This window comes from Mauremys mutica, chromosome 3 (assembly GCF_020497125.1).
Source record: "Mauremys mutica isolate MM-2020 ecotype Southern chromosome 3, ASM2049712v1, whole genome shotgun sequence".
NCBI lineage: Eukaryota > Metazoa > Chordata > Testudines > Geoemydidae > Mauremys > Mauremys mutica.
The window spans coordinates 3375261-3431341 of NC_059074.1; the positions used below are offsets into that span (position 1 = coordinate 3375261).

A 56081-nucleotide genomic window follows, 5' to 3' on the forward strand; every position below is an offset into this window, starting at 1 on the left:
GACGGGTCTGTCCTAGCCTGCGCTGCCGCTGTGCAGGAAACCACGCTTACAGCTCTGGGTTTAGCGCGCTAGCTGGAGGGGCTGTAGCGTGAAGCTGTCTGTCCGAGCTGGGAATCACCCTGCCAGCTCCAGGGGCAGATGGGGCCCATGCGTGTGGGTCTGGGGGCAGCAGAACGCCCCAGACGCTCAGGGTGAGCTGGCTCCAGTGGGGCGCGGCTGCGGAGGCTGTGGGGACAGCCTGGCCTTTCTCCCAGGGCCCTGCTGTGACTCTGGTGTGGCGATGCCCCGATGTCGGGGTGGGGGGGGACCCGGGATTGTCCCAATGACACTCGGGTGGGGAGCCCGGGGCATGGCCGAAGGAGCCTGGAGTTCTCCAGCTGCAGGAGGCAGAGGGAAGCGTGGGCACCCCTGGCACCGGGCTGGGCTGGGCGGGAGGCTGGCACTGCCCGGCCTCAGTCTGGGTACCACATAACTCTGCCGCTTCCTTGGCTCCCGCAGGCTCTGCTGGTCAGCTGGCTCCGGCGGAGGGGGACGGAGGCCGAGGGAGAAGGTAAGGCCCTGCCTCACACTCCCTGACGGCTCCCGGGCTCAGAATCTCAGGGCCTCTCCCAAGCCCTCCAGCCTGGCCCAGGGGTCCCACACGAGGCCCCCCAGGCTTGGCCTGCCCCTGGGGATGGGAGCAGGAGCCAAGGCGCGGCCTGGAGCCGGGATAAGCTGACACGGTGCTAACGAACCGGCGTCTGGGGCCTTTGCCGCGATGGAGGCAAACGCCCGATTGTCCGTCCCCTCTGGCAGGTTGTCCCCATGTCCTCCGGGGCTTTGTGCAGGCTAACGGTGAGCATTGGGGGCGGGGGGAGCTACCGGCCCTTCCCAGGAGCCTGCAGAACAGGGCAGCTTTGCCAGCAGGAGGCACTGCTCACTGCCCAGCAGATCTTGTCTTCATGTCACCCCGTCTGCTCTGTCTTGGCTAGGGGTGTAGCCCCTGGCACTCCATTGCTGTGCATCGTACCAGGGCTTGCAAGGCCAAGGCTGCTAGGTGCTGCCAGCCCCTGGCATTTGCTGGAGAGTTTTCCTGGGATCCCGCACACTGGCGAGACCCATTTCTGCCGGATGGGGCACCGGCTGGGTTCTTTGCACCAGGACGATGTGCCGTCTGGGTTTCTGGTACTGGGACAGCGCACCGGCCGGGTTCACAGCCCTGGCACGATGCCCTGGCCGGGTTCACGGCGCTGGCAGCGTTTGAGAGGGGGCCCGGCGTGGTGCTGGCAGAGTGTTTCATCAGGCCCCCGGCTCTCACAAGCTCAGCATGCCAGGTCCTGGAGCAGCAGCACAGAGCGGCCTGGGGCCAGGGCACTGGCATGAGGGGGCCGGGGGGCCCTGCCCTCTGACTTGTGGCTGGCTGTAAGGGCGAGCAACGGGAGGCAGGGGGTGGAAAGAAGAAGGGTCTTGGAGGGAAGCAGTGGCGGAGGAGCAGAGCTTGGTGTGGGGGCGAGGCCTCGGGGGGAATGGGTCACAGGAGGGCAGGCATGGGGCAGGGCCTCGGGGCTAGGAGCAGTGCAGGAGTGGGGAGTCGAGGTTGGGACGGTACGGGTGGGCGAGGTCACAGTTCGGGGCCCGTGGCCCCCGCTACGTTCCGGCCCCGTCTCCCCTCAGAAGCCCTCTCTGCTGTTCTGTTCTAGGTGCAAAGCAGCAGCCGCGTGACCAGCTGTGCCGGGACCCCCCAAGCCGTGCTTGCCGAGCCACCAGGCACCGCGCCCTCCGCCAGCTGCTGGGTGACGATGCAGACGGCCCCCTGTGCCATGAGGGGACCCAGCAAGCCGAGTGGCGGGTGTACGCCAACCGGGCCAGGGCCACCTCCCCCCCTCGCCTCCGGCTCCAAAGGGAGGAACCTGCTGGACAGCTGCACGTGGGGGACCTGGATGTGCTGCAGTGGTGCTGCTGCTCCAGCACACGTGTCGGCAACCAGGGTCCTCCTGCCCGTGCCGGGCCCCTTCCCGCCCAGCGAGTCCCGCTCCCCTCCTGAGCGCCAGGCAGGCAGCTGGCAACCGGAGCGCCACCCGCCGGGGGGCATGAGGAGCGGCTGCCCCGCCCGCAGCAGGCCAACGGAACGGCGCTGCTGCTCCTCCCCTCTCTGGGATGAGGCTCCAGCTGAGCCGCTGCGGGGGCCTGGACGCAGATGGGCCTGGCTGGACGCGTGGGGGCCGAGGAGCCGGCGAGGAATGGCTACGAGCCGGTTCCCCTGACAGGAGCCAGCCCAGCCGAGCTGCTGGTGCCCCACCCGGGGCCGCCTCTGGTCACAGCCGAGGCCAGGGAGCGTCTGGAGAGCCACATCCTGCGGGAGACGCTCCAGCGCAGGTGGGGGTTAGCGCGCGTGGTGCAGAGATCGCTGGGCGCGTTCACACCCCCGCCACCAGGGAGGGGGCCCCCGAGGCGGGTCCAGGCCCCAGCCAGAGAGAGCTCGGCGGGCAGCCTGCTCTTCCTGCGCAGGGAAAGCAGGGAGCGCCTGGAAACTGGCCCTGGAGCGGAGATGGGGCCTGCCCAAGGGGATCCTGGAGTCCTTACGGATGTTCCTGCCGCCTGCCCCGGCAGGAGCAGAGCCCAGAGGCCAAACCCAGCCCCTGCTCCATGTCTGCCATACCCCCCCCCCCCCCCCCCCGCCAAGGCCCTCCAGCCTCTCCACGGGGCAATCGGGAGAGCTCCAGCCAGGCCCCGGGGAGCCCCTCACCCACCGGTCCCAGCACGGGCCCACAATGGGGGTGAAGGAGGCCAAAGCCAGCTGCCCTGAGGCAGTGCCCCAACCCGCCCTGGGGAGCAGCAGCAGGAGAAGCCAGGAGACCTCCCAGACGAGTGATGGGGAAGGGCCCCCCGGCTCCCCATGCCGCTTCCCAGAGGACAAGGCAGAGCTGAAATCCCCCCTGGCACCTCCCTCCCCCAATCTCTGGATCACCCCTCAGCCCCAGGACCCCCCCACACCTCCCTCCCCCACCCCCGCTGACCCGTCCCGCTCCCTGCAGGATGATCACCGACGTGCAGCTCGCCATCTTCACCAACATGCTGGGCGTGTCGCTCTTCCTGCTCGTGGTTCTCTGCCACTACGTGGCTGTCAACAACCCCAAGAAGCAGGAGTGAGGGGCCACCCCGCAGGTAACGCCCGGCCCACAGCCCCCTCAGCCCCCGCGGCTCTGGCACCTGGGCACTGCAGCTCCGGGAGACAGCGCTGGCTGCTCGGAGCTGGGGTGGGGTCTCGGCCCCGATGACACAGACACCGCTGGGCACTGGCTGGGGACTCGGAGCTGGGGTGGGGTTTCTCAGCCCATTGGCACAGACATCGCTGGGCACTGGCTGGCTGCTGGGAGCTGGGGTGGGGTCTTGGCCCCTGGTGGCACAGACATCGCTGGGCACTGGCTGGCTGCTCGGAGCTGGGGTGGGGTCTCAGCCCCTGGTGGCACAGACATCGCTGGGCACTGGCTGGGGACTCGGAGCTGGGGTGGGGTCTCAGCCCCTGGTGGCACAGACATCGCTGGGCACTGGCTGGCTGCTCGGAGCTGGGGTGGGGTCTCAGCCCCTGGTGGCACAGACACCGCTGGGCACTGGCTGGCTGCTCGGAGCTGGGGTGGGGTCTCGGCCCCTGGTGACACAGACACCGCTGGATGCTTGGTCGTTAGACGTCTCCCCATGAGCATCGTGCTCTCCGGAGGGGAGGGGAGGTTTATGATGCCCCTTCCCCTAGCTGGCCAGTGAGCCTGGGCATTGGCCCAGTGGGTCTGGCTGGAGCTGGTTTCCCTGGCAGCACGTCTGGCCTGTGAGCTGCAAGGCCTGCCCGGGGGCCGTTCAGATGCAGCAGTCGAGCCGCGTAAGGGGGCGGGGACTGGTCCCCGTGGCATTAGCGCCGGCTCCCTCCCGACTGCCCTTGTACCCTGAGCTGTTTGTTCTTGTTTGCCCCGACAGAGCCCGAGCCCTGAGCAGGGCCTGCCATGGCCAGAAGCAGAGCTGACAGCCGCCCCAGGCCCCGCAGCCTGGCTCCACATCGCACCGCGCCGTAGCTTTGTGCAGACACAAATAAAGGGCTGGAACCTCCCGTGTGCGGGCGTCTCGGTGTCACTGCGGTGCCAGCAGAGCCCTGCCTGTGGGGCGCAGAGCATGCTGCTCGGGCTGCTAGGAGAGGAGGAGCCCTTCAGCTGGGGCCCAGGTTAGACTCCTGCTGCGATCACAAGGGGAGGGGAGGACAGGGAAGCCATTGGCCCCACCCCCAGCTCCCCATGCTCTCGGGCAGAGAAATCTGGGCTTGGCAGCCCCGCGGAAGAGGCAGGTGTTTGAGGAAGGTCTCCTGGTGACTTGCGTCAGAGCAGCCCTGGGTACAGATAGCGCCAGGCAGATCCCCAGGCCAGAAGGGACCCCAGTGACCATCTGCTCTGCTGGCAGCGGGGGCTCCCGTCGCGGGAGAGGCTCTGAGGGAAGCGGTGGCTCCTGCCAGCCTGGCGGTGCTGACGGTTGTACTGTGGGCACAGCATGCAGGCTGCATTAACCCCTTCTCCTCCAAGGGGGCAAAGTTGGCCCTTGGCTCGCTTGCCCTTCCTCCATCAGTCCAGCCTTGACTTTAGGCCTCCCCCTGAGCACCCTGCCGGTGAACACAGTGGGCTCTACTCCTGCCTTCCTGGACCAGCAGCCCTCTCGCTGCTGCCCTGGGCGCCGCAGGCTCCTGGCACCGTTGAGAGGCCTGCCCCAGACTACAGAGCTCAGGGGACATTTCTTCCAAACAAACTTTAATAGAAACACGTCACAAGACAAACCCTCTCTCATCAAAATAGCGTCAAAGCCCTGAACAACTCCCGAGCGGCTGGGCTGAGTGGGAGGCAGCGACCGATGGCTCTGCCTTGGGGGCTGGCTGCAGGGCTGCTCCAGCCCTGACCCTGCCCACCCGGAGGGGCTGGCCAAAGCTGCTAGCCTGGGGCCCAGGCACACGGGGATGGGAGCCGACCTGCAGCTCCGCGGCCTGACTTGGTTCTGCTCACGAAGCAGCCTTTGCGATGGCCTGCCCGGGTGACAAGCTGTTCCCGTGGGGTGTGCCGGGGAGAGCCCCGACGGGAGATACCCACCCTGGAGCCCTCTGAGGTGCTGCTGGCACTGTACTCTGCCCGCGGAGACGCCCACGGACGCTCCCTCAAGTGGCCTCCACAGCCCTGCTGGGTGTGGGGCGGGGGCCACGCTACTGTGGGGAGACACGGCCCCCCAGGCTCACTGTGGCAGCAGGGGGCTGCCCACGGGCCCGGTTCTGAGACACACCATGGGAGCTCTGGCTTAGTGGAAAGGGAGAAGGGCTGGGCCTCCCGGGCCTCCCTGGCACCAGCTGGCCCCTGCTAGAAAGCCCTGTGCCCCGGGTTGATTCTCCTGCACCCCAGCATAGGGGCGAGTGCAGCAGCCTGACCCAGTGCCTAGCCCTGCCCAACCCTCTCCACTGCCCCCGGAGACACACACAGTGATGGTGTCTGCAGCTGCTCCCCGGGCATCACCCCCATCTCCAGCCCCTGGCACCGTGGCTGCTGTTGGCACCCCCAAGCTTGTGACCCAAATCAGCCAGCTGGCTGCACCGAGTGTCCTCCACATGGCCATGGCTGGAGGTTAGCGGGGACACACCCAGGGCTCTGGGTCTAGCTGGGGAGCCCAGCAGTGTCCCCCTCTGCTCAGGCCGGGTGTTCTGCAGAGCCCTGGCTGCTCCAGCAATGGCTCTGTGGGAACTGGGCAAGGGGACCCTGCAGGGCGAGCAGGAGCCTCTCCCTCCATTTGCAAGGGGAGGCTGGAGCAAGCCCTGGGCAGGGTGGGGATGCTGCTCGGCTCAGCCCCACTTCCCCTGCAGCAGGGCAGCGCGGGGGCAGGTGCTGCACCCAGCTAGAGACGGAGGCGAGTGCAGACGGGCGACAGCTGGAGCTGGTGGCTGCACTCAGGCTTCAGTGCAGAAGGACAGGATCTTGTGGTAGGAGCTGAGCGGGGGCGAGTCTGGGGCCCGGCTTGGCAGATGCTGCAACAGAGAAGAGCAGGCTCAGGGGGCTGGGAGGGGGGCTCTGTGGCAGGCCACGTGCTCGCCCAGAGCAGTGCCAGCCTGAGAAGCCAGCGCACCGCAGAGCATGGCCACCCGCCAGTGCTCCCCCCAAGCCGGTGAGGACAGGGCCAAGCTGCAGCTCTGATGCCAGGGCTGCCTGCCCCGGGAGCAGCACTGGAGACATGGGCCCTGCTTGGGGTGGGCTCCCCAGCTCCCTCCCAACGTCCGTGGGGGCCGGTACCTCGCGGAGCAGCCCCTCGGGGTCGTCGCAGATGAAGAGCGGCTCTGTTGTCTGCATCCCCATGCTGAGTGATGCAGTGTCCTCTGGGAATGCTGCAGAGGAACAGAGCCAGAGTGTCAGCAGCCCCCCCCTCCCCGTAGTGCCAGCCGGGGAGTGGGGAAGGTGCCACCCGCCGGCTGGTCCGTAGCCTCAGAGGGTCTGGGCACAGGCGCTGTGCTCCCAGGCAGGCTGGCTGCCCCTGGAGGGGTGGCGCTGGCTCAGGAGGAGGAAGCTTGCCCAGGTGCTGCCTGAGCTGCTCCTGCTTTGGTGCCCAGGGCTGAGAGTGGCATCAAGCACTTACCATGCAATGCCCCTCCCCCCGCAGGTCCAGTGCTGGAAGGGGGGCCCAGCCGGCAGCCTGCACTGAAGACAGCAGCCACCTGGCTCCTAACCCCAGCGGCCCCACGGCCAGCACGGCCCAGCAGAGGCTGCTGGGGTCTGACACCTGGCAGCTAGTCTGTGGCAGGACACCTGGATGAACCAGCCCGAGTGCCCGCAGCGCCCTACCTGGCAGAGACCTTGGGGCCAGGGCTCCAGCGTGGGTGTATTTCCAGACCTTGAGGGCTGAGGTGCTCTCGCTGCCGAGTCCCAGCAAACTCGGGGTGCGTGCTGCTGCCTTCTTGCGGACGGGGATCCTGCTGGGGCGCAGCGGCCCCAGGCTGCAGAGAGCCAGAGGCAGTACTTACCGCAGGAGCGCCAGGGCCGGTGCCCCTCACGCCTGGCCTGGTGCCAGCAAAGCTGCTGCTCGACTCTGCCCTCCCAGCGCTGGGAGCAGAGGGGCTCAGTCCAGGCTCACCCCAGACCCACTGCGACCCCTGGAGCTGGGCCTGGCCGCAGGGCGAAAGCAAAGGCGCACGCCGGGACAGGAGCTGGCTTGCGGGGCTCCCCAGGGGCCCCAAAATGGACAGTGGTTGGGGCATCTTGCCAAGGAGGGTCCAATGGGCCTGATCCGAACCCACCCGCTGGAGCCGCGTCCTCTCCCTCTGGGCAGCACAGCGCTCGGCTGCATCCCCTTGGAGCAGGGCCAGCCAGCTGTGAGCTCCTGCTGGGTGCTGGGGGCAGGGGTCGGGGTGTCCCTCCCCAGGGGGCATGCTCAGCGGGCTGGGAAGGGGCCGTGTCGCCCAGGCAGCCCCTGAGTCTGCACCTGCTCCCCCTGGGCCCCATAGAAAGCAACAGGGCCGGGAGCAGCTGCACTGGAGCCCTGCAGTCCCAGCCACTGGCCAGGCCCTGCCCGGCAGCACAGGGGCAGCAGTGCTCACTGCTCCTGGCTGCACCAAGCCCCACCCTCCAGCCCCAGGCCACAGGGCAGTGACTGCTGGAGCAGGTGGCCAGCAGGGGCATGTTAGCCAAGGAAGGCTCCCCAGGCAGCCAGGGTCTGAGTTCAGCAGCAGCCCCCTGGCAGTCAGTGGGGCTGGGTCCGCTCCTCCAGCCGCACCCCCTAGCCTGGCTCCTGCACCCACAACGGCAGCAGGGGGCAGAGAGCCAAGCCCAGAGTGCGTTACAGGGGTAGCTGCATCCCCTGGGGCACAGAGCCAGCGGGGGAGGGGCACAGCATGGGTCGGCGCACAGAGCGCTGCAGGGTCCGAGGCAGGGCCGGTGAAGGGGGGCTCCAGGGCTTGCTCTCACACCATAGGAAGTACCTGCAGTGGGCCCGGCTGGATCCCCAGCACCGCATTCCCAACAGCCCCCGCTTGCTCCTCCCCCAGGGCAGGGCAGGGCAGAACACAAGATCGGCCAGACTGCGGCAGAGCAAGGGTCCATCCAGCCCAGGGGCCTGGCTGCCGACAGTGGCCAGTGCCAGGGGCCCCAGAGGGAGTGAACAGAGCAGGGAATCATCCAGTGCCCCATCCCGTCCCCATTCCCAGCTCCTGGCAGACGGGGGCTGGGGCACCAGCCCTGCCCAGCCTGGCGAATAGCCTCATGTAGTGTGATGGGCTCCCCGTGCCCCGCGGGGCGGCCAGAGACACCAGGGAGCCAGAGCTGGGAACACCCTGCCTGGCCAGTGCTTGGTGGGACTGGGGCTCCAGGAGGCCGTGGGGTGTTGTGGTCAGGGAGCTGCCCGGAGCCCCCCTGCCCTGGGGCACGGCCCCCCAGTGCCCTCCCCCAGCGCAGGACACACGGTACCTGGGTGGTTCTAGGACTTTCCTGGTGCTCAGCCTCTTCGGAAGGTTCTAAGCGGAAAGACAGGAGATGATTGGAGAGGGCAGGGGGGCGTGTGTGTGTGTGGGGGGGTGACTTCCAGCCCAGCCAGCTTGGAGATGGGGTGAGAGCAGCCAAGCCCACCCTGCCCATCCCCTGGGGCTCTGGCCACCTGCAGCATGAGGGGGTCACCCCTCCGTCCCGTGGCTTCCAGGGCAGCTCCAAGCCTGCGGTCCCCACCCAGCCAAGCCTCCCCCGTGCACACAGCACAGAGAGCAAGTGCAGAGTGGAGCCCATAGGGTCTGATGGGAATCCAGGGACCCAGCAGGAGCTGTACTCAGCCCAAGGAGGAATCCAGTCACTGGGCAGAGCTGCAAGCCAGAGCCCTGGGGGTCAGCCTCTCCCAAGGGAGCATGGGGCCAGCAGAGCCACCCAGCAACTCCCGTGACTGCCAGCCAGAGGCTAGCACCTTCCGCAGCAGGCCAGCCGGCGTGGGGGCTGGCGGGAAGGGGGGAGAGGAGCAGGGTTACAGAGGAAAATGTCAATTCCCAAACACTTCCCTTTGGAAACGGTGCCCCACACACCCCGCTCTGCTATAGGTGGGCGCCCGACCTCTCCCAGGCCGCCCCCCATCTCTCCTCATGCAGCTCCCTGGCTGTAGTCTGTGCAGCCCACCCCATCGATTCCCAGGCGCTGCAGGGGCCCCGGCTCTCCTGGTCTCTGCCTGCGGCTGCCAGTCAAGCTCCGGCAGGCGAGTCCCTGGCTCAGCACAGGGAAGGAGTTCGGACGGCCCTGGCCGGGGACTGAGCCCGGGTGAGCTAATGGGCCCGTTGCCCAGCCCAGAGAATGGGGCTGAGGTGCCTGGCTCCCAACCCCCCCAGCAGGAGCCCCACCTCTATGGGGGCTGGTGGGGGATCCCGGAGAGCAGGCATGTCACCACAAGGGGCAGGGAGGGGCTGGCTTAGCGGCTTCAGGGGGTAGCAGGCAGGTTGGTTTCCACCTTCTTCCCAGCTCTGAGCGTTACCTGCACCAGCGCCGTGCCATAGGGGGTCTTCGGCTCTCCCCGGCCGTGCTCTGCTGCCTGAAGTCCACGGCTGGTGACCACCAGAGCCCCGGCCTTAGTGCCCGTGGGCGAGGTCCCTAGGTAACAAACAAAAGAGAGCTGAACACCGTCAGCCCCGGGCACCTGGAAGGGCACACTGCGGGAGCAGTGCTCATGGGCTTCGCTGGCTGTACCTCCATGGTACCGATGGGCCGCGGTGCGGGCAGAGGTGGTACGTACGCAGGGAAAGCCGGCTATGCTGAGCCCTGTTGTGACAGTGTGTGACGGGTGACCAGGTCTTGTGAGTTCAAAGGGAGGCGGAAAGCCCGCAGAATCCAGGCCCAAGCGGCCCCAGGGCACACCCGACCGGCTGCACGCCAGGATCTAGTCACTGGGACAGGCTGGTGCCCACGCCCAGCCATGGAGCAGTTCCAAGCCCTGCTTCGCCAGCTGGGCTCTTGGCTTCAGCTGTGCGCACAGAGCGCACGGTCCCTTCCCTGGGACGGGCCACAGGACATCCTGGTTCCAAGCCGGGTGTGCTGCCTGGGGCCCTGCCCCTCCCTGCCAGGGCCAGAGCGCTGCAAAGGCTAGTGGCTAGAGAGCACAGCTGGGGAGCAGGGCTCGATCCCTGCCTCTGCCCTGCCTACCCCCACCAGGGAGTCACCCCTGGCTGAGTGCCTCAGATTCCCTACTGGCAGCATGGAGCCACGCTAGGGTGCTGGGACATTTCACTCTTTGGCCGTTGCTGGCTGGAAGGCCTCTGGGCAGGCAGGGGATGACTCGTTACCTTATCATTCACCTCACCCCACCGTCCCCCCAAAATGGGGTCAGCAGCTTCCCCCAGGAGCCAAAGGCCCCAAGCCCACCTCCAGGCCGAGGGCGAGTGCCAGCAGGGCCGCGGCTCGGCCGAGAGACAGCACTGTCTCTAGCGAGGGGCAGGGGCCATGACTCTGAGTGGCAGCTTTGGGCCAGTGTGGTCGGAGAAGAGTAGCCGCAGGGGGCCAGCAGCAGGGCTGCCCAGATGCCCACATGCTTAGAGCACCCAGGGAGCGGCCCTGGTGTGGAGCTGCATGGGGACCTGTGAAAGGAGAGTCCAGAGACGCCATCTTTGGAAAAATCTTTATTCCTCCCACCGGTGCGGCTAATACAGGAACGCAGGGAAGGCTGGCCTAGGCCAGGCAGCAGCGTATCACCCCCACAGCAGAGTACAACCGCGCCCTGGGGCAGCCACACTGACCCTCCCATGGCCCCGGGAGGCCGGGCAGGGCAGAGTGCCCGAGGGAAGAACAGGCAGCCAGGGCACAGCTGGGCTCAGATGCAGGAGGTCCAGGGTCCCAGCTCCCTCCACGGCCTGTGAGGGCAAAGCCAGGTCTGGTGCCTCCTTGGGCACGTCCCTTCCTGCAGCCCATGCCTCAGCCCCAGAGCAGCGTCTGCCTGTCCTGCCCCTGCTCTGGCCTGCAGGACGTGGGGAGGGGCGCAGGCTGCTCTCCTCTCTGGGGTGTGGCACGGGCTCAGAACACGCCGCGTGCCCCAGGCCACAAGGAGGCTATTTCAGTCAGGGCCCGGCCTCTCCCGCCACACAGGCCATCGCCTTGAGTCCTGCGCTGCCTCGCCGGGCTGGTTCTGGGAGGGCCTGGCCCTGTTAGCGTAGGTGGCATATCCAGCTGCCTGAGGGAGCCGGGAGGAGCCTGCACCACAGGGCCTGGGGACAGTAACAGCCCAGCACTGGAGCACAATGGAAGCCGCCTGCTGCCGTCCCACGCAGGCCTCGCCGGGGAGCAGCCAGTCACTAGGACAGAGGCACAGTAACCAAGCGACCTGCCTGCAGACAGGCCTGGGCTGGCGAGAAGGGTCTGGGCGCAGAGACACTGGCACGCACCGGGGGAGGGGGGGCATGGAACGGGGCGGGCCCCCCAGCAGAGCCCAGGGACCGGCCCATATTTCCACAGCGTCCCACACAGCAGGATGCAACGCCCGCTGCGTGAGCTCCGTGTCCAGGCCTCCCTCGCCCAGCACTGCTGCCAGGTTAGCTTGGGGGAGCCTCTCGCCTAAGGCCTGGGCCCTGGCCTGGAGAGACGGGCTGAGCGCAGAGAGGCCGGGGGTGGAGCAGACACAAACCTGACATGCTGAGGGAGGCTGGCAGGGAGCAGGGGCGCAGGCTGGCGGGCGGCGGAGGCTGGGACAGACGCCTGGCACAGGGAGGGAGAGGTGCTGGCGGCTGGATGCTGCTGGTCGCTGCTCGCAGCAGAGTCAGGTGCTGCTGGCGCCGCTTGTCCTGCACGCGGGGCTCTGGGGAGGAGGGAGTTTGAAAAGGAAGTTCAGGAAGGGGCTGGTGGTACTGCCCCCTCCCCTCCCCCAGTGCCCCACAGGCCCCTATGCCCCCCATCAGAGCTATCTCCACACCAGTACACCCAGGACCCACAGCCTCCTGCCAGGCGGAGGAGCCTGCCAAGCGCAGAGGCAGAGCGACTCAGCTCCCTGCTGCAAGCTCTGCCTGACGCCAGCCCCTCCAAACTGTGGGGGCGCCGCCCGAGCTGGCGTGAGCGGCCCCCTGGGCACCCCCAGGGACAGGACAATCTGCAGCCAGGTCTGGCAGCCCGCTGGTCAGGCTAGCACCCGACTCCAGATGGCCCTGGCAGGGGCAGCAATCCCCACGACCTGCCCGGGCACCACTCCCACGAGGCACTCAAAGTACGACCAGGCTCCGAAACAGGAGGGGCCAGATCTGCAGCCCCAGCTCCCGCTGGAGCCAGAGCTGCAGGTCCCAGTCAGGGCACGCCTAGCTCGGAGCCTAACTGGAGCACCAGGCTGGGCCATCAAAACAGCTCAAGGCAGCCCGCCTAGGATGGCAGAGAACCATCGCGACAAGCCCCCCTCCACACTCTGCAGCTGCTGGGGGGTTGATCCGTCTTCCAGCCCGCCAGGCCTTGGGGGAGCGCACAGCACTGAGTACACAGGCCACCCTTACGCAACACGCCACAGCCTGGAAGGTTCACCAGCCACCTCTGGGGAGGAACACAGCAGCTCCTAAGCAGCACATGGCAACCCCCCCCCCCCAGGAATTTAGGACAGGAAGTGAACAAGAAGTGGCGAGGGAATTTCAGGGTGACAGTTTAATGATCAAGTAGGAACCAGGCCAAGGTACTGGGGTTAAACTCTTCCCAAGCGCCATGGCATCAGGCCGCCATTTGACGTCTCCTGCGACCATCAGCCTGCCGCGAGCACAGGGCCAGCAGTGACTGGCTCACTTGCTGGCAGGGCACCCCCTGGCCCCGAGCTGCAGTCGCTGTCTCTCGCGCTGGTGAGCTCTTTGGGCAGGTCATACAAAAGGGCCCCAATCCCACTTGGCACTTTTGGGCACGTTTCTGCTGCCCCATTCCAGTGCCACAGCTGGGGGGCCCTGGGGCCCACTGGGAATGAAATGGAGCTGGCACTCGGCTCCGCGGGGCTCAGCCCACAGCAGGAGGGGCCTCCCGGGGGAACAGCTGGCCTGGCAGGAAGCCCCTGCGTGGGGAGCACTCGGGGGGGGGGGGGGGAGAGAAGGCTGGTGTTATTTCTGCAGCAGGAGAGCTGGGTGGATAAAGGAAGCCCCTAGTCCGCTCTGACTTACAGTGCGCGGAGATGCACAGCGGAGCGAGGGCACGCGCTGTGACGTACCGGCCTCGCTCTCGCTCAGTTCCTACAGCCCCTGGAGACGCAGCAGCAGGCAGCTGCCTAGTCAACGTGCAAACTGGCCATTTGAACAGGGACCCTTTGCCACGGAGGCAGGCGTGGAAAGGGGTTTGCTGAGAGCTGTGTCCTCTCACACACCCCCGTACAAGCTCTCCATGCTCCTCCGAGGTGAAGAGCCGGCCCCCTTTCTGCTCGTGCCCCACCTGGCCCGGAGCCGGCTCCGAGGGGACCAGGCAGGAGCGGGGACTGGGCGTGCACAGCAAGCTGCGGCTGAAAGCCCAGCTGGAAGGGGAAGGGAGTCAGCCAGGCCGGGGGACACAGCTGCCTTGTGCAGGTGGGGACAAAAAAGGGCTGTTTGACCAAAGCAAAAACCTTCTAAGAACAACGTTCATTTTGGTCAAAGTTTTCCCTCCCACCACTCCCCCCCACCCCCCAAACCAGAAACTGGAAACTTTGTGAAAGTTAAAAACATGCAAGTTGCCTACAAATGCGGCCTGGCGTGTCTGTGCCTGCTCTCGTCAGCCAAGGCCCTCGCCCTCCCGCCCCCTGGCTCGGGTGAGGCTAGCCGGTGCCTCTCTGCTGCCCTGCCCCACTCTGCCAGAGCCGGGACTGTGGAAACGAGCTCTTTGAGACGTCTGACCCTCCAGGCACTGCACCGCCGGTGCGCATGGACACCAGCCTGGGGGAAGGGGCAGTGTCAGATGAACCACCCTCTCAGTTCCTTCTTAACCCCAACGTGCCGCCGAGACGAGAGGAAACAGAGGGGAAGGAGGGCGGGTGGCAGAGCACCCGTAGGGACAAATCTTCCAGAACGTCAGGCCTGGGCGCTGTAAGTAAGCTCTTCTTTTCGAGCCGCGTCCCACGGTGCGCTGGAATCCACTTCCGGTGTTGCCCACGCTGCGCGCTGTCGAGAGGATACAACCAGAACTGTGCTTGGAGAGTCTCTGAGGAGAAATGGGGGCCCCTCTAATTCTGTCGGCCTGGAAGACACCCGACAGGATTTAGTCTTGCCCCAATAAAAAGCTAACACTCTCCTGCCATCTAAGGTGTGAAGTGCTGGTGAATGAGGCCCTGACTGACATCCCAGTCTGGGGATGGGGTTGGAAGAAACCTTTTCGTTACAGAAAACGGTGTATGCGTGAGGGTGGCGGGGAGTTGCCACAGAGTCCCACTGGCAGTTCACTACTGTGGCAGCAGCTTGTCAGGCCTGGCATACTCACTACACCTCACACATTGTTGTCCATCAGTATCCGAAAGGCATGATGTAAGGCATACACAAACTGGTGACACTCTGGTCCCGAAAACCATCCTGTGTGTATATCTGGGGTGTGTATAAAACATTAGAAATACATGCTAGAATTCAGTTCTTAAAATGTGTCTAGCAAGCAGGCCAGGAACCCCAGCCCGCCCAAGACAAAGGGACACGCAGCTCCTTGTCTGACCAGCCTGGTTGCCAGGCACAGACAATGAAGGTACATTTACATGCAAGGTAGACAAAGCCATCAGACAAACCAGAATGGGAGATGGACACTTAACACTCTCATGGGGAATGGAAGCTGCAGCTCCAGGAAACCTTCCTGAGTCTTTGGAAGATATAAGCAATGACAAAGTCATTTTGGCATCCACTACTGGGCAGACAGAAGAGACCCGAGCGGTGGATCTGTAAAAAATGGATGTTCAGTCTCTATAAACTGAATCTAGGTGAAAACCTGACTTGGGGCAAAAGACTCTAGTTTGTTAAATTAGATTTTATTCTTAGAAGTGCATCTTTTACTTGTTTGTTTGTTTGTAATAATTTAATTTGGAGAAGAGACGACTAAGGGGGGATATGACCGAGGTCTATAAAGTCATGACCGGTGTGGAGAAAGTAAATAACACTTCCTTATTTACTCCTCGTAGCACAAGAACTAGGAGTCACCAATTAAATTAATAGGCAGCAGGTTTAAAACAAACAAAAAGGAAGAATTCTTCACACAATGCACAGTCGACCCGTGGAACTCATTTCTAGAGAATGTTGTGAAGGACCAAAGTATAACTGGGTTCAAAAAAGAACTAGATAAATTCATTGAGGACAGGCCCACCAATGGCTATTAGCCAAGATGGGCAGGGATGCAACCCCATGCTTTGAGTGTCCCTAAACCTCTGACAGTTAGAAGCTGGGAATGGGCGACAGGGGGTGGATCACTAGATAATTGCTCTGTTCTGTTCATTCCCTGTGAAGCGTCTAGCACTGGCCATTGTCGGAAGACAGAATACTGGGATAGATGGACCACTGGTCTGACCCAGTGTGGACATTCTTGTGTTGTAGGACATAGGCTCCCAAACTGTGGGTTGTGGCCCCAAATGGGGTTGTGCCGTAAGCATATGGGGCAGCAGGTCCAACGGGCCTGAGAGATGATGCTGTCAGCCCCTGAATGTGTCTGGACCAGCTCCACAAATGCCATGCCAGGTGTGACGAAGTGGGACTGTTCTCACTGGGGTGCTGTGTGCAGATCTTAAGTATCTAGCAAAGCAAAGGGCCATGCAGCCGAATGCCTGACACTCTGTCTCCTAGCAACTGATGCCGGGGCCCCTCCCTGCAAAGGTGCTGGCTGAAGGTGTTGGAGACAAAGGGGTCAGGTGACCTCCTGGCCCGGGAAAGAAGCTGAGCAGAGAGGAGGGGCTGGAGGAGGCTGGGTAGACTGGAGCTGGCTGGGGAAAAGAAGGGAAGCAGAGACAGGGCTCTGATCCCCAATGGGGGCTGTGGGGCGCCTGGGGTCCCAAGATGGGCCTAACCGGGGGGATCCTGTTATCTGTGCCTGCAAGACCTGTGTTGGACTGTGTTCCTGTCGTCTAAATAAACCTTCTGCTTTACTGGCTGGCTGAGAGTCCTGGTGAATCGGCAGGAAGATCGGGGGTGCAGGGCCTGACTCCCCCACACTCCGTGACAACTGGTGGCAGAGGTGGGATCTACTGCACCCCGTGGACGGCGCTTCCTGCAGTAAGTGACTGCGGAGCAGTAAAACAAAGGGGTGATTAACCCCTGGGAGAGTGGGACCAGAGAGAAGGACTTTGCAGTAACAGGGTCCCCCGGGGGATCGCAGCGAGCGGTCCCAGGGGCGGAGGAGTCTGCAGCTCGACCCTGGCAGAGAGGTGGTGACCTCAGAGACTGGCACACTAGGGGTCCCCTGGAGCCCGTGGGGAGCAGCAAGCACCCCGGCCTGTGAGCAGGAAGATGTTTGCCAAGCAGCGCAAGTGCGACCTGGTGGAGCTGTGCAAGCGGAGAGGGCTGCACAGTGGGAAGCTCACCAAGGCCCAGCTGATTGCCCGGCTGGAGGACGAAGATCGCATGAATGCACCGATCCCTGTGTCTGAGGGAAGCAGCCGGGCAGAGGCAGCGCAGGCACCAGTGTCTGTCCCCGCTGGGAGTGGGCAGCCGGCTGCTGAGGGCGTCCCGAGACCTCCCACCCCTAGGCCTAGGGGGAGGGGGAGGAGGAGCCCAGCGACCACCGAGGGCACCGTGACTCCCCCCGGCCAGCAGGGGGTCGGCCCGGCGAAGCTCACCCCCCAGCCGGGGATCGTCCCGGCGACGCTCGGCCTCCGTGGAGCGCAGGCGGCTGGACTGGGAGAGATAAAACAGAGAGCTGGAGGATCGAGAGAAACAGAGGAAACATGAGGAGAGACAGAGGCAGCGTGAGCTGGAGGAGAAGGAGAACCAGCGTAAACACGAGGAGAGGGAGAAGGAGAAGCAGCGTAAACATGAGCTGGAACTGGCCCAGCTGAAAAGCAGGGAGGCCCCGGCTGCGGTGAGTGAGGGGGGGCCCAAGCCTACAAAGAGCTTCGATAAGAACTTCCTGGCCCGGCGTAAGGAAGGGGAGGACATAGACACCTTCCTGACGGCCTTTGAGAATGCCTGCGAGCTGCACCAGGTTGACCCTGCAGACAGGATCCCGTTCCTCACCCCCTTACTGGACTCCACCGCCGTGGAGGTGTACAGCCGAATGAGAGGGGCGGAGGCGAGAGACTACAACCTGTTCAAAGAGGCCCTGCTCCGCGAGTTTGGGCTGACCCCGGAGATGTACCGGAAGAGGTTCTGGAGTCAACGTAAGACCCGGGAGGTCACATAGCTACAACTGGTCAACCAGGCGCAGGGATATGCCCGCAAGTGGATACCTGGGGCCCAAACTAAAGAGGACCTGCTTGACCTATTCATACTGGAGCACCTGTATGAGCAGTGCCCGTCTGACCTGAGGCTGTGGTTGATGGACCAGAAGCCGGAGAACCCGCAGCATGCAGGCCAGCTGGCCAACCAACACATGGACAGTCGGGCAGGGGATAATAGGGAGGCGTCTCGAGGGAGCAGGTCTGCCTCGATGCAGAGAGAGAGTCACCCTGAGACCACCCAAAAGGGGAATCGGGAGAACCCCCTCCCAAAGGGAACGGCCAGCGCCAGGGACAACCGACCGGTTCGAGGGGACCAACGGGACATGCGCTGCTATCACTGTGGCCAGAGGGGCCACCTGCAGTCCCAGTGCCCCAGACCCACGGACAAACTGAGCAGACCGACCCCCCACTGGGTTAACTTGGTAGAGACCCAGTCGGATGAGAGGCAGCGTTCGCAGGAAAGGGGGGCTGGCCACGTGCCACCTGCGAAGGAGGGAGGGGGGCCCTGGGTCGGCCCCTCCGAGGGGCTGGATGCTCCCCGCCCTGAGTTTTGGGTTTACAGGGTGGGCGCGGGGCTGCCCCTCCGGAGCGAGTGCCTTGTTCCCCTGGAGGTAGACGGGAGGGAGGCCACTGGGTACTGGGACACGGGCGCAGAGGTGATGCTGGCCCGGCCCGAGGTGGTGGACCCAGATCGGATGGTGCCCAACACCTACCTGACCCTGAGGGGTGTGATCGGGACCCCATTCAAGGTGCCTGTAGCGAGGGTGCACCTGAAGTGGGGGGACAAGGAGGGCCCCAAGGACGTGGGGGTGCACCCACATTTGCCCACGGAGGTGTTAATGGGGGGGGACCTCGAGGACTGGCCAAGTAACACCCGGGGTGCCCTGGTCGTGAACCGTAGTCAGAGCCGACGCAGGGCCCTGCGCCCTGACAACGGGGAAGGTACTCGGCCCGAGGCGCCGGACCCTGACGTGGTGGGGAGGGAACGCCCAGGGGCACGACCCAGAGGGGCTGTGGCCTCAGACCCAGCCGGTGAGAGAGAGCAGATCCCCGTCCCTGCCCCAGCGGCTGAGTTCCAGGCTGAGGTGCGAGAAGACCCCTCCTTGCGGAAGTTAAGGGACCTGGCCGACCTCGGTGGGGGACAGACCATGGGGGGAGGTGGCCAGAAAAGGTTCCTGTGGGAGAATGGGCTCCCCCAGGGAAAATGGAGTCAGAGGGGATCAGGAGGCAGCTGGTGGTTCCCCAGAAGTATCGCCGCCAGCTGCTGTATCGGGCCCATGACATTCCCCCCTCAGGGCACCAGGGAGCCTGGCGTACCCAGCAGAGGCTGCTACGGAGCTTTTACTGGCCTGGGGTCTTCCCCCATGTCCGGCAGCACTGCCGCTCCTGTGACCCCTGCCAGAAGGGGAGGAAGGCCCAGGACAGGGGGAAAATGGCTGTAGGGAAGGGGCACGGGCGGCATAAGCCTTCCCCCTGCAACCTGCAAGTGCCCTCGAGTCCCCCCGACCTACAGGGGGGCAGGAAACTGGAATGACCTGGGGTAACTCTCCCCCCAGAACGGGGGGGGCCCTGGGGCAGCCATGGGAATGTAGGTGGGTTTGAACTTCTCCTGGTCACTGGCTGGAGTGACCCCGCTCAGTTCGGTCTCGAAGGGGGGAGAGGTGTGACGAAGTGGGACTGTTCTTACTGGGGTGCTGTGTGCAGATCTTAAGTATCTAGCAAAGCAAAGGGCCATGCAGCCGAATGCCTGACACTCTGTCGCCTAGCAACTGATGGCCGGGCCCCTCCCTGCAAAAGTGCACCTAAAGGTGTTGGAGACAAAGGGGTCAGGTGACCTCCTGGCCCAGGAGAGAAGCTGAGCAGAGAGGAGGGGCTGGAGGAGGCTGGGCAGACTGGAGCTGGCTGGGGAAAAGAAGGGAAGCAGAGACAGGGCTCTGATCCCCAATGGGGGCTGTGGGGCACCTGGGGCCCCAAGATGGACCTAACAGGGGGGATCCTGTTATCTGTGCCTGCAAGACCTGTCCTGGACTGTGTTCCTGTCGTCTAAATAAACCTTCTGCTTTACTGGCTGGCTGAGAGTCCTGGTGAATCGCAGGGAGCCCGGGGGTGCAGGGCTCTGACTCCCCCACACTTCGTGACACCAGGTAGCAGCAATTTTGATCTACAAAATAGCAGCCTCTGCCCAGGGTGATCTTGCACACACTGTACAGGTCCTGCACTGGGCGGAGGCCACCATTTTGTAGATCAAAACCGCAGCCTCCTGGCGCAGTGTTTGTGGCGCAGTTCCAGACACACTGGCTCTGCAGATGCCAGTTTGGCCATTTGCACCATTCCAGCTGTGCAAGCATCCAGCTGAGGGACCTGAGTGCAGAAGATCCTTAGCTGTGGGCATCCTCTCTGCTTGAGCTGGGAGGAGCCTGTGCTGGCCTCTCCTCAGATGAGACTCTGCAGTGGCTTGTTAGCTCCTTAAGGCAAGGTCCATATCTCTTCTTGCATCCCTGTTGGCGCACACGAAAAGAGTCACTGTCTCCATGCTGCCGCAGTATCACCACACAGGGCCTTCCTATGTCCTGGCCTCACTCACCTAACAATGAACTATTATGGTAAGAGACCCAGTGAGCTCATTTTTACACAAAGCATCTGCTTCAACCTCCAGCGGAGAGTCTAGTGATGCAGTTAGGAACGAAAGACGAGTCCAAGAAATGTGCCCACAAACTTGATGGGCTTTCTTTGATAATGGCTTCACCAGTGTTTTGGTCAAGAACGAAGAAAGGCCAGAAATGCCTGCTACACCCCACGGTGCTATCTAGCGACACCATGACACCTAACAAACTTAAATGACACTTGGAAACCCCTGACAAGGAACACAGGAAAACCAAAGTCATCTTTCCAGTGCCGGAAAGCAGAACTTTTGTATCAACAAGTCCAATTCAAGAAAGCCAAGTCTGGGTCTGGCCAAGCTCAGAAAGCATCATTTGAGATGAGTTGCTGCATTGATTTTGCCAGCTGCAATCGATATGCTGAACACAGCACGTGGGGAACCAAACAGAACGGCTTTCCCTAATTTTTCCTCAAATGGAACCCACAGGGGCCAATCGTCTGCAGATGATATTAAACTGCTCAAGATAGTTAAGACCAAAGCAGATTGTGAAGAACTTCAAAAAGATCTCACAAAACTAAGTGATTGGGCAACAAAATGGCAAATGAAATTTAATGTGGATAAATGTAAAGTAATGCACATTGGAAAAAATAACCCCAACTATACATACAACATGATGGGGGCTAATTTAGCTACAACGAGTCAGGAAAAAGATCTTGGAGTTATCGTGGATAGTTCTCTGAAGATGTCCATGCAGTGTGCAGAGGCGATCAAAAAAGCAAACAGGATGTTAGGAATCATTAGAAAGGGGATAGAGAACAAGACGGAGAATATAGTATTGCCCTTATATAAATCCATGGTACGCCCACATCTTGAATACTGTGTACAGATGTGGTCTCCTCACCTCAAAAAAGATATTCTAGCACTACTAAAGGTTCAGAAAAGGGCAACTAAAATAATTAGGGGTTTGGAGAGGGTCCCATACGAGGAAAGATTAAAGAGGCTAGGACTCTTCAGCTTGGAAAAGAGGAGACTAAGAGGGGATATGATAGAGGTATATAAAATCATGAGTGATGTTGAGAAAGTGGATAAGGAGAAGTTATTTACTTATTCCCATAATACGAGAACTAGGGGTCACCAAATGAAATTAATAGGCAGCAGGTTTAAAACAAATAAAAGGAAGTTCTTCACGCAGCACACAGTCAACTTGTGGAACTCCTTACCTGAGGAGGTTGTGAAGGCTAGGACTATAACAATGTTTAAAAGGGAACTGGATAAATTCATGGTGGCTAAGTCCATAAATGGCTATTAGCCAGGATGGGTAAGAATGGTGTCCCTAGCCTCTGTTCGTCAGAGGATGGAGATGGATGGCAGGAGAGAGATCACTTGATCATTGCCTGTTAGGTTCACTCCCTCTGGGGCACCTGGCATTGGCCACTGTCGGTAGACAGATACTGGGCTAGATGGACCTTTGGTCTGACCCGGTACGGCCGTTCTTATGTTCTAAGTAAGGGAAGATGAAAATCCCTTCTCGGCTCAGATATACTGCTGCCGGAGCCAGATGCTGGGTATGAACTCTGGGCGTGGTGCTCTGGACCAAGGGTAAAAGGTAAGTATTTGCAATGGGAAGGTCTTATGGAAGTGTGCATCTTTGAGATCGACAGCAGCGAACCAAACCAGAGTAGACAGGGAAGGAATAATCACAACCAGGGTTAGCATCCGGAACTGACTCTTCCTAATGCGTCCGTTTAAAGCTCTGAGATCAAGAATTGTTCAGAGCTCTCCATTCTTTTTTGGGATTAGAAAGTATTGGGATTACAACCCTGTGTTTCTGGAAGTTAATCATACTTCTTCTATAGCTCCTGCTTGCAACGGAGCTTGTATTATGTCATCAATAACCTCTCCTGGGAAGGGTCCCTGAAAAGGGTGGGGAGGGGGGTATAACGTCCGGGAGGGGCTTAATAGTCGACCCCCACCCCGGCAGGTCCGGGGGGAGGCTTAATAGTCTCAATGGGGGTGACCTGGTGGCCAGTTTGCCTTCCGGGCCGGGGGAATTTTTCAAAGTCCCTTCCGCGCCACCAGGTCAACCCAGTTTCCCTTCGCCGGCTGGGGCTTGGAGCTGATTCAGGTCTCCTAGCCTTCCTTTCCAATTATCGGAGCCCAGAGGTTCGACTGATTAGGGCTCTTGTAACAGAAGGGTCAGAAGTCTGTTCTGTCTGCCAAGGAGTAAGTGTGCTGCAGCTAGCACCAGGTGCCAGAGAATGAGTCTCACCTAGGCATTTCAGGCACAATGCACATCTCTTAAACCTGCTTCTTTATGCTGCGATCCACCAGGTCGGCGATGTAAGTATCCCTACTCAGTGCAAAACCCCTAATCTAAACGAGCCTAAAAACACAACAACAGGGCATTTGGGGTCTTTACTATGCTGTGTGGCCTTGTGGGGTTGTCTACTTCGCTCAGCCACAGCATCCACGACCAAGGAGTTAGGTGCTGGGGGATGGTTGGCAGAAATTCAGAACCTTTATCAGGAACATGATCTGCCCTTTTACCAGTTGGAGGTTGGTGGCCAGGGTCTGCCAGATTGTTTTGGGAGGTTCAGGTAAAGCCTTGTTTACAGGCAAAGCTACTGGACTCAAAGTGGCAGTATACAGGACGTCTCAAAGTTCATGGTGGGTCTCATGGACCTCCTCCAAGGGGATCTGGAGGGAGTTAGATCCTCTTCATAAGCTCCTGGAACTGTTTAAAATAATCTGTGTATGCGGGGCGAGCAGGAGAGGTTAGTTATTGGCGTAGCTTCCTCCGAAGGTGCAGAGGCTGATGTGGAGGGACAGGAGGAGTTGGTGATCACTCCTCTGGTGGTCATCACCAGTGTAGCTGGCCACTCTGGAGAATTGTTGCCGATAAGCACCCCCTTGAGTCCCAATACAGCAACTGAGGGGGGCCATAAGGAAAAAGTGGGGCATCCAGGGTTGATCATACCAGGAAGAATGTGGAGTGACAGCAGTCTGTCTGTGTCTTGGAGTTTCTCTCTCAGAAAAGAGAGGTAGCTCTGGGCTGGGAACTAAGTGAATCTCACATGGAAACCAGAGTTAGAGGAGCTATCCTGCTCATAGTCCATGGGAGGAGCAGAAGGGCTGGTGTTAAAGCAGGTTGCTTGTCCTTTTCTAGTGGGTACCTGGGAACAAGGTGGTGCTAGAGAATGATGCAGTGACAGACAACATTCCGGTACCAAGAGTCTCCGTGTACTCTTTAGTAGGAAGGAGGTGGGTTCATCTGAGACAAACAAGTCTCTGGAGAACCTGAAATGCATGCGGTACCAGTGAATCTGCACAGAAACCTGGCGAAGCTCTGAGGTGGGAAGTGGTGGTACCAAGGATGATGTTGGCATTGATAGCACCAGTTGATCAGTTTGCAACGTCAACTTGGATACTGTAGATCACATGGAAGCAGGACCCACCTTCGGTACCAATTTCTTTGATGCAGAGTCCTTAGAATCCCTTGCACCACGATCATGCCTGGGCAATACCAAATAATGCTGGGTACTGTGGGACTTAAAAGTACCTGAAATCTCTGTACCTGGAGAACTTGGCACCTCAGTGGTACCCTTTTGGGGCTGTGAGGTCTTTGGAAACGCAGGTCTCTGTGGTGACCTAGGCTTCTTGGCACCGGAGTTGTCTGTGACGGGATCTGGAGCTCCTCTTCCTGGAAGTCCTGGTGCTAACCCCCTGCAAAGGTCTGGTGAGTGAGTGGGCTGCAGAGGTCAACAGGCGCTGTCCTCATTGCAAGACCACTGTATGGGGCAGGAAGAGAGGAGATCAGGGCCCAGGTGTAAGGCAGGGCTCCATCATGAGAAGACTAAACTTAATTTTCCTGTTTTTTCTAATCCTACTCTTAAATCCTCAAAAAAATCTCACACTTAGCTGGGACACAAGTGTCTCCTAAGCAGCAAATACAGACAGTGAATCCCACCATCTGAGGCAATGTTTAAATCCAGGGCATTTAGCCATGAGGAGACAGATTCCTTCAAAGGCGGGAAAGGCCCCGATGGGGTGAGGGGGGACAAGAAGTCCCCCCCCCAACAAAAGTTACTAAAAACTACTCTAACTAGTAAAACTTAAAAACACTAACTACAGCCTGGAACAAGAAACGCTAAATGAGGAGCTGTTCCCAAAGGGAAAACTAGCTACAAAGTGGGCCCCTCAAGCTGCTGTTTCAGGCTGAGGTGGCTGAGTACGAGGCCTGAGGATAGCGAGGGTGCAGGTGTGGATTGAAGGGCACTGCTGCCAAATGTCTCTGGCCAAAGGCGCCCGGGGGCGCACCCAACATGGAGCACCCCTAGGGACGTTACTGGAAGAACACTCACTGCACGGTGTAAATACAGATACACGGGCAAAGCAGCCAAGGAAGGAGATTCGCATTGGAAACCAGGGGCTCTTGTGTCCAATCCCCCGTCCTTGGGCTTGGTATGCTGCCCAGTGAAGTTACCAGCCCTTCGGGGCAGGGACCGCACGTGCGTGTCCACGCGGCACCCAGCTGGCTCTGGGGTGGTGTATAAACCAACTCTTGCTGCCATGGATGCAGCTCAGTGAGCAGAATGAACCCATCACTTCTGGGTTTGCCAAACACTGGCGCCCACACGCAGAGCTGGCGCCCACATGCAAGGCTGGCGCTGAGAAAGCCCTCTGAGCTCAGTGAATTGTTTTGTCATTTCGCATTGTGCTAGGTGCTCTGTAGAACACAGGATCCTGCGGCCAAGAGCCTCCAAACGGGGCCTGTGGAGAAAGGCCAGGGGTCCAGCCAGGATCAGGTGGTTCCACTCTGTGGCCTCTGAGATGGCGCTGGCTTTGATTGTAAGCGCACACGCACCTGTTGTGGAGGGCACGGGGCGGGGGGGGGGGCGCTCCTCGGCACCATCTGCACATGGCAAAGGTGGTGGCTCAGCAATTCCCCTCAGAAGGTGTTCCAGGCCAAGGGCGGCAGGTGATAGGCTGTGGGGACACCTGTGGGAGGAGATCAACAGGGCATCCCAGATGTGCAAGGAAGGAAGACCACAGCAGAGCAAGAGATGGCGGCGGCGTGGCGCAGCATGGCACTGCACGGCATAGGAGCTTGAAAGGTGCTAGGTAGAACCTGGGGCTGGCCTCCTGGCCCCAAGTGCCCGGGCAGCAGCAAGGCAAGAGTCCATATCCCAGGTGTCTCAATGCCGCCCTGCCAATGCCACGTCTAGCGGCAGGAGCAGCACAGACTCTGCCTGTGGGGAGTGCTGCTCATGGGGGTGATGGGGCTTTTGGGACATTGTTTAAAAATTTACACCCCTTCTCCCCCCAATTTCACACAGGCTGAGAGAGCAGGTGAGGGATTCACTGGTGCCACCACCAACCCCACTCACGCCCAGGGGAGTGACCCCAGCACTCAAGCCGAGCTATCTGCTGATGAGGACCCTGGACCTGTCCAGGAGCCAGCCTGCCCCACGCCAGGGAGAAGGGGACACAGCCCTTGTCCAGGTTACCTCGGCCTCACCTGGCTGTTAGCAGAGCTACCCTGTCACCAGCATGCCCAGCGCTCCCAGGGCCCGGGACGGGAGGGACTGCTGTGTGTTCACAGCACGGCACAGGCTCTTCCTCACTAACCACCAGCCCAAGCTCTGGCAGCCTTGGTAGGGGCAAGTCCCTCTGGCTCAGTGCCAGCGAGGCAGCAGAGGTGGGCACTGGTGTCTCCAGCATTGGCTTGTCTAACACTGCACCCCGAGGCACCACAGCAGCCAGCATGGCTGGACACCGCTCCCCAATCTGTACCCGGGGCTAACCCTCCCTCCGTTAGCATCAATGGCCGGGAAGCACTGGGAGGGGGGATGCATGTTATCAGGTCGGAGCCGGAACTGCCGTCGGAGCACTCTGCTCCTCTGCGCTCGAGGACTGAGCCTCGGGCCAAGTCCTGCGCCAAACAGCGCACATTCCACTTGCTCCGGCCCCCTCCTCCGCCCACCTCACTCAATGCAGACGGCTCTGTAAGCGCAGGAGGCAGAGATGTTACAGGCAGGGAAAGCAAGGCTCTGCCCGCCGAACACAAACGCAGAGCATTACCTCCCCGAGAGGCCAATACACGCAGGTGGAGAGCTGCAAGCCAGCACAGGAGGCCCCATTCCCGGGCTCGGAGCAGTATGCTCAATGCAGCCAGCCTTCAGACAGGTTTTGCTGTCGGTTCTATGCAAGGTGCTCTCCAGGGCACAGCAAGGGGAGCCTAGGGTCACAGAGCCCCAGAAGCATGACAGCACTGTCAGCATAGTGGAGGGGTGATGATTACCGAGCCAGCAGGAGCATCCTCCTTTCCCAGTTTCTCCTGGAGTGTTTCCCTTCTCACCAGCCCACCACAAACTGACCCTGCTTCCAGATGCCACGAGGGGCTGGACACTACAGAAGTGTGAGGACTACTGGTCTGCTTGAAAGGGGAGTAAGAAAGACTGGGCCTACATTGTTCAGGCCCCAACCTGCAAAGGAGCCTGGGTGCCCCACTCATCCAGGCTGGGACTTGTAGTACTTTCAGGCCCTAGTTCTAGAGCAAAGACTAGCAAGTCATGAGTCTCCTGGCCCCACATACCTCCACAGCAAGCTCTGGGCAATCGCCCACTATTGCTCTAGCACTGTGGAGTGCTAGTGTAGGAAGGCCTCCAGCGTCCCCGCTCCTGGGGACACTACACCTGCAGCAATCCCGGTCTCACTCCCATTCCCAACCCTGCAGTCACTGGTAAAGTTGGGCGGGCTTCCCGTGAACTGCCAGTGCAACCGCAGCCGCAGCCAACCACGCAGGCAGCAATCCGGCCACCCCGCACTACTCCGAGGCCCAGGATGTGCACAAAGCAGAAGTAAGGAACGGATTCTTGGGGTATTACCTAAGCTTCCCCACTAAGCCTGGCTCCCCCAGAACCCCAGTCTCTCACTCATCTGGCCTCGGGGATGTCCCAGGACAGTTCCCAGCCCGCACAGGACCTGGTTTCGCTCTAGCCACGCAGCCTCAGGCCAGCGGGTTGCTTTGCCGACAGCGGCAGACAAAACAAGCAAAGCTGAAGAAACAGACATTACAACATGCCCATGGAGACACAAGCCTTTTATTTGCTCCCCATGGGGTTCCCATGGAGGCTGCCAAAGCTGGAAAGCAGAAGCACAGGGCGAAGCTACACGTGAAACGAAGGCAGCGTGCAGGAAGCCAAGCCAGTCGGGAATCCAACACTCTCTTCTGGGAGAACAGCATCTGGTACCACGATCCTTTACCCAAGCCGGAGTCCCATGGACAATGCCTGGCCCTTGAGAACACTGCAGCCCCAGCAGGACATGGCAAGCGGGACATACTTCAGGGCAGAGATTCCGATCCAAGCCCGGCACTTGGCTGCTAGCCACTGGGACCAGCCCAGAGCAGCAGGCCTACCTAGTGGAACTGGCTGGGGAATTACAGCATACAGGCTGATCATGTCCTGAAGGTCCTCGGCCAGCCAGCAGCTGCACCCCACTGGGGTTTCCTAGTGGTCTCCAGTCCGTGGCCAGGCAAGCAGCCTGCCACTGGCTCTAAACCCATCTCAAGTGTGTGTAGCGGGGAGACAAAGCCAGAGAAGTAAGTGCTGCGCACAGCGAGGGCTTTGCCGGGGGGTAGTCACCTTCGAGCGCGCTTTCCTTCCATGTCAGGGCACCACAGGACCAAGATGTGGTCCAGAGAGGTTCTAGGTGGCCAGTGGCCAGAATCACCCAAGCCAGGCAGGTCTGTGGAAGGGCCTTGTTAGTTTGGGGTCAGTAAACCAGTCTGAGCACCTGCGTAGGCTAGCGCTTGGGCTCACCCCCGGTTACATATCATAGCTCTGCCATCCACCCTGCACACTGCAACTCCTAGTGCTTCTCAGCACTTAGCCGGGGAACGAACAAGGCTCTTGTATTATGGCCCGAGCGCCCCTTGGACATGGGAATGCTTCTGGGAGTAGCAATGGCTGGGGAATGGAGCTGGAACTCCCCCTGCCACCTTCTCTAGACGCTGCAGTCTCGAGCTGACTTCCCATCACAGCAATCCAGTTAAAACATGGCCTCCGTTGCGTGGCTTTGGGTCCTGCTCTAGGATTTACCAGGCTGTGGGATTTGGACAATACAGTAACTGCCACAGAAAGGCTCCATCTAGCTGGGTAGCTAGCCCAGCACTGCAGCAGCCACAGATCCCTAGGGCTTCAGGAGCAGCAGCTGACCTAGCTGTGTCCAGCTACCAGCTGCAGGGGAGGATGGCAGAAGCCAGGGGGCAGCCCACGCTCCCAAACGGGAGCTGACTGAAGGCGGGGGAAGCTGCGGGGAGCATTGCAGCTGGACTCTGGAGTCTCAAGGCTCTGTGCTGCACTTGGCCACCCAGAGCGTTGCTCAAGACACAGGAGGCAGCACCTCACAAGCAGTTACTGCTCCACGGCAAACCACTTTTATTGAGTTCAAGCAAAGCACAGGCTGGCGCAGGGCTTTCCTTCAGGGGCACCGCCTGACACAGCAGCTCCACATGTACTGAATGAAAGCTAGGAGGGGCTCCCTGCCCAGCTTACCTCTCACTGGTGCCAGGACCCTCGGGCTGCCTTTCTGAGGGCTCTGACTCCCGCCTGCGGGGCCACCAGCCCTGTTACAGCTGAAGGTGAAGCTGGGTGAGGCTTTGATCTGGGGCGAGTTCTGCTGGCTGCCGCTGCTCCCACTGGTGCCATGGCTGTAGCTCCTGGCCCGGGAGAGGGCATTCTCGGAGCTCAAGGCGGGCAGCCCGCTGGAAGGGACAGGGAAAATGGCAGTGAGAGTTTGGTTCCCACACCCCCCGGCTGCGCTAGCCGCTCAATCTGCTCTCCCATGACTGGCAGCATGAGAAGGGCCAAGCTGGAGGCTGCTGCCTGCTGAAACGCCATTCTCTCCTGGCGTCCCGAGTTCAGGCCTCTTCTCCAAACGGCCTGTGCGTACTTCTCGGCAAACGCCAGCTCCCCTTCCAGAGGGCTTTAAAAAAGGGGGTTTCGGGAGGGACAGCAAGCACTGGCCCCTCTGAAGCCCCGAGCCTACTGCAGTGCAGAGCTCAAAGTACCCCGCCATTGGTGCTGTGCACATCCGGGGGCTCCCGGCAGCTCCTAGGGGCAGTGGACTCATCTTCTTTCCTGTTTCTAAAACACTGTGCACACTTGTAGTGCTATGAGCTGGGCAGGGCACCCCATGATCTCACAGATCTGCCAGTGGGCGGGGCAGGGCACTTGACCGCCAGGAAGCCGCTCTCCCTCTGGAGCAGTGTGCTACGTCCCAGCCCAGCCGCTGCCAGAGTTTGACAGGGCTGGGCTCCAGGAGTGTAGTGCTGCCGGGATCCGGCCACCACAGTTTGGGAAGGCAGCGAAGAAAGGTGCTGGAATGAATGGTCTCCCTCCCCCCTGGAGCTTGGCTCGGATGCTGAGGGAAGGGCCCTGGGACCTTCAGGCCCCAGGAGTAAGCTGCGTGGGTCTGAAAGACGGGCCCTCCAGTAGCACAGCCCCTCTCCACACTGCTCAGAGTCATCCCACCTCTCTCTGCCATGTCAGCACTAACTCCGAGGGGTACCCAGCCCTGAGCAGTCCCTAGCCTGCTGGCGGCGTCTGGCTGCAGGCAGAGGCTGCCCCATGGACACAACGCTGGAATTCGCACAGAGTCCCAGCCATGCGGCACCACTAACCTGCCTTTCACAGGCCCTGGGGTGCTGATGCACTCAGCAGACCCGCTAGCCCTATCCCGGGGTCCCCTCCCCACTCCGCCTGGGGGAGATGCAGGCAGGTCCTTACTTGGAGCCCTTCTTGCGGGAGAAGGCAGCCATGCCCTTCAGGTTGCGCACGTGCTTCAGCATCCAGGCTCGCAGGTTGTTGAGGCTGCTGTGCTCAGACATGACAAGCCGGGACCAGGGGTTACATTCTGCCATGTCCAGCGCCGCGATGGCCAACGCCCGTCCAACCTGCAGAGGCAAGAGGCACTCAGTGGGGAAGAGCCCAGTCGGGGAACACCACAGCGCAGCAAATAGGAGAGTCATCGAGTGCCAATCCCAGGTCCTGGGGGCCCGCGTTCGGCGTGGGCAGCATGCAGACAGGGCAGACAACCCAGGGGGCTTCTGGCCCACAGCTCACAGTACTGCTGATCTAGTCTCAGCCGCCCCAAAGGGAGCCAGGAATGCGCCCAGCAGCAAGGACAGGCACTGCCCAACCCTTCCAGCTCAAGCATTCTGGCAGCTGGTTGGCATCCCCCACCCAGTTACGGGGTTTGCACTGTCAGCACTGATACCTTTTACAAATACTGGACAGCACACTGCAAAAACCTGACTCCAAATAAGGAACCAGCAAGGTGAAAGCTGCAGAAACACTGGCCTAGATGGGCCCTGTCATAAATAAACAGATCAGGGTTAAGGTCTCTTTTACCTGTAAAGGGTTAACATGCAGTACCTGATGACCACCTGACCAGAGGACCAATCAGAGACAAGATTTTTTCAAATCTCTGTGGAGGGAAGCCTTTGTCTGTGTTCTTTGTTAGAGCTCTCTTTGGATCTAAGAGAGGTCAGTCATGTCTCCAAGTTCTCCTGGAGTAGTTTCTACTATTTAATAGTGAGTATTAATTAAAAAGGCAAATTAGTCTTTTAAGTTGTTTTCTACATTTGCAATTGTGGGTTTGCTAAAGGAAATTCTTTATTCTTGTTTGCTGTTACTTTGCTTTTACTGAGAAAGAAAGGGGGAGGGGGGATTCTCTCCAGAGATTGATAAGTTTAGACCCTGTATGGTTCTATCTTGAATTACAGAGACAAGTTACTTTCTTTTTATTCTTTAATAAATTCTTTTCTTTTCTTTGGACTTGGTTAATTCCTTCTCTTGTGGAAATTCAGGGGAAGGGGAGGGGGGAAGAGAGAGTTCCTCCTGGGTTTGATTCAAGCAGTTTGAATCAGGTATCTCTTTCCAGGACTAGGGAAGGGGAAGGGGAGGTAAGTCCCTCTTTGTGTTGAGTCAAGGATTTGACTGGGTGTATATCTCTCCAGAGTGGCTAGGAGAGAGGGAGGGGGGAAGTGGGCTGCTTCCCTGTGTGTAGAGATTCAGGGACATTGAATCTGTGTTCCCCAGGGAAAGTTGGGGGACAGGCAGTGTGTCAGACACTTTAACCTGACTGGTGGCAGCGAGAAACAGACCTAAACTACAATTTTAGTTTAGAGGGAAACTAAGGCAGGTCCCCACATTGGAACCCAACAGCTCCAAGTGGGGGTGAAACCTATGACAGGCCCCCAAGGGCTGATTCCATAGGGCTGCTCCCAAGCCCGGGAGGAGTTTTACGGCTCACACACTTTCTGCTCAGTGCTAAGCACTGAGCCTGCCACATTCCCTGCTCGCACAGCTCCGCGAGGAACCGCAAGTGACAGCGCCTGCCCGGTTCCCTGCTCACACAGCTCCGCGAGAACCGCGAGTGACGGAGCCTGCCACATTCCCTGCTCGTACAGCTCCGCGAGAACCGCGAGTGAGGGAGCCTGCCCGGTTCCCTGCTCGTACAGCTCCGCGAGAACCGCGAGTGAGGGAGCCTGCCCGGTTCCCTGCTCGTACAGCTCCGCGAGGAACCGGAGTGACGGCGCCTGCCTGGTTCCCTTCTTGCACAGCTCCGCGAGAACCGCGAGTGACGGCGCCTGCCCGGTTCCCTGCTCGCACAGCTCCGCGAGGAACCGCGAGTGACGGCGCCTGCCCGGTTCCCTGCTCGTACAGCTCCGCGAGGAACCGCGAGTGAGGGAGCCTGCCCGGTTCCCTGCTCGTACAGCTCCGCGAGAACCGCGAGTGACGGCACCTGCCCAGTTCCCTGCTTGCACAGCTCCGCGAGGAACCGCGAGTGACGGCGCCTGCCCGGTTCCCCGCTCGTACAGCTCCGCGAGGAACCGCGAGTGAGGGAGCCTGCGAGGTTCTCCGCTTGCACGGCTCCACAAGGCACTGAGAGTGATCACACCTGCCAGGTTCCCTGCTCGTACAGCTCCGTGAGGAACCGGAGTGACGGCGCCTGCCCGGTTCCCTGCTCGCACAGCTCCGCGAGAACCGCGAGTGACGGCGCCTGCCCAGTTCCCCGCTCGTACAGCTCCGCGAGAACCGCGAGTGACGGCGCCTGCCCGGTTCCCTGCTCGCACAGCTCCGCGAGGAACCGGAGTGACGGCGCCTGCCCGGTTCCCTGCTCGCACAGCTCCGCGAGGAACCGGAGTGACGGCGCCTGCCCGGTTCCCTGCTCGCACAGCTCCGCGAGGAACCGGAGTGACGGCGCCTGCCCGGTTCCCTGCTCGCACAGCTCCGCGAGAACCGCGAGTGACGGCGCCTGCCCGGTTCCCTGCTCGCACAGCTCCGCGAGAACCGCGAGTGAGGGAGCCTGCCCGGTTCCCTGCTCGCACAGCTCCGTGAGAACCGCGAGTGACGGCGCCTGCCCGGTTCCCTGCTCCCACAGCTCCGCGAGAACCGCGAGTGACGGCGCCTGCCCGGTTCCCTGCTCGCACAGCTCCGCGAGAACCGCGAGTGAGGGAGCCTGCCCGGTTCCCTGCTCGCACAGCTCCGCGAGGAACCGCAAGTGACGGAGCCTGCCCGGTTCCCTACTCGCACAGCTCCGCGAGGAACCGCGAGTGACGGCACCTGCCCGGTTCCCTGCTCGCACAGCTCCGCGAGGAACCGCGAGTGACGGCGCCTGCCTGGTTCCCTTCTTGCACAGCTCCGCGAGAACCGCGAGTGAGGGAGCCTGCCCGGTTCCCTGCTCGCACAGCTCCGCGAGGAACCGCGAGTGACGGCGCCTGCCCGGTTCCCTGCTCGCACAGCTCCGCGAGAACCGCGAGTGAGGGAGCCTGCCCGGTTCCCTGCTCGCACAGCTCCGCGAGGAACCGCGAGTGAGGGAGCCTGCCCGGTTCCCTGCTCGCACAGCTCCGCGAGGACCCGGAGTGACGGCGCCTGCCCGGTTCCCTGGTCGTACAGCTCCGCGAGGAACCGCGAGTGAGGGAGCCTGCCCGGTTCCCTGCTCGTACAGCTCCGGGAGGAACCGGAGTGACGGCGCCTGCCCGGTTCCCTGCTCGCACAGCTCCATGAGAACCGCGAGTGACCGTGCCTGCCCGGTTCCCCGCTCGTACAGCTCCGCGAGGAACCGGAGTGACGGCGCCTGCCCGGTTCCCTGCTCGCACAGCTCCGCGAGAACCGCGAGTGAGGGAGCCTGCCCGGTTCCCTGCTCGCACAGCTCCGCGAGAACCGCGAGTGAGGGAGCCTGCCCGGTTCCCTGCTCGCACAGCTCCGCGAGGAACCGCGAGTGACGGCGCCTGCCCGGTTCCCTGCTCGTACAGCTCCGCGAGGAACCGCGAGTGAGGGAGCCTGCCCGGTTCCCTGCTCGTACAGCTCCGCGAGGAACCGGAGTGACGGCGCCTGCCCGGTTCCCTGCTCGCACAGCTCCGTGAGAACCGCGAGTGACCGTGCCTGCCCGGTTCCCCGCTCGTACAGCTCCGCGAGGAACCGGAGTGACGGCGCCTGCCCGGTTCCCTGCTCGCACAGCTCCGCGAGAACCGCGAGTGAGGGAGCCTGCCCGGTTCCCTGCTCGCACAGCTCCGCGAGGAACCGCGAGTGACGGCGCCTGCCCGGTTCCCTGCTCGTACAGCTCCGCGAGGAACCGGAGTGACGGCGCCTGCCCGGTTCCCTGCTCGTACAGCTCCGCGAGGAACCGGAGTGACGGCGCCTGCCCGGTTCCCTGCTCGCACAGCTCCGCGAGGAACCGGAGTGATGGCGCCTGCCCGGTTCCCTGCTCGCACAGCTCCGCGAGAACCGCGAGTGAGGGAGCCTGCCCGGTTCCCTGCTCGCACAGCTCCGCGAGGAACCGTGAGTGAGGGAGCCTGCCTGGTTCCCTGCTCGCACAGCTCCGCGAGGAACCGTGAATGACGGCGCCTGCCCGGTTCCCTGCTCGTACAGCTCCGCAAGGAACCGTGAGTGACGGCGCCTGCCCGGTTCCCTACTCGTACAGCTCCGCGAGGAACCGTGAATGACGGCACCTGCCCGGTTCCCTGCTCGTATAGCTCCACGAGGAACCGGAGTGACGGCGCCTGCCCGGTTCCCTGCTCGCACAGCTCCGTGAGAACCGCGAGTGAGGGAGCCTGCGAGGTTCTCCGCTTGCACGGCTCCACAAGGCACTGAGAGTGATCGCACCTGCCAGGTTCCCTGCTTGTACGGGTCTGTGAGGAACCATGAGCAACCAAGGCCACCAGGTTCCCTGCTTGTACAGTTCCGCGAGGAACCATGAAGGACTGAGGCCACCAGGTTTCCCGCTCGTACGGTTCTGCAAAGCACCATGAGTGACCAAGCCCGCTGGGTTCCCTGCTCATATGGCTCCACGAGGCACTGCGTGTGATCAAGCCCGCCGGTTCCCCCTCGTACGGTGCCGCAAGGCACCGTAAGTGACCAAGCCAGTCGCGTTACCTGCTCAAACAGCTCCACGGTGTACTTGGTGGGGAAGGTTGGAGGGGGTGGAGGGCTCGCCCGCCCATTGTCGTGGCAGGCCATGGGGATGCTGTTCACCGAGCGCCCAGTGTTATAGTTGCACTCCAGTGTGTAGCTAGGAAACACAAGGGAAGCCCATGTCACTTCATCCACACCACGAGGACCAGCACTGTCCTCATTACTATTCCCAGGCTCCAGAGACATACACCCAGAGCAAACGACACCACACCCCTCTCAGCATCTCCAAGGGGCACCTCTCACCTGCTGCCCCTTGAGCTGACAGCCCTCACTGAAACGGGACCACTGCCCTCACAGCAGGACAGCCAGGACCACCCTCCTCATTGCAGAAGTGAGCAGCACGTCTTGCTACAAACCCCTGCCCTGAGCCCAGCAATCCTCGGAGGGGGAGCCACCTCCCACTGCCTCAGCACGGCCGCTGCTGGGGCTGTCTCTCTAGAAGGCAGGGGCCAGAGGCACAGCTGCAGTCCTTTGTTACTGGCCCAAGAGCCCCACTGTGCTGGCTGCTGCACACACATAGCCCCTCGGGACTAATTACACAAGACAGACCATCAAATTAGGCCTGAATAAAGACTGGGAGTGGATGGGTCATTACACAAACTAACTTCCCCCTGTGGTTACTCACACCTTCTGTCTGAAATGGGCCACCCTCATTGCCACTACAAAAGTGATTTTTCCTCCCTTGGTATTCTACTGTTAACTGAATTGTCTCCTTAGACTGACACACACACACACCCCACTTGGTAAGGAAACGCCCATCTTTTCATGTGCTGTGTATATATCTACTGCTTACTACGGTATTTTCCACTCCATGCAGCTGATGAAGTAGGTTCTAGCCCACGAAAGTTTGTGCCCAAATAACTGTGTTAGTCTCTCAGGTGCCATGAGGACCCCTCGTTGTTTTTGCTGATACAGACTAACACGGCTCTGCTCTGAAACCTACCCAAGACAGATGCTCAGGGAGGCAATGGGACCTGCCCAAGGTCACAGCTGGGCAGTGACAGAGCAGATGTCCTATGACCTGTCCACAAGGCTTCCCGGTGCCGACCAGCTGCTCTACTTCCTCCTGCAGCCAGACAGCCTCCTCTAAAGACTGGAGGTGGTTCCAGGTGGGAGGAGCCAAGCCGAGACCAGGACTGGTTTCCAAGCATCCCAGCTCTGCTGAGCACTCCCCGCGGGAAGCGGGGCACAGGGAGCCAGGATAGGGAGCTCACTGCACACCCCATCACCGCACTCTGATTGTAGCAGGAAAAACCAGAGCCTTTTTTCGGGGCTCCCAAGCCCTCCCTGAAAGCAGCAGGGCTAGCAGCTCCGAATGCCCAGGGCCTGCAGAGCCAAACTAAACAGCCAGGCAACCCCCAGGGAGAGGGGAGGCTCAGCCAGCCCCCAGGGTGGGGGCAGGGCACCCACAGCAGCACCCACTCTCACCTGGGCTCACAGTAGGGGTGACTGAGCTCATCACAGCAAGTAGCCAGATCTCAGCTATGGCCACTGAAGCCATATGGGAACCCTAGTGCTGGGACTCCAGGTCCTGGCTGGCTCCTACTAACACTGAGCCCCTGTGCTGGGCCCCACTGCTGAGCCGCTGCAGAGGCCAGGCACAGGCAGGCAAGAGGGGTGGGCATGGCAGGGCACCAATCCTTGCTCTCGCCTCTGCCGGGCAAACGGAGTTTACACCTTTCTGGCAGAGCCTGTGTGGACCCCAGGCTGGCCTCATATGCTGGCCACGGAGCATTTCCGCTACAGCACAGCACTGGCTCAGCCCGGTGTCCCGCTGCGTGGGGATGTGGTACGGCCCCATCGGGGGGAGCCGCTGCACTAAACCAGGTGGTGCTGACACTACGTGAGCAGCCTGAAGGGCTGGGGAGAGCCCCCGCGAGGGGCCCGCACACCTGTGAATGATGCCCGAGGCCTTGTAGATAGCCACTCGGCCACTGCCCTCTTTCGACTGCCCGTCCCGCTTGTCTCTGGCGTACATGTTCTTCTCGGAGAAGTTGCAGCCCATGAAGTCAAAGTGAGCTGAGTTCAAGGAGATGAGTTTCGGGAACAGCATATTTTCCACCTATGGGTTGAGAGAGGCAGACGGAGGTCGGGCAGTGCCCACACGGTGCAGGCACAGCACTGGCTCCCGAGGCAAGCCGAGACGCACCTGACTGGAGCACCACGAACTCCCCTGAGTTGTCCTGCGCATTTCTCCTCCCCATCAGCCAGCCCAGCCCCTCACTCCAGCCAGATGCACCTCTCCTGCTTCCCCCCGACCTGCACACGTCCCCCGAACCTCCATGCATCTATGCCAGCCTTGCGCCAACCCCCATCCTGAATTCTCCCCCTCCGGCCTCACCCCATGCTGAACTCAATTTATGGCTGGGTTTAAAAAGCAGGACTCCCCTTTTTCCCAGCCCAGGGGGAGGCAGCAGGCACCAGGGTGGCAGAATCCCCCCACTGCTGAGCTTCCACCGCCCCTGCCCTCACCTGGGCATTCTCCTCGCTGAAGCTGTTGCCGTACATGAAGCAGCCGCGTTTGGAGGCGTGCCCGTGCAGATCCACGTAGTACGCCAGCCCGCTCTCCTGGGGCAGGACGGCTTCCAGGGGAGCCACTGACGGGGCGGTCTCGGCTTCCCTCTCACAGTGCTCCCCGGTGGGCTCCGAAGGCAAGATCCACACAGCTTGGTCCTTGTTCCCCAGCTCAGCAGCAGGTGCTTCCAGCGGCTGGGGGTCCTGAGAAAGCGTGAGATGGGTGCTGGGGTGGTTGCGGAGGTTGTTGGCTTTCTCCAGCTCCGACAGAGGAGCCTCCGGGGCCACGGTGCAGTTGCGGATGGAATGGTTGGAAGATTTTGTGCTTAGCGAGCTGGAGGTGAGCGGGGAGGCATGTATCCTCCAGTCAGGAGCACCGGGTGGGCCACGGCTGTGGATGTGATGGTAAAGGAGCACGGCTTTGGCTCCGTACACAGCAGGGTGCAGCTCTGCATCAGGGCTCAGATACTGGCGGTTCAGGTTCACCCCCCGGGCGTCAGTTCTGCAGAAGGGAAAGGGGAGACATGACACCTGCCTGTCCCCAGCTGGATGCTCTCTGCTGGGCACCGCAGGGCATGCTGCCGAAGGCAGGGGCCGGGCCCAGAGTCCTTTCCATGGATCTCCCCACCCACCCTGCTGTGGGCTAGCAATGCTACCCTCCACCCCCAGGGCTGGACAGAGCATGCAGCAAGCCACTGGAGGCTCCACTGAGGCAGGAGCCATCATCAGGCCTTCACAAGGCACAGAGGCAACTGAGGGGGCCGCACTGCCTCTTCGGGGAGATGGGGGGAGTTACTGAAGAAGGCCTTCTGGCCCTCCCAGAGGCTCCCCGTCTCCCCCCGCAGCACTCACTCCTTCAGCTTAAGTCACTGCAAGGAGAAGCTCATATCTCCAGGGGTTCAGACCATGCTGTGGGGCCTAAAGCTCAGCTACAGACACTCCACTCCCCTGTACTGGTTCGAGGGGGCCCCTGGCCAAGAGACAACCCACTGCTACCAGACTCCAGTGTGTCTCCCCTTCATGAATGGCTGGTTGTGCTCACAGACAGTGGTGCTGCAGCTCCTTCAGTGGCCAGCAGGAGCTGCTGTTGTAACACACCACAGCTCAGAGCCCAGCTACCAACTAAGTCACGGCTCGAAGGGAGCGGCCAGGTGTGCGTCAGACACAGCCCTGCTCTCTCACAAGGCCAATGAGGCGGCGAGCTGCAGCCCTCCCACCGACAGGCTCTGCGCAGTCTGCACCTGGCGCCGACCGGCGCTCTGCTCACAAGCACGTCTGCTCCTGACACCGCACGCGGCAGGCGCTGGGGAGGTGAGCCACTCAGGCAAGAAAACCCGGAGCTCTGCTCCGGGCCGGTGATTCCTGCCCCTTCACTCTAAGCTCTGCACATGATTTGGCAAGTGACTGAGGCTACCAAACACCTGGGTAGGATCATGGGCTTTAAACGTGTTTTTGTCCCTCTGGAGATATGTAGCAGGCTACAAACTAGAGCTGGCCCTGACCTGAGGGTCATAGGCTCTAAACTCTGCCAAACTCAGCTCCTGCCTCACTGGGGGGGTTCTGATGCAAACTGAACCTGTCAACAGCCCAACCCAGGCTGGTTCCCAGCTGCCCCAGAGCCGGCATTCATTACCGCCAGCCCCCCCGTGCTCCTGCCAGCGCGCGAGCCTAGCCTCTGCCTCCAGGGAGGTATGCAAGAGAGAAACCCACCCCAGCAGAGCCGGGGCAGCATCCGCAGTCAGCGCAGCTCTCACCGGTAATGGCCTCGCACCACGCCATCTGGGTTCAGCATGGGGATGAGCTTGAAGACGAACATGCGCCTCAGCATCTGGGCTCGGGGATCGTCCTCCCGCAGGATGAACTCCAGAAAGCCATTGAAGACGAAGCTGGAGGGCGTTTCCCCTGGGTGAACTCTGCTGCTCAGGAAGAAGACCTAGGGGAGAGACACTCAGAGCTACCGACTGTTCCCTTCCCAGCCGCTCTGGAGCTCCAGCCACTGTACATTTCCCAGGGCTCCGCCCCACATCCCACTCCAGGAACCTGGCCCACCGGTGCAGGGTGAGAGCCCAAGCTCACCGCATCTGAACACTCCAAGCAGGTTCCGTTTCAATGGGCGGCAGCAGTCAGAAAAGCTAACAGAATGTCAGGATCTACTAGGAAAGGGATAGAAAATATCATCCTGCCACTATCTAAATCCAAAACCACCTTCTCCACCACCTCAGTCTGGGACAGTTCCTCAGATTTATCACCTAAAAAGAAAATGGCTCTGGTGGAGCATTCTCCCTCTGCAGTGGAGGCCACTGCAACGAATTTGTTTAGCTTCTCTGCAATGGCCGTGTCTTCCTTGAGTGCTCCTGGGTTACCTAGGGAGGTGGTGGAATCTCCTTCCTTAGAGGTTTTTAAGGTCAGGCTTGACAAAGCCCTGGCTGGAATGATTGAGTTGGGGATTGGTCCTGCTTTGAGCAGAGGTTGGACTAGATACCTCCTGAGGTTTTTTCCAATTCCTATATATCTTTTTTTCAGATGGGGTGACCACATCTGCACACAGTATTCAAGATGTGGGCGTACTGTGGATTTATATAGAGGCAATATATTTTCTGTCTTATTATCTATCCCTTTCTTAATGATTCCCAACATTCTGTTCGCTTTTTTGGCTGCTGCTGCACATTGAGTGGATGTTTTCAGAGAACTATCCACAGTGACTCCAAGATCTTTCCTGAGTGGTAACAGCTAATTTAGACCCCAACATTTTATATGTAGTGAGGATTATGCTTTCCAATGTGAGTTACTTTGCATTTATCAACACTGAAGTTCATCTGCCATTTTGTTGCCCAGTCACCCAGTTTTGTGAGATCCTTTTGTAGCTCTTCGCAGTCTGCCTGGGACTTAACTAGCTGGAATAGTTTTGTATCATCTGCACATTTTGCCGCCTCACTGTTTTTTGGCCCTCTGTTTTTTTTATATGGCGTTTTTAAAGCATTTCCATGGAACTTGCAGGCATTTCACTCGTGACTATTCCTTTTAATTTCTGTTTAACTCATGTCCTCCTTTCTGCGTAGTTCCTCTTTTCAAAGTAAAATGTGACTGTGATGGGTTTCTTGGTTACCCCGCCGAAGGATATCAAATTTAATTACATTATGGTCACTATTACCGAGCGATTCAGCTATATTCACCTCTTGGACCAGACCCTGTGAGCCACTTAGGACTAAATCAAGAATTTCCTCTTCCCTTGTGGGTTCCCAGACTAGCTGCATCATGAAGCAGCTATTAATGGTGTCTAGAAATGTTATCTCTGCATCCCATCCTGAGGTGAATCAGTATGGAGATAGCTGAAATCCCCAATTATTACTGAGTTTTCTAATTTTATAGGCTTTCTACTCTCCCTGAGCCTTTCACAATCACTATCACCATCCTGGTCAGGGGGGCAGTAACACATCCCTACTGCTATATTCTTATTATTCAAGCTTGGAATTTCTATCCATGGAGATTCTATGGGACAGTTTGATTCATTTATAATTTTCACTGTATGTGACTCTACGCTTCCTTTCCCATGTAGTGCCACTCCCTCACCAGCGCAACCGACTGTCATTCCTGTATATTTTATATCCTAGTATTACTGTGTCCCACTGATTAGCGTTCAACCACATTTCTGAGATGCCTATCCGGCACTTGAGGTCACTCATCTTAGTATTTAGACTTCTAGCATTTGTATACCAGCACTTACATTTGTCACTGTTTAGTTGTCTGCATTCATTTGATGTCATTGAATGGGACTCTCTTTCATTTGATGGTTTGTCTTCAGATCCTACGTGTACTTTATCAACTTCTATCTTCTCCTCTTTACTGGGATATAGGATATCCCCCCCCGTTAATACGTCTTGCCCTAAGGGATGTCTCCCACCATGAGGACAAGGCTGTCCCCTGCACCCTCCGTGCTTGGATTCAAGGAACTACCCGGGGGCAGACATGCCAGCAAGCAGGACAGCCAGTCTGCTGGCAGGATGTCGGTCCCAGGGCTCCCAGGCAGTCCAGTCCCCATCCCCACCCCCACCCAGAGGCGGCCAGCGACTTACCCTCTTCCCTGCAAAGCAATGCGGACGAGGAGTGGCTTCATCAGGGAATAGGCTGTCCAGCCTGGGCTCGCGCTCCTCCCTCATGCCATGGCACGAGGTGACAGTGAGCAAGTCCACCCGCAGATTGTCCAGGGAGCGGCACAGCAGCTCTCGATGGTAATAGATGGAGTCAAGGGTGCTGCAGGGGGGAGAGGCAGAAAGGCCCTGAAGAGCAGTTGTGACAGTCGAGGGAGGAAGGGCAGCTCCCCCCACATACCAGCTGGGCACTCCCAGGCCTCAGCACTAGGGAGAGGTACCCACCTTCCCAGCCAGGGGACAGGTCCCACCAAGGAGGACTAGCAGAGTCCCACCTGAGTTTGGAAGGTGGCCACCAATCCGAGCAGTGGGTGTCCTGCCAATAGCCTCCCCTCTGCAGGCTTCCTGGGCTCCATTCTGCATTCCCTTTGGGAGGAAGCCCCACACAACAGTTACCTTCTCCTGGCTTCCCTCAGTGCCTGCTCTGCTCCCATCCCCCAGAACAGTTCTGGGGCCCCTGGGTGAGGCCTCCAGCCCGGCTTGCCTATCCAGTCTAAGTGCACCCTGCTCTTGTCTAGTTCTGAGTCTTGCCTGGAATCTGGAGCCCAGCCCTATGTACCACTTCTTTATTATTTCCATTGCAGCAGCTCTCACAGGCCCACTCAGGCCCACCATGGGTGATGCACAAAGATGTACGGAGACACTGCCCTCACCCCACCGCAGAGCCGACACCCCAGCTGGGGTAACTCGCAGGTGGAGGGAGTGGGCAAGGGAGGCAGGTGCTCAGGATGATGGGGCCATGGGCACGTTTTGCAGGTTTGAGAGTGGTGGGTTGTGTCAACAGGAGGCAGTGGACTCACTGGTCCCTGCCAGCTCCCTACCAGTTCAGCCCACAGATCGCCACAGGTGCATCTTGGGGAAGGTGTTAAGGAAGGACCCGGCTGCCTCTTTACAGATCAGTTCAAAGAGGGCATTGCCGGTGGGAGGGACAGGTGGATGGGTAATAAAGGCTGGCACTGCTTGCAGGAGGAGGGGTGCCCTAGTGAGACAAGAGCAGGCCAAGGAAGGAGCAGAATTGTGCAAGGAGCGACAAGCAGCTTGCACCAGGTACAGAGCAGGCAGTGCAGGGATCCCGAGAGGCTGACACGGCCAGAGCGATGGCCAGGAAAATGAGCTCACAGCAACAGCATTCTGGACAGACCCAAGAGGCACCCAGGAGGCCAGAGAAGAAGAGGCAGCAATAACCAACCGGGCAGATGAGGAATGGCCTATGGGGACGAAGCCGGTGTGTGCCTCAGTTTCCCCTATAAGTAGCAGTGTTCCCCAGTGAGGGGAAAGGGACTGTTTGCTCTCAGGGAGGCTAGGAGACGCAAGTGCGAGTGGTGCCCATGCTCTGAGCTGGGATGGGACACTGGAAAAGGACTGGCTGAGGCAGACCCCTATCCACGGAGAATCTGAGAAGACAACGGCAGATCCAGTCCCCAGGACATTTACCTCTGGCAACCCTGGCTCCAGAGGCAGACGGATTTCCCCATCTCTCAGCAGGGAGGCTGAGCAATGTTCCCAGCTCGAGAACAATGGACTGGGGAGGTGTGAGGGTAAGAGGTAGGGGCTGGAGACAGACAGAGCTTGAACCAAGGGGGTCACTGCAGGTGGGCTGGGCGCTGGCTGACCAGGCCAGGCTGGGCTGTAACCGTCAGGTCTCTGGGCCGCCCGAGGGGCTGCCTGGGCCGTGTGCCAGGTGACCAATAAACCCGCCTGGTTTCACAGGGCTGGGTGAGTGTCCCTGCAGGCGCTGGGCGAGGGGCACTGATCCCTGAGGAGAGGACACGTTTCCCCCAGGGTCTGGCTCAGTGGGACTTCCTAAACTGGGCTCACAATGTGAAGCAGGGGGTCTGCAGGCTCAGAGGCCCAGTTTCAGGAGGGGGAGAGGCCTCGTGGTGCACCCTGGAGGAAGAGTGGGACCCCTAGGGGATCTGGCATACTGTAGGGGTTCCTCCCAGAGACCATTCCAAAGCTGGGGTGTAGCACAGACCCTGTGGCTCCGACACCCGTATGAGGCAATGGGGAAGGTGGTGAAAGGCTGCACCTTGGAATGCTGTACAGAAAGCAACAACAAGCCCTGGCCTGGCTGTGCAGGTCCAGAGACAGAGAAATCACAAGTGATGCCCATGTGACAGAGGATGGTGGTGCTGCCAGATTAGTGAGTAGGAGCAGGGAGATGATCGTCCCTCCTTATATGGCACTGGGGAGACCGACACTGGAACATGGCGTCCAGCTCTGGAGTCCACATTTTAAAAAAATGTTGAAAAATTGCAGAGTGTGCAGAAAAGAGTCACAAAAATGATTCACGAGCCAGAGAAAATGCTGTACAGTGAGAGACCTGATGAGCTCCATCTGCTAACATTATCAAAACGCTGACAGAGGTACCTTGATTACAGCGTGTAAGTAAAATACTATGTACCAAAGGGCTCTTGAATTTAGCGGAAAAAGGCATAAACACGAGCCACCAACTGGAAGACAAATTCAAATGAGAAATAAAACTTTTTTAACACTGAAGCCTTGTCTACACTACGGGGGGTGGGGGGCGGGAGGAATGGATCTAAGTTACGCAACTTCAGCTACATGAATAACGTAGCTGAAGTTGACGTACTTAGATCTACTTACCGCGGGGTCCACACTACGCGATGTTACGACGTCTCCCTGGCTTCAGGCTCTTTCCGTGCACCTGGCTGTATCTCTCCCTCAGTCCCTGCCCTCTGACTAATAGCTCTAGAACGTTTAACACTTCTTTAACCGCCAGTTTATGTCTCTGGCACCAGATGACCTGAAGGATTCTTCCCTCTGCGCTCTGGTGACAGCAGCCCAGAGACCCTCCCATCACCTAGCCAGCCCCTATGAATGGCCCAGCCCTAGTGCTCCTCCATTGGTCGTGCTCGTTTTGAGGCCTCTGCTGGGGAGGCTGTAACTTCTGCTCCTGCCTGAGAGGAGGGGAGTGGAAAAGTCAGGTGAAGTCTCTGCTCGGCTGTTGCCCCAATGCAGGGGTGCCCTGAGAGGCCAAAGACCAAGTCAAAAGGAAGGGGAGCAGCTGGATCAAGCTGCCGCGGGCCAATCCTCTGGTGCCTCTTTCGGGTGTCTGTATGATCTAGGTGGGTATGGGACACACAGCTGGAAGCATGGAACAAAACAGACTGAGCTACTGAATCCAAAGGGAGGTGTGGAGAGGGAAATCAGGGTGGGCACTGCAGAGCCCTGGGGAGGGAGCCATCAGTCCAGACCACATGCAGAAGGCAGGAAGCCCACCACGCAGTCATGCATACAAGCAGGGTACATGCCTAGGGCCAGCTCTGGCTGCTGGCGACCAGCAGGACTCAATCTGAAACAGAGCCATGACATGAAGGATCCCAGGCAATAGGACACAAGGGATGTGGAGGGAGAGCTGGCACCTAAGCTTAAAAGCGGTGTTCTGCCTCGCTACTGGTTTGCCACTATCCATTGTAGGTGAGAGGTGGTCTAATGTCCCCAGGATCCTTCAGGCTGGGGGCATCAGGCATCTGATACCCAGCCATTTGCTTCAAAACAGAAGGGGGGTGAGGACAGGAAAGAGACGAAGGCAGTCACCATGACGATGCCATGAACAGCCTGACAGATCAGGTGTTGCCAAGGACAACAGATCACATATGAAAGAAAACAAATCCTTAATGGCAAAAGGGCCCAATCAGAGGGCTCAAATTCAGCCCAAGGTTCTTCAAGGACTCCAGGCCAAAGGATCAGCATAGGACACAGGAGCATTCTGCCCTGGGGGCACTGGCTGACACGGCCTGAAAGGGCCCTTTGCAAGCAGCGCTCCAAGAGAAGCAGGACGTGTTGAAAGTTGCAGACAGGCTCTCTCGGGAGGGCTGGATGCCAGCTTCAGAGGCTGGAGAGATGACACGAGCACAGGCAGAGAAGGTCAACAAACAGTTCCAAGAGTGCAGAGCTCTCCCCCAAGCCTCTCGGCACTTCCATTCAAGAGATTCCCAACACACAGATTAAGGCAGGAATCCAAGGGAAATATGCTGAATGTCTACAAGCCTGCCCATCACTGGCTCTGCGGGGAACGCTCCCCATTCCCTGAAAGCACCCAGGGCAGGCTGGGACTGGCTCCCTCCAGTGGGACAGGAGCAGATAGCTTGCTGTTGGCTCTTCTAGTCAGGTGTCCTGCCATGGGCACCACCCCAAGACCTGTGCAAGGACGCCAGACCTGAGCTTTCAAGAGGACATTCACTCTTCAAAAGCAGCAGAGGAGTCTGGTCTGGGATCAGGAGAGAGGGAACTTGCTCAGCCAAAAGGGAAAGGCAGCTCCCAATCCCAAGGAGACCCCTGTGACCCCCGGGAGGGAGAGTGCAGCAGCAGGAAGCACAACCAAGTATTACACAGGGATTTCCCACTCACCCCAACCTGACAGAGCAGGGAGCACTGGTGTGAGGAGGCCAAATTCATCCCTCGGGCAACGCCATGGACTTCAGCAGCATGGGATGAATGTGTGTAACTCTCAGGCTGGGTATGTAAACATGGAGCAAGTGGCTGGATTCATAGTCCAGTTTCCTCTCTCTTTCTAAAGCTACAAGTGAGAGCTCTCTGCTCCGGCTGCTCCAGCTCCTGCACGCCATGTCAAACCAGAGCCTAAGAAAGGTCAGGGGCTGTCATGGAACTGCAGCTCTTTGTGCTCAGAGACCACAGGCTTCATGTGTCAACATCAACTGCCTTTTCATATCCAGCTGATTTCTTCGAGTCCCTGAAACCTCCCTGGAAAGCCATCAGCAGAGGAATGACATTCACAAGGTCACTGAGAGGAGTGAATGCCTTTGATTTGCCTGAGATAAAGAATTACTTTCTGCTTGCCTAAGGAAAATGGTTTAGGGCTATAACAGCAGAGTATGGAAGAGCCTCCAGGCCAGGAAGCAACGGAGGTGGGAGAGACTGCAACACAGAACAGCGCTGCAGAGATCAGAATGAGCTTCTGAGAAAGGGAGCAGAAGCAATTCCCAGAAAGAGGACGGTCTTTGGTGTGAGCGCCATGCAGCCAGAATTCCTGGTGCTGATGATCAGCCCCAGAGGTATGGACCTCCCCTGGGATCGGGCTGCCGAGGGAAGGGAAAAGGTCTGTGTGAGAAGATGTTCTGCAGCCAGGAAGCTAAAAAGGAATAAAGCCTTTGCTTAGCCAGGTCTCCTAGACCCTCTCTCAAAAGGCAGCGTTGGGGGCAGCAATGGTTCCACTCCCTCCTTTTCCAGATTACAGACCCTCCAGCACCTCTGCTCCTCAGTATGAAACAACACTGAGGCTGCGAAACCAGGGACGCTACAGACCCCCACTGCCCGTCCCCTACACTTGGGTCCCAGGCAGCTGAGCGCTATGGAAATTAGTGATCCACTCAGGACCCACCCACAGGGAATGCATGGAAGCTGGTCTGACCTTGGGACTGAGAATGCTGTTCCCGGAGGAGACCCGAAATAAAGCCCAAAGGGCACCCTCTGCTCACCTCCCCCTCGCCAAGAACCACTCAGCTGGGAACCAAGGGGGGCAGAGAAAACAGCTGTGGCTGCTCATTCCAGAGCTGACACAAGAGATACAAGCCCACGGCAGCTAACAAGAGGACAGCTGGCACAATTACCCCAACTCCCCACCCAGGCCAGAACCACTGCAAACGGTACGCTTGAGCAGAGCCAGCATGTCAAGGCTGGGGGAAGACAGGCAGCGAGAGGGTAACACGGGTGGTGCGCACCTGCTGGGTGACATGTATTGACACTCCTCAAAGCGGCTGTCCAGCTGGGCCAGCATCTCCTGGCACTCCGTGTATGAGAAGGGGTAACAGAAGGCAAAGTAGGTGGTGGTGCCACGGTACTCCAGGAAGCGGTGCACAAAGGACAGCACAAACTGGGTCTCCATCATCTGGGACAGACACACACAAAGCAAATGCTGAGTGGCTAGCATGGCTCCCAGGAGCAGAGCCCCTCAAGCCTGCAGTCATCCCCCTTGGGGCACACAGCATGGCATATATGGCTACTGGCTGGCATCCTACAATTAATCTCATTGTACCTAAAAATATGCCCATTCCCTCCCTCCCCCGGCTCTAGCATTATAACCCATTATAACCAGTAGTATAATCACCACTAAACAGTGGCTGCAGCTTTGCAGTCAAACCCACAATCGAAGCAGCTTCCACCCATGTTTGCTCTGAATCCCTGAGGAGCCCAGATACCACTGCCTAGGAAAACAGGCTCTGCCTTACTGGATCAGACATTTGGTCCATCTCACTTTGCTGCCTCCCAACAGAAATGACCAAGACTTGAGACTTCAAAGGAAGGTGAAAAGTCCCAAAATGCACCAGGCCATTTGTGCAAAATTGTCCAGGAAAGAACAGGGGACCTCTTCCTGTTCCCTCCGGTGATCTGCTGACACCCAAAGTCTGAAATACTGTTAGCCCATCTGTGACAAAGTGGGAGGGTTCTTAATGTTTTGTCTGAATACTGTGTGTGTGCCTCAGTTTCCCCCATGTTACTCAAGCATCTAGGTGGTGGGACAAGAGACCCTTAGAAGGCAGGTGTGACTGTCTGGGTCAGACAATGGACGACACTGTATCCTGGCAATTGATAGCCAGGGCACATCCTCTGCAAGAGCTAGCTGGAGAACAAAGTGAGAGATGGAGGCCAGGTGCCCTGTTTGCCCAGGGAAAGAGACAAAGGCCAGAGGACGGGCAACTGGGCATGACAGAGGCTGGGCTGCTGGAAGCGGTTGGAGGACTGAAGAGGGGACAGCCCAGGGTTCAGGGCTTGGGATTGGGCTCTCACAGGATGGCCTTTGCGGAATGTTTCTAATTTCTGTGCTAACAAGGTCTGTTCTACGCTGTGTTCCCAACAACTAATAAACCTTCTGTTTTCCACGCTGGCGGAGAGTCACTGCTGGCTGCAGAGTCAGGGGGCAGGGCCCCTTTGGGGGAGCGTAAGGCTTCCCCGGGTGTCCCACCCAGGTGGACTCACCGCAGGGAGCTGAACGCTCCGAGGTCAGACCCAGGAGGCACTGAAGCCGAGGAGGTTTGCCCTAATGACATCGTGCCCTGAGGGGAGACATTCTGCACTTGTCATGGCTGACTGCATTCAGAGCTGTTCCAGAGCACCGAGACCGGGACTCTGACACCATCTGAACCAGTTCTGCTGCAAATGTTGATGTCATCTAATTATCCAGCTCCAGTCTAAATTCAGCTGCAACATCCCACCCCTTCCATAATATATTTTCTGATAAGGTTAAATGCCCAAGCATTTGGGGTTGTTTTTTGGGAGGAAGGAAAGGCATGGAAATGGGACAGGCCACCTCAGGAAATCTGCAATGGAATTAAGAGCCTTTCAACTCTTGGTTGGTTGCTAAAACAAACCAAGCCCAGAGTAACAGTCACCAAGAGTCACAATCCAAGGGTTACTGGTTCTCAGTCCATCTCCAGCAACAACTGTACACAGAACAACGACCAGCCTCTCCAAAGGCCAAGCGCTGAAGGAGCCAGAAGACCAAACTCACTGCACAGGAGTGCATGTCAGGGCAGTGGCAAGGCCCATTAGTGAAGCAGTGCGTGTGTCAGTGAGATTGTGGTCCTGCTGCTGCCCCCCTCACCTCCACCAACCCTCCAGGGACTCCCAATCTAGCAGTTTTCAATTCATGGGTTTTTTTTAAATACGGAACTATCTTAACAATCGCATTTCAGTTCGGAAGGCTGTTTCCCAGCTATCGTTACAACTGAAGGATTAGAGAAAAAAGATCTTCAGTTTGTAGGAGGAGTTTCCTGGGCGTGACCCTGGTAAACCAGGTGCCAGCTCTTGCCAAGGCTGTAGACATCAGCTGAGCACTGACAAATTCATAGCTGGAAATTCACAGCCCAGCCCACCTGTATGTTAATATTGTTTGAGATGGGTGCTGAACTTGTAAGAATGTGTTTAGTCTCTATAAAATGCTTGTGAGTTGCTGCCTGCATTAGCCTGTATCCTGTGCTATAAGGTAATAAGTAAGTTTTGCTTTACAAGTGTAAAAATGCCTGCTCTGAACTTGTGATCCTAGGCAGGAAAAGTGACCCCCACATCATCCAGAAGAACTATCAAGACTAAATGGGCCATTGAGGAACATCACAATGCAAAGCCTAGTGTAACGGCTTTCTTACAACCATGAAGGTGCTACATGTGTCCCATCAGCCTGAGTTCTGGAAGAGGGAACTAGAGATACTGATAAGAAGATTTTTCATCTCTTTGCTATTTGAACTCTTACAAGAGCTGAATTTAAGAAACAAAAAGCAGAGATCCCCAGGGTCACCCTGGGTTAGCCCTCAAAACACATTCAGTTCTGACAGATTACTACGTCTCTGTCACCTTGTGGAATCACAGAATGAACTCATTTGTGTATTCATGTCGCCTGCTTTAAACTGTAAATAACTCTTTTCCTAGTTACTAAATTCTTAGTTAGTTTTCTACAGGATTGGCTACCAATGTTGTCTTTGGTGTGAGATCTGAGTACAAGTTGATCTGGGGTAAGCAACGAGTCTCTTGGGACTGGGAGCAACCTGAATATTTTGTGATTTTGGGGATAAGTGATCATTTATCACTACATCCAGCTTGCCTGGGTGGCAAGAGAGACTGGAGTGCCCATGGGGACTGTCTGACTCCATGGTAAGACTGTTACAGAGACCCAGGAGTTCACATTTTCCTTTACAAAGTTAAACCCTCTCTTACATGCTGCTCACTGAGCCAAAGAGAATGCTAAAGAGTCACAAAGCTGCAGACAGGACCTGACCCCAACGCACCAATCCACCGTCAACTCCACGCAGCATCATCCCCCGACGCGCTCACTGCACGGATACCTCGAAGGTGGGCCGCTCCCGGATGCGCTCCCAGCGGGGCCTGACAGGCAGGGTCCTAACGAAAGGCGACATGCCTTGGGAATAGAGTTTGCTCTGCTTGTTCATGTTCACGATGTTGATTTTGATCAGCTTGCCTGGAGCGCCTCCCTTCACACTGAAATAAAACCAGGATCTGAAAATGACACAAAGAGGGACCAGGTCAGTCTGTCAGCTGAGTAATGGAGCTGACATTCTTCTATCCCACAGACAGGCGCTGTCTGCTACCCCACAACAACTCTGGCGCTGGGGCACGAGCACCGGCAGTAAAGTCAGAACCCAAATGGGACTCCAGCATTAAGTCACCTCAGCAACCTCAGGCCTCCTGGAGTAAGAGTGCAGCATAATCAGAGAAGTGAGCATGTAAAAGTCTCTCTCTTTTCTACGAAGCTACCCACAGCAGCTCAGCCACATGGGTCTCTAGGGACTTGAGGGACTGATTCTTTCCCTGTTAGCGCTGCAGAAGCCAATTGGCTACAGGAGAACCTGAATACTAGTCTACCACGGGTATCATCCCCAGAATTGCCAGCTAAGCATCCTCCCACCAGAAGCTTTACTATTAGCCCGGATGCAAGAGGCAGTGAGACCCCAGAAGGATTCTCAGAGTGCCAGAGCAGGAGCTCTCTTTGGTTTCTCCGTGCTCTTTATGCACTTTGCAGCAGAAAGGTTCACGCTGTCATCAGCACAGCACATGGGGAGAAGGCAAGGAATGGCCAAGGAACAGAGCCGCATGCTAAACAACTGCCAGGATTGGCATGGCTCCAACTGTTAGCTCATGTCAGCCTTGCCTCCTGGCACAGGGAGAATGAAAGGAAGGCTCATCAGGAGAAGCTCCACCGTCCTCTCAAGCCCCTTTACCTGTTCCCATTTTCATACTCCGTCTCAGCACAGTCGGGCTTGGTCCACACATTGAATTCATAGTCAGCCGTGGGCAGGGAACTGCCAAACACCGCAGACACAGTAGTACTGCTGCTGCTGCTGTTGTTCCCAGCTACGTCCCCCTCTCCATCCTGGTGTTCCACCTTCTCCACATGGGCCAGGTTCCCTGAGTCAAATTTGGAACTGAACAAGAGGCCGCCGCAGCGTATCTCCATGTTTAGTCCCCCACCGAGAGTGCGATTTCATCCTCTTGTCTGCACCAAGGCTGCTGCGGGGCTGTTCCTGAGAGCTGAGGAGTGCAGAGAACAACCCAACAATTAGAAGCTCCTCCCTAGCCACCGCTAACTTGTGATCATTGTACCGTACCTTTCTGGTTCCAGGGCCTCATCCTACTCCCTCACTGAGACCCACAAGGATTTGCTACAAAAACATGAATTGAGCTATCAAGTTATGCCCCTACACAAACTGCATAGCACACCACTCCTTGCCAGACTATGTGGTCATCCACATACCTTCCCATGCCTCCTGTGTGTTCAGCTCAGGCTCCATATGGGGCCTGAACTGAGACTGGAGGCTATCTGGGGCACGGACTGGTTTTCTATATGTCCTATACATGTGCAGCCCACTATTCAGCACCGTAAAAGTACTCGTTATGCTTCCACAGCACCTTTTATCCTGAAGGATCCCACAGCATTTGGCAAACTTAAACTGACACACAGCAGCAGCAGCGGGGAACTCACTGCTTTTGAATCTCAGGCCACTTATTTAGGTGCTTAAATATGGATTTAGAAGCTTAACTTTAGGCACCCACTTTTCAAAATCTTAACCACAGAACACCACCACCACCCACTGAGAGGTGTGAAGAGAAGGTAGAAAGAAACAAAACAGTTAAAGTTGCCAAGCCTAGGAAAGGCAAAGAGCTTAATTACAGTACTCAGTGCTCAGCTCCTAGAGAGGGACACCCTCGACAAGAGAGAGCTCCCCTCTTTTCTCCTGACAGCAATCCGACACCACTGACAGACAAGGAATCAATCCACCCCAAAAGCACCAGGAATGGATTTCATCTAAAAGCTCTATACGCTGAAGACATCTTATATAAAAATGACCGGGGGGGGGGGGGGGAGGGGGGAGAGAGGGGAGACAAGACGGGGGACAGGGAGGAGAGGAAGAATCTAGGAAGGTTTCGGGTCATCACATTTCCACAAATGAGGAGATTACATTCACACATTTGCAAGAGACTGTATTGAGCTCCAAAACTTCAGGATGAAATCCAAGTTGAAGTTACATGGTTCACCTCCCTATGAACCAATCCGTTGTGCTGCAGTAAACGGGCCCGCCAGTGAGAGGTCAGCTCAAGGTATCCCATTTGTTACCTGCTGGATGAAACAGGCTTCCAAATATAGATGTTTTGCTTGCGGATCCTCCTCCCTCCTGCTTTTTATGGTTCTAAGTACAAATCATTGTTCAAGCTGGTGAACCTATGGGGTGAAACACAACAGGACTCAAAGGCACTTCGATATTATGGTGCTCAATCTTACCTAATAAACTAGGTCAAAAGGCAGCAACCCGTTACTGAGGAAAAAGGGAGAACTCTTCACACTGGCTCTTTGGGAAGGAGAATACATAGTGAAAGCGGGGCACAGAGATTTCTCCCTCTGGTGCAGAACAGTACACAGAACATGTACTGGTCCACCAAAGCCTCTCTCCAGCCCTGACAGGGCAAGACACCGCAGACCCCAAACGCACACCAGCCTGGTGACCTGCTCACTGTTTTCCATATGATTTTAGCAGCCAATGCCTCACACGTGGTGAGAGCTGGAGATCAATGCTGCATCTATTTCCCTAACAGAAGATAGCTCTGGCTTCCAGCCGAACCTGGGCAGACATGGCCGCCGCCACCCCCGTCAAGTCGGGACGGAGTGGAAGAGGAAGGCGAGTGACAGGCGCTGCCCCTGCAGTGTCCGGCCGTGTCCCAGCCCAGCGAGAAGCGCAGGGACACCCCCCCCCCACATCTCCCTGGGGAGAGGCTGAGCAGAGCCCCATGTTCGCAGCCCCGGGGCTCCGGGGCCCTGCTCTGGGCCGGGACACATCAGCAAGCGGCCTGGGGTCCCGCAGCCCCGGAGCCGGAGCCGGAGCCTGGCGGGGGGGAGCACAGAGCGCGTCGCATTGTCACAGACATGACGGGGGGGGGGGACAGGAGACCGGCAACTGGGCGCTGCGGGGAAGATGCGCCGGGCGCGGGGGGGGGGCGGGGCCGAGGGGCAGATGCGCGGGGGGGGCGCAGGGCAGTTGCGCCGGGCGCGCGGGGGGGGGGGCCCGCAGGGCAGTTGCGCCGGGCGCGCGGGGGGGGGCGGGGCCGAGGGGCAGATGCGCGGGGGGGGCGCAGGGACGTTGCGCCGGGCGCGGGGGGGGGCGGGGCCGAGGGACAGATGCGCGGGGGGGGGCGCCGGGCAGTTGCGCCGGGCGCGCGGGGGGGGCGGGGCCGAGGGGCAGATGCGCGGGGGGGGGGCGCAGTGCAGTTGCGCCGGGCGCGCGGGGGGGGGCGGGGCCGAGGGACAGATGCGCGGGGGGGGCGCAGGGCAGTTGCGCCGGGCGCGGGGGGGGGCGGGGCCGAGGGACAGATGCGCGGGGGGGGCGCAGGGCAGTTGCGCCGGGCGCGGGGGGGGGCGGGGCCGAGGGACAGATGCGCGGGGGGGGCGCAGGGCAGTTGCGCCGGGCGCGCGGGGGGGGCGGGGCCGAGGGGCAGTTGCGCGGGGGGGGGCAGTTGGGATCTCTCGCGCTACCAGGCCCCGGTAGAGGAGCCGCAGCCGGAGTCTCTCACCTCCACCTGCCCGGCCCCGGCTGCCCGCTCCTCACCACTCCCCGGAGCCCGGCCCCGCTCGACACCAAACAACGGCCGGCCCGACAACAACAACGTGCCCGCCCATTGGCCGGCCCCCACACCTCAGAGCAACGCGCCCTCCCATTGGCCCGCTCCGTCCCCAGAGAGCAGCGCGCCCTCCCATCAGAGCAGCGCGCTCTCTCATTGGCCGGCCCAGCCCCTCAGAGCAGCGCGCCCCCCATTGGCCGCTCCCTCCCCTCAGAGCAACGCGCCCGCCCATTGGCCGGCTCCCTCCCCAGAGAGCAGCGCGCCCTCCCATTGGCCGGCCCCGCCCCTCAAAGCAGCGTGCTCCCCCATTGGCTGGTGACACGGAGGGGCGGGGCTCCGCGGTGTCTAGCAGGGGGGTGGATCGAGCCGGGGTCGGAGCCGCGCGGGGCCCAGGCTCTGGCGCGTCCCCGCCAGTCTGGGCGCTGCCGGCCCGGGGGGGGGGCTCGTGCCCGTGGTGCCGCCTCTGGCCTGGCCTGGCCCGCGGGGGGGGGAGGCAGTGACCCGAACGGCACCAGCGTCTGGTGCAGCCACTTCCCGCCCGGCCAGACCCCCCCGGCAGCCCCCCCGCAAACCGCCCGATCCCCTGCCCGGACCCCCCCCGACACCCCCCCTGCCCGGACCCCCCCGGCAGCCCTGACCCCCTGCCCGTCCCCCCCCCGGCAAACCGCCCCCCGGCTCCGTCCAGCCCCCCCCCCCCAACACCCCCCCGCAAACCGCCCGATCCCCTGCCCGGACCCCCCCCCGACACCCCACCTGCCCGGACCCCCCCGGCAGCCCTGACCCTCTGCCCGGACCCCCCCGGCAAACCGCCCCCCGGCTCCTTCCAGCCCCCCCCGGCAAACCGCCCTGACCCCCTGCCGGGTCCCCCCCGCCCAACACCCCCCCGCAAACCGCCCCCCGGCTCCTTCCAGCCCCCCCCCCGGCAAACCGCCCTGACCCCCTGCCCGGACCCCCCCGACACCCCGCCTGCCCGGCCCCCCCCCGGCAAACCCCCCCCCTGCTCCTTCCCGCCCCACCCCCCTGCAAACCGCGTTTACCCCGTGCCTGGTCGCCCCCCCGGCTCCCTGCCCGGACCCCCCCGCCCAACACCCCCCCGCAAACCGCCCCCGGCTCCTTCCCGCCAGCGCTGCCCCTCTGGGCCTGCCCCACACCGGGGACACTGGCTCCCGCTGCCCTTTAGGGGAGAGCCGTGGCCACCCCCAGCACCCCCTGACTCGGTCCCTTGGCTCCCCCTGGCCTCCGCCCTGCTTGCCCCCTAGTTTCCTTCTCCCGTCTCCAGCCAGCCGGCACAGGGCCTGGCCCGGCGCTGTGGGAATAACCTGCCCCTCTCTCCCCCCCTCCCCTCTTCGCTTTCCCCACAATCCCACCGAGGCTGGAGGCATCGACTCCCTTCCCACCCTGCTCCAGCATTGGCTCAATGAGCCGCCCTTGAGGCGGGGGCTGGTTCCTCTGTACGTGGCACCGCGCCCCTGGCCTCCGTGGCTCACGCCGGCTGCCATCCCCACCCGGCCTGCACCGGAGATCCCGGCGCGTGGGGGAACAGGCCGGTCCCCTCGCAGGCACGACCCCTCCAGGCGGGGACCACGGCTGGAGAGCTGAGCTGGGACAGAGCTGTGCCCTCGCTCTCCCTGGCTTCATGCCCAGCCCGCGGACAGGCCGCCAGCCGTGGGACGCACCGGCACGGCTCAGCCTAGCCAGGGGAATGGGAGCCTGCCCTGCTCCCCGTGGATACACTCCAGCCAGATACCCCCCGGTATCCCCCCCGAGTCCTGGTCAGGCCAGTGGCCATTGCGGCATTTTAAGCCAGGGCACGACCAAGCCCGGACAGAGAGAGCCTACTTCCACCTCCCCCCACCCCGGCTTTACTCATGCCCAGGGCCCCTCCCTCAGGGAGGCTGCCAGCTGAGGCTGGGGTGGCGTCGCCCCATGGGCCGTGCAGCTCCCAGCCCAACAGACCACGAATGGCCCCGCTAGGCACTGCCACGGGACCAGTAGTCATGGGGGTGCCAACGGAGTTGAAGACCAGCCCTCTGGAGAGCTCGGCCGTGGGACAGCGAGACTGGACAGGTGCGGAGGGCAGGTTACAAGTCCCCCATGCCCAGGGGCAGTAGGAACCTTGGGAGAGGACAAGCTCAGCCAGGGAATGTGGTACCCCAACCCGTGGGGAAGGGAGAGCGAGGGGGCCGCCCCGTGAAGCAGGAGTCAGCCAGGTGAGAGGGACCCAGGAGAGCAGAGCTAGCACTCACAGCAGGAGGCCACCCCACCCCACCCGGGCTGGGTGGACAGGGCTCCTGGTCTGGAGGTGGCGCCAGGCAAGTCTGTGCAGTGTTGAGATGGCAAATGAGGGTGCTGGAGAGAAAGGGGAGTGGTAGATTTGGGGAGGGGGGGAAATCAAGGGACGGATTTTCCGGGGGGGAG

At 59.6% G+C, this 56081-nt stretch overlaps 1 protein-coding gene across 5 annotated transcripts; it reads right to left on the reverse strand.

Annotated features, from left to right (window-relative positions):
- Positions 1 to 4750: 4750 nt before the first annotated feature.
- On the reverse strand, positions 4751 to 53749 carry AGBL5 (AGBL carboxypeptidase 5). Of its 5 annotated transcripts, none has more exons than XM_045012078.1 (18): positions 53616 to 53749; positions 52168 to 52272; positions 50774 to 51083; positions 49880 to 50051; positions 46766 to 46932; positions 40986 to 41163; positions 38667 to 38845; positions 36871 to 37414; positions 36291 to 36460; positions 34360 to 34495; positions 29707 to 29873; positions 28474 to 28682; positions 11617 to 11787; positions 9481 to 9596; positions 8442 to 8488; positions 6836 to 6976; positions 6279 to 6370; positions 4752 to 6016 (listed from the first exon to the last, which is right to left on the reverse strand). In XM_045012078.1, exons 3-18 carry the CDS (start codon positions 51007 to 51009, stop codon positions 5946 to 5948), a joined length of 2796 nt encoding a protein of 931 aa, XP_044868013.1. In that variant the 5' UTR covers positions 51010 to 51083; positions 52168 to 52272; positions 53616 to 53749; the 3' UTR covers positions 4752 to 5945. The 5 variants fall into 5 exon arrangements, with proteins under 5 accessions (XP_044868015.1, XP_044868013.1, XP_044868012.1 ...); XM_045012077.1 differs by having other exon boundaries at positions 6825 to 6976; XM_045012079.1 differs by lacking the exon at positions 11617 to 11787 and having other exon boundaries at positions 6825 to 6976.
- Between the last annotated feature and the right edge of the window lie 2332 nt (positions 53750 to 56081).

Coding starts and splice junctions, on each gene's coding strand:
- AGBL5 (XM_045012077.1), bottom strand. CDS start 51,009: ATGGAGATACGCTGCGGCGGCCTCTTGTTCAGTTCCAAATTTGACTCA. Junction 50,052..50,773: donor GAGTATGAAAATGGGAACAG/GTAAAGGGGCTT, acceptor TGTCATTTTCAG/ATCCTGGTTTTATTTCAGTG. Junction 46,933..49,879: donor GGGAGCGGCCCACCTTCGAG/GTATCCGTGCAG, acceptor TGTCTGTCCCAG/ATGATGGAGACCCAGTTTGT.